The 72089-nt window shown below is 31.9% G+C and overlaps 2 protein-coding genes and 1 long non-coding RNA gene across 6 annotated transcripts; 1 reads left to right on the top strand and 2 right to left on the bottom strand.

Moving 5' to 3' along the window:
- Nucleotides 1-3545: 3545 nt before the first annotated feature.
- On the bottom strand, nt 3546-12505 carry LOC108489352 (cysteine-tryptophan domain-containing zinc finger protein 7-like). Its single transcript, XM_053019983.1, has 12 exons — nt 12268-12505; nt 11868-12151; nt 10895-10967; nt 10680-10807; nt 10187-10555; nt 8772-10108; nt 8139-8533; nt 6167-8043; nt 5908-6065; nt 5640-5800; nt 5025-5179; nt 3546-4277 (listed from the first exon to the last, which is right to left on the bottom strand). Exons 2-12 carry the CDS (start codon nt 11958-11960, stop codon nt 4059-4061), a joined length of 4965 nt encoding a protein of 1654 aa, XP_052875943.1. The 5' UTR covers nt 11961-12151; nt 12268-12505; the 3' UTR covers nt 3546-4058.
- A 15764-nt stretch (nt 12506-28269) lies between these two features.
- LOC108487579 (uncharacterized) lies at nt 28270-48591 on the bottom strand. The gene is made up of 4 exons (XR_001871686.2): nt 48219-48591; nt 47922-48094; nt 29420-29506; nt 28270-28627 (listed from the first exon to the last, which is right to left on the bottom strand). It is a non-coding gene; the product is annotated as an uncharacterized LOC108487579 (long non-coding RNA).
- Nucleotides 48592-53131: 4540 nt separating this feature from the next.
- LOC108489764 (sucrose nonfermenting 4-like protein) lies at nt 53132-59402 on the top strand. 4 transcript variants are annotated; one of them, XM_053020485.1, is made up of 14 exons: nt 53132-53289; nt 53657-53762; nt 53871-53958; nt 54170-54340; nt 54910-55044; nt 55158-55217; nt 55533-55622; nt 55807-55941; nt 56866-57010; nt 57111-57284; nt 57434-57497; nt 57601-57667; nt 58675-58789; nt 58984-59402. In XM_053020485.1, the coding sequence occupies exons 2-14, from the start codon at nt 53689-53691 to the stop codon at nt 59073-59075; spliced, it is 1410 nt and encodes a 469-aa protein (XP_052876445.1). In that variant the 5' UTR covers nt 53132-53289; nt 53657-53688; the 3' UTR covers nt 59076-59402. The 4 variants fall into 4 exon arrangements, with proteins under 4 accessions (XP_052876445.1, XP_017649994.1, XP_017649995.1 ...); XM_017794505.2 differs by having other exon boundaries at nt 53611-53762; XM_017794506.2 differs by having other exon boundaries at nt 53132-53425; nt 53611-53762.
- The last annotated feature ends 12687 nt before the right edge of the window (nt 59403-72089 follow it).

Below are 72089 nucleotides of genomic sequence, written 5' to 3'. Positions count from 1 at the left end.
TAAACTTATACATGACAAGACTTTGAGTAAATGCACCATGGAGTTATTTGTACTAGAAATCGATTTGTATTTTGTTGTCTTCACTCAAAAAATGGACAAATTAGTTTTTATTAAAAATTAACTTTTATAAGTTGTCATGTTATTTTATTAAGACTAGTTTTTAACAAAAAATTGAGAACTTTTTACTAGAAAATATCAATTAATTCTTTAATTTAGCTTAATATAAATTAATTTAATCATTTTTAAATAAAAAATTTAATTTAACTTTTTAATATAGAAGTCTTAGTATTAAGACTTCAAATTTTAAAGTAACTAAATTGAACTCGTATAAGATAAATAAGGTAGTGGAGCCCACAAACTGAGTCTCTTATCCACAAATTCAAGCATTAGAATTGAGAAACTTTGAAAAAGTAGAGAAATCTCTTTTTGAGAAGAGGTGAAAGTGGAGGTAGACTAGGGTTTATCAAAATCTAAAGGTGGATCCTATGCCCATAAGGAGTACTTATGAAAGGTACTAAATTCAGCGCCAATGAACTAAAAAAAAAAGCCTTTTTCCAAACAAGATTTATTGTTCCTCCTTTTTCTTCTTTAGTGCAAATTACTCTCCTTTTTCCCTTTAGTAAAAAAATTAAAATTGCAATTTTAAAATATGATGAACAACTGAATTCAAATTTAAACATGTTAAATATGATGGAGTTTATAAATTAAATTTTTTAAAAATTTTGAAAAAAATGAATAGTGGATTAATAAATCATTTATATTATTTTAATGGGAATTTAGAGCACCAAGGAAGCCCATGATTATATATAGCAAATTAGGGTGGACCAAATCTTTCTATCTTTTCCTTTGTTTTTTTAAATCCTAATGGTTAGTTTGTTTGCTTTCTTTGTTGGACAAAATTATGATGCTTTTCTTTTTCAAAATTTTGCCTTTCCTCACACTTCCGTCATACATGAAAATTTCTATACAAAGCTTATTGTCCACCTCAAAAGACTGACTTGTCAAATCTTTTAGTAATTTTGAAAAAATATTTCAAAACTATTTAATTTTAATAATTTTCCGAAAACATTACAAGATTATAACAAATTCAATAATTTTAATTAGTCAAAATTTCCGAAAACATTACAAGATTATAACAAATTCAATAATTTTAATTAGTCCACACTAGAACTCCTTATCTCATATATATATATATATATATATATCCATTTCACCAACATGTAAAATTTGCAAATTGGTTGTAAGGGTTTAACTTAATTATCTAAAATGTCATATCATTTACATCCAAATAAGTAGTTTATAGTTAGATAAATCTATCGTGCAGTCTCTTATATGTTAGATTAAAGAGTAATTTTTTTTTTTAAATTCATTCATTTCTACTGTTAAAAATTTGCCCTTATACGTCGACACGAGGTATACGTGCCAATTTTTAATAGTGTAAATGAATAAAATTTTTAATAGAATAGACCACTTTGCTCTTTAATATAATGCTAATGATTAATTTCTTCAATTTTGAATAGAAAAACAAATATAAGACTTTCATAATACAAGACTTTCATAATACTTTTTACTTTTATCATCCATATATTTTCATGTTAGTGTTTGATCTTTTAATTCTATATTTGTTTTATTTTTATACTTTTTTCCTAAATATATTATTTGTATATGAATTTTAATATGTTAATAAACTATATTTTTCTATATAGATTTTGATATACTTTTATATTTACATTACTCTTTTATGTTGTGATAATAGAATGTCAATAAGGGCAATATATCACAAAAAAAAATAGAATATCTGATTTTACGTGAAACCCTTTTCGGAAAAAATTATGGGCGAAGAAAATAAAATTTACTATGTCAAATTCAAATGGTTCAAGAAGAGATGTCTATTTATAAGTTTGTAAAACTATATTCTAATTAAAATCAAATAGAAATAATGCAATAAGGTTAAAACACATTATTTTAACCAAGATCAAATAGAGGTAGTATACTTCTATACGGATTTCATTTGTGCAACTTGTACCATAATATTTATTTTAACAAGAATTTAAGTCAATATCTTTAATATATGTCATTATTTATTTATTTTTATTCACGTCAAGTAATCTTTTATAGATAACTAAAGAAAGATGGTTCGTCGTGAGAGACACTTCTCTCTATTAGTAAAAGTGTTCTGAAAAATAAGTAAGTTAATGTTTAAATATTTAAAAGATCAACAAAATAGTCCCTCTATTAAAATTTTCTTCCGGATATGCTTGGTCATAGAATTTTAATATGTTTTTTAAATTAAATGATGCAGAAATTAATGTTGATTAAAATTTAACATATATTTTATACATTTCCCTTACCCATGTATCTTTTCTTTTTTAACATTTCCTCCAAACACAAAGCATCTTTCTTCAAAATCAAAATCCAAGAAAGGAAATCAGTAAAATTTGTTCTTTTCTGGGAAAAAGAAAAGAGTAACTTACATTACTGAATTGTAGTTAAAAGTCCAGCCTTTTGAAAAAGAGAAAGTTAAGTAGATGAAGGAATGCAGAAAAAGAAGCCATTTTCGGCTGAAGGTTGGGAGGTTATACAAAAAGCTGTTTTGCATACAAATAATACACCAATTCTTGTCCTTATGGCGATTGATGCATATTTCAATTCATGAGTAGAGCTTTGTCTTCTCTTTTCCACCTTTTTCACTTCCCTATGATGATACTTGTATATCGTTCATAAATACAGGGGATAAATGGATTTTCTTCGCTACATTTTCATCCAATTTCACACGGTGGGTTTTCTTTAAACTTAATAAATGGGTGTTCTTCTAGGGTGACAAGTTCCTGGTAGAAGTGCCATCATTTTAGAGATTTAGAGAAAATGTTAAAAGACAAAAATGGGTAAATATATTTTGAGAAAATATTTGGTGGTCAAGTAAAATTAGAGTGATAATAAATATATGATAAAAATAAGACAATAATTTTTGAACTTTGTATGTGAAGTTATAAAAAAACATGTTAATATATCAAATATTAATACATAAAATAATTGTTTACCCTAATCAACATTAATTTCCACATTATTTAATTAAAACAATTTAAAATTCCAAGCTAGAACGTAAAGGGCAGAAGTTAATCATTTTTAATGGAGGGAATATTTTGTTCATATTCAAAATGTAGGACTAGTTTTTTCATTTTATTTTTCCGCTAGCATCAAAATTCAAACCCAGATACAATATAAAAACTACCAAGGTACTTTCACCCTCTACTGGAAAATTTCATAAAAGGGTTACATTTCTATTCTGGTCTTAATCCAAGATTAATAACTTACTTTTTAAAAAAGAATAAAAATTTGTGAGGAAATTGATTGAATCTGATTAACAAAGTGGATGGAACATAAAATGCAGCTCACAGTTTTTCAGGCTAGAATGAAGCTAACTAGAGTTTACAAGGAACTTGCCTGCATTCCCAATAAATAAATATAATAATATGGAATTGCATAAAATGAATGAAGAGATTGCTTGTTAAAGTTGTATTGAAAGTAAAATGAAAGTTCCAAAATGAAAAGAATGATCATTTTCCATTCCAAAATTGTGAAGAGAACATCGAGGCATTAATGCATAAAAAGAAAAGTGTCATCAGGCAGTATTCAACCCTCCCCAAAAATGGTTGCCTAAAAATGATTAACAATATCTCTATGTATATTCCTTTTCCTCAGGCCCCAAAATAAAATGGAGCAAAAAAATTAGATACTATATGGAAGTGATATCTTACATAGAACTCCAAATCTCTTTCCCAATAAGGCTAGAATTTCATCCTCTTTTTTTTTTTTTGCCAACCCACAATACCTAAGGTTGAGCCTCCTTAAAAAAATGTCAAGAAGAAGGTGAAAAATAAGAAATATACATTACCAAAATTTGCAGATTAGTCTCACTTTGTACACATGTACAGAGAGGCAACATGCTGTTGGTGACCCGACATCTTTGCGTGTTTCCAATTGCAGGTCTAAGCAAGCATCTTTTTCCCCCTTTCTTCTCCAAACCGAAAAAGACACTGTATATATACACGAGTAACTTAATCTCTAGCACCAACTAAACCGGAACGAGTAATGGCCTCCATAGCCTGCTGAACCAAGCATATAAGTCCCTCCACATCCTGGAAGCTGAAATCAATCACCTTTCTAACAGAAATAATACACTCTGTATTTTGTGTTTCTTCCAGTGATGCAGTTGCAGCTGTAAAAGCATTCTGGGACTTTCTTGAAGCCTCCATAGCAAAGCTTACATCCTGTGTCTGCAAAACAGAAAATATGCACACATTTACCCACTTGAACCACCTTATTTTCTTAACATAGACGTCCAGAGACATGGTATTCTTATCAACTACTGCATGATGTCTAGCATTATTTTCAATAAAGATTCTCCGCAGATGTCAGGTCCTAAATTAATTTTCTCAAAAATTTTCAGTACAGGCAAATCCTCAAGATATCCATCGTAAATCAGAATGAAACATTTACCAAGGAAAACAGATAAGCCTATAAAGTCAACAAGAAGTTCAAACTGCAGATATCATCAACCAATTGAACAGTCAAGAAAAACAAGCTTCTCAATTCCCTCTCTTAACCATCCAAGGACTCTTCAAGCGGTCATAAAGTTTGGTTTCCAACAGCAGCTTGGGAAAGAACCTAGATTACCTTGAACACAAGTCGGATAATGCAAATTGTACTGCAGGGCCAGTGACTAGGTATTTACTCATTAGCCTTTTGGATACTTCAGAGTATCATTTTCATTCCACCAAAATCACATATATCCAAATCCAACTACCTCATAACAACTTTAGGGATGTCTGACCATAATAGTTGGTGTTCATCTACCTAGGAACACTCTTGGAGTAAAGCCTATTTTATAAAAACATATAAAATCACTGCCTGATAAAAACATACGATTTCTGAAGTGAATAATCAGTGATCACTGCCTAATAATAAATAAATATACAAAAGCGAGAGAGGAAAAAAATGGCAGTCAGTCTGAATCAACTTACAAAGTCAAGCAGCCGGACAAAACTTGGGCGGTTTCTAGCAACAATGACATGGGTCCCACCATGTGAAACTAAACCCTTGGCTAATGGAGCCTTTTCCACTGATTGTTGATTATTTAAGTTATCAACATCTGATGCAGAAGATGATGGAGATTCACCTGAAAGAAGCCATCCCAGAAAAAGAAAAACTAAGGTTGCATCTTAACCAAACAAAAAGCATCTGTTACAATAAATATTTTATGCTGGATCCATTAAAGCATGATATGCAACAAGAGTTGGGGCTCCAGCCCATCCAGGAAATATCCAGACGTGGCAGCTTCAATGGAACCTAAACCAGCCACATGCACTGCAGATTGCAATTAAATATATAACCAAAGCCCTGGTGCTCCTCCACCCAGAGAGAGAAAGAGAACCACCTTCATGCTGTAGTTTGATGTCCTTAAGTTATATAATTAGGTAAATTCTCTAATTGAACCAGCCAAGGAACTAGATATGACATTCTCTGGAACATGATCACAGCACTTATTGCATATGATTAGAACTAAAAAAGTAGACATTACCAAATAGAACTGTCTCAAGATACGTGCAATCAATCACAGAAAAACAAACCTGGCTTACCTTGAGGAACCATCTGTAGAGTTGCTTGTAACTCATTCCGGTCTCGACTGCTAGTAGACTGTTTACAGTAAACTATCCTCATGTATGCTACCTCCATGCATTTATAGGCCAAAGCAGCAGCAGCCATTTCTCTACGCCTTTCATATTCGAGGGCACACATCCTGTGAACTTGAGAAGCTCAGCATTGTGCAAGATATTGAAATCTATAAAAAATCTATTGCAGTTCAAGAAACAATAGTTTCCTGAAACTTTGAAAACATTTACATACTCGCAAAGTTTAGTGGCAGTGTTATACACTTGCATTTGGTTCAGGTCGCAATGTCTACCACTCTCGCTATTGCTTGTCTCTAGATGGGCAGCAACGCCAAGATACTTGAGAGCAGCTTTAAAGTAAATCTCATTGCTTTCAAAAGCAAAACCAGAACTCTGAAAGAAGACATTGAAATGGTAGCAATAACAGTTAAAAACATTTTCAAATAACTTCTACAAAGAGGCATATTTATGTCGGAACAAATCTGAAAAGAAACCTTAAGACGATCAGCATAGTTTCTAAGCTTTTCAGCATCATTCAGGGCATCATTTGCCGTCTGATTGGAGGAATTTACTCTCACTGGACTGTGAGCCACACGCAAATCAGGTATATGCTTCCCCAAACTGTGGTTAGATCCATTCTTGGTGCCAGCTTTTCCAGGCAGCTTTATAGCCTTAGACAAATCAACATTGTCAGAACCATTAACTGGAAACCCATCAGAAACAACTCCTTGTTCGGCTTCTGGTGCTGTTAGATGGCCTGCTATTTCTTTCTGACTTTCATTTTCACAATGCATGGATGATTTTGAAATTCCATTTCTTGTCTCTACTTGCCTTGTTTGACCATCACAATCCTGAATCACATTTTTCTGAGGGGCAGTCTTCCCCTTTGTGCTGCATGCAGCAGCAGCAGTTTTTGCATCAACTTCATGCTTTTTATTTGATTGGGCTTCCATTCTATTGTCACTTGACCACTGACCGGAAGGATCCCTCCTTCCAACATTGTTCTTCCCATCCTTGCTAGGTTTTGGCAGATTGAGTTTACAATCAGCAGTTGTTTCTTGAAGACATGCATGACCCTCAGGGTCGACATCTGATTGATACTTCATGTTCTTTCTAGAACACAAATCTTCCTGTCGATCAGCTGGATCATAAACCTTCATTTTATCTGCAGCAGAACTTCTTCCGTTATTCTTTGTCTGTGAAATGTAACCCTTATCAGATTTCTGAGGAAGCACAACCTGGCACTCTTTGTTCACTCTATCCTCACCATGGGGCCATTCTAGAGCATTCAGCCCATTTTCTGAAAAATGAGTATCACCATTGTGCAAATGGCTTTTCCCCAATCTAGAAGAAGGTTTAGTTTTAATGCTGATTTTGCTAATGGAATCTCTATCCTGACAACCCACGGTAGAAATTTTATGTGATTTAGGATTAAAATCACCTGATACTCTCTCTTTCATTTCTGAAACAGACTGAGCAAGCTCAACAGTACCTTCTCTATCCCAAGATCGAGAATTGCCACTTGGGGGAATGCCAGTATTTGCAGCAGCAGCATACCCTGAACCTTCCCCCTTGGTTGATGCAAGCTTTTCCGGATATGAGGTCCTCATGGGAGATGAAGAAACTGACTCAACTGGTGAACCCCTTGCTTCTTCAAAGTTCACTCTTGTTTTATGAGAACCAGAAACCTTAGAAGAGCTAGAGGTTGCTGCCTTCAAATTTTGCCCAGTTTCAGAATCCCTTCTCAATAAATCAAGGCCATCCAACGTTTTCTTAGAAGACTTTTTCTTGTGTTTTCTAAGTTGCTGGTTCCTATCAATGCTCCTGACTTCATTAGCACTACCAATCAAATGATCCATGCTTTTCCTGTACATCATACCATCAACATCATTTCTATGGGGCTGCTCCCCCTCAATCTTTGAAACTCGTGATTTCTTTCCATTCCTAAACCCACTCTCACTACTTTCTTCCTTAATATATAACTCATTCCCATTTTCACTGTCCTCCCGGTCCTCCAATTTTCTTTTCTTCACAAAAGCCTTTTCATCACATTTTTTCATGTCTAGTGACACACCATCTGATGAGACCTGAGTTTGATCCACAAGTTTTCTAACAGAAACTACTGATCTTTCTTTCAAATCATGCTTTAGATCCCCAGAATTAGTGCACTCATTATACTTTTGCATACTTCTTCCATTTGCTTGAGTTGGCAAGCCAGTGCTTGAATTAAGGCCCACCGTTCTGACATCCAAGTTAGCACTCTGATGTTTATCAGTCGTGTATACAATTTCTGTTTTGACTTTCTTTGAACTTCCATTCACATATAGACCAGACTCCCTCTTGTTTTTCATCTTTGCTTGCTTGGTCACTCCTACAATCAAACAATTTCCCAAAACATAAACAAAAAAAGGGTTTCTCAATATAAAAGTTTGACAGATAGTTTAGGCTCCCAAGTGGACTAAATACCTGCAGCTGGATACTTTTCTTTTTGCTGGAAGCTGGATTTCTTTGTGAGATTTGATTCGATAGGGACCTGGGTCACGTTCTTTAAGCTCCTACTTTTCAAAGATTCCTGCCGTTGGTTCTTTTTAGAGTTTGACATCTGACTCAGGCCACTGCTTCCTGCTTTGCACAGTTCCTTCTGGCCATGGTTCTTCTTGCCTTGAATAGATGACACCTGAGAATTGAAACTAGAGTTTTTCTGATCAAGATGCTGTAGATGAGCTGAAGTGATCAATGGCATGGTTCCATTTGCATGATTTTCTGGATTACTTTGATTCTCAGCTACTGGAACCTGGTACAATGCTCTGAGAGCTTTTGTTGTCTCCTCCTCACTGATGTCACACCTGTTCATTCCAGGCCTATACAACAATTTCGACAATAAAAATTAGCAAAAGAAAAATATACAAGCATATGTTCACAGTTCACAACATAGACAATGTACCTATGCATGCACCCATTATTCACCAGGTTTTTCTATTTATTTGCATGTCAAGAAGCATCAGATGCACTAGCAGATAAATGCATATGGCTTGTACTCAAACAAAGGAAAAGCATATGCTACAAAAACATTATTTGACACTCATCTAAGGAACTTACAGCCAATTAAGCATGCTACACAGCCACTTCTCAGGGAGTTGTTCCGGTCTAGTATCAAAAGGCAAAAGTCGCCAATTGTGACAACGATCACACTGAACCCAGTTTTCTTCTATGAATACAGAAGCAGTTGTTGCCAATGCTGTTGTCTGAGAGGCAAGTGTCTGGTCAGAAAGGTGAGGAACCACACCTGGAGCATCCACTCCCAACAGCTGGTTATCAACTGTTCCACCACTAAATATTTCTTTTGACTTGTCCAAATAACCATTGTGCCCCCTCTCAAAATCTGTAGTAGGACCAGCATCTTTTGGTCTATTGTGAAAAGGCCTCATTGATGGATCCATTTTGTCACGTTTTTGTTTGAAATTGGTGTCCAATGCATCTCTATGATTATCTTGGACCTTATTAATATCCTTCTGCAACTTCAACCTATTCATATTACTTTTACCTGAAGAAAAACTCTGACTAGAACTGGTTGTATCTTTAGGTGTTCCGCTCACATCGAGCCTTAAACTATCCTTCATTGAATCAGCAATTTGTCCAGCATTATTGCTACCTTTTGACTTCTTCTTGCCCACAAACAATGTGTTTTCCATCTCAGATGGAATATTTGTTTCTTTCTGTACAGGAAATGTAGCTTCCTGACCAACCTTTGTTTTTGAATCTTCCTTACACTTTAAAGGGGCAGTATTTTGGTAGCATTTACTCCCAACATTATCCCCAAGGTCAACTGAAGCATTCTTACTGGTATCTACTACACTCTGTTCCCAAACCTTTTCAACTGAACTACGCTGTATATCCTTCTTTTTCTTCTTGCCACTAGCTCTACTCCTTCCGGATATTGACTCCAAAGAATCCTTCTTTGATGAGTCAGATGAAAATATTCCACCTCTTGATCCATCCTGATTAGCCTCTGCAGAAAGATCACATACCCTAGGCATGGATTCCACAGAGTCAGCAACATTAACTGAATTAGATAGAGCTGTGTGTTTCAAATCATGGGACAACAACTCCTTCCCTCCTGCAATCTCATTTTGCAACTTATTTTTTATGAGCAACTTCTTATCATTCTCAACATTCATGCGGTTCCCTTGCTTTGACTCCACCACCTTTTTGCTTTTCCCAATTAAAAATTTTGTTTTCTTCTCCCTGAGTTGTTTTCCATTACCCAAAATGGACTCATCTATTAACCCAGAAGAATTTTCTGGACATGCCTTAAGCAAGGGGATAGATTTACTCTCTCTAGAAGGACCTTCCTTCTCCTTTCTTAACAAGCATAGCAGGCTTTCATGAAGAGGAGATATGAGTACACCACCAGGGACATGATAGGAAGTCATAACCTGTATAAAGGCATAAAATATCAACACATCCTTCTTAGTTCATAGGCAGACATTGAAAACAACCAAGAGAACCTCTACCTGAAGAATTTTGGTGGGTGATTCATTTGTGGTTCCTTGCGAGCCAGTTACCGTTCCTCCACTTTCCTCAGGACTGTTTCCCAATGACGAAGATGGAGAATCATCAAGCCCAAGACCACTATAGATTGCAGAGTTCTTTTGAACTTTGTTATCAGATCCCACTTTAATTCGGACCTTTAGGGTCTTCTGGTCAGTAGGAATCTCTGCTCTGTTAAAACTATCATCCTTTAAGGCAGGCTTCTCAGCAACATGATTAAAAGACAAATGTAAGTCATGTTTAGCTGCAATACTGCCACTAGGGCAGGTAGCATTTCCAGGTCTCCCAGATGGGGGTGCATTTGGAGGAGCTTTCAAATTCTGGAATGCACCCTGTATGGTAACAGAATCCACGGCACTCAAGTAAACTAGGATTTCAGAAGCTGTCTAGGCAACAGCTAAGTACATTATCTTCCAAAGAAATGACCAAAATATATAAAGGATATTGTTCATATACCTCCATGGATAAATTGTTTGTAGACCTTGGTGTGCTGGAGTTTCCCTGTGGTGTCTTTGGACATGATAATCTTGTCGGAGACCGTTCATAGGTAGGCAAAAATGAGCCATACCCACCAAATTTTGCCCCTGTTTAAATATTTTAGTCCAGCTCGTCATCTTCAAACATTAAGCTTGCAATAAGATTTGAAGTTCGTAAAAACCATGACCACTTACCCAAGTTTTCTGCAGAAACACCGCCTTCAAAATCTTTCTGAAAATGTCCCAAAATGTTTTTGATCTTTTCATCCTTTAAGAAATGAATTCCCACATTACTAATGGAATTGCACAGAGAATGTTCAAAATGTATGTTAAAGCTGATATATTGACCAGTATTATTATCATCTCGAAGTCCATTCTTTTCAGGAGCTCAATAATAACACGCAAAACTAATTATACCTTAATATTGCAAATATGAAATAGACCAAATAAATTAAGAGAACTGATAAAGTTTATCACATTGTGCATTCAAACCAACACTATCATCAACATAAAAAATTCTAAATGTTGAATAAGTTTCAAAGATCATCCAGGCAAAGAAGCTTCTATCATGCACCAAATTATAGCTGAGAAACAGGACAATATTTAAATACTATCACATTGCATCACCAACTATAAAAGTGAACAAAGACACAAAATGGGGCTTTAATACATACTCTTCTTGTTGTTCTATTATATTCCTAGTGATGAAAACAAACCTACCTAAACTAAGCATTTATCTAAGTATATCAAAATAACAATTTTTTCTACAGAGTTCACTAAGAAGCAAATAACTTCATCCTCGCACATCCAACTTCAACACTTCAGTGAATCGATGATCATACACCACAAACTTAAAGCCTTCTAGGGTTCTAATTCATCTAAGCCACAGCTTGTTCTAGTTAGTAATTAGTTAATTTACACTTTCAGTCTAATAACCCCAAAATTAAACATAATTAGCCACTCCTTGCAACAAAGCTCAATAGAACTGCATTGCCTACAAAGAGGCATAAATGCTTAATCAAACTCAGGATTCAGAATAATTCCTATAATAATAATAAAAAACCCAAATTGCATAAACTAAAGCATATTCCCAAGTTTTAGACATAAAAAGGATGTAAAATCTATAGAATTTTCCTTAAAAAATATATAAAAAAAATTAAACCCTTACAAGGTAGGAGAAAGCGGTATCAGGGTTAATGTCGTCGTCGTCATCTCTGTGATAGCAAGCTTCTCCTTCTTCAGGCTCAGAATTTTCATCCATCTCCAAACCCGCCCTCCAAAAACCCTAATCCTAACCTACCAAAAAACCTTGGCCCCTCACCCCTCCAATTCCCCACCTTCCCGGAAATCCAACATCACCAAAATTTTAAAAATAAAAATAAATCCGATAAAAAATATATTCTAAAAACCACCAAAACCCACAACGAAAATCTCCCAAAACCGACTTGGATCCTACCAAATTAAGGGGGAAAACAAAGTAAATAAACAAGGTTTTTTAATCAATCAATTTGATAAAATTTGTCTATTAATATTTCAATTTTTTTTTCTATTTTTTTTATTAAACTCACTATCAGAGATATTGATGATCAAATGATGGGGGTTGAAATCGATCGACGAGTGCCGCCGACTCCGGATTGACTCGTTCCGTGTCGCGGTGCCGAGTTGGTTTTTTTGGGGTTCCAGAAATTTGTTCACACTTTCCTCTGAAACAAAATTGCAGAAACAAAGAGCTGTTGTGGTTCTTGTGGGTCTTTTTATTTGGGTTTCTTTTATTTATTTATATATATGTATATTTTTTCTATTATGTCCTTTATTTCCTTTTCTTCTATATATATATATTTATATATATATATATATATATATATATATATATTCAGATGATAGTGAATTTATCTAATTCTACAAAAATAAATAAATATTTAGCCCAAACAGAATGTAACAAAGTAAATAAATTATTTCGTTGATGAACTTGTGGGCAAAGATCTTGGTGGATCGGGCCGGATGAAGTACCATCAACTTCCTAAAATGTTTCGTCTCAATTAGACTTTGTTCGGCCTAACTTAAAATCTTCTTTGCATAAAAATATTAAACCCAAAATTAGTTACACCTCTCTAAACACGTGATAAATTTATTTTATATATTATGTAATTTATTGATACGAATATTATAAATACTAGATGTCATTATGGGTTGTCCGAGTCGTAACCATATTTCAGGCCTATCTGATAGGTTCGAGTACAAAAAATGGGTTTAAAATTTTGTTCAAACTCAGCCCGAATAATAAAGCTAAAACCCGAGCTCAACCCGACCCACCCATATTAATTTTTTTATATAAAAATTTAAAAATCTAATACATCAATTACACTAAAAATATTAAAATAAATGTTTCCAAACAAATTTAAAATATATTAAAATATATATTTATACTTAAATAATACTAAAATATATGTAACTTAATAAGCAAATACATCTAAAATATTAGCAAAATAAGAGTTATACAATATCTAAATAATAAAAATAAAAATAGTAATATAATATTAAAATGACAGCAAAACAATGGAAAAACACATCAATTTTTTTTTTGCAAATTCGGGTCGCGTTGGGCTCGGGCAAAAAAAGCTTACTCGAGGCCTGACCCATTTGCTAAACGAGTCTTTTTTTTTGCCCAAGCCCATTTTTCAAGCCCTATATTTTTACCTAAACCGTTCCACTTTTCGAGCGAGCCTTCAGGTTGAGTCAGGTGACCCAACCCATGATTAGTTCTAATATATAGTATAAAATAATGTAAATATTAAAAATATGGGTAAAAGTATCATAGAGGCCCCTATACTAGAATTCAAATTGCATTTTGTCCTTTTTACTAAAAAATAGACAAATTAGTCTATGTATATTATATTAAAAAGAAATTTGGTCTTTTCAATTAAAATTTTTATCTATTTGTACTGATAAAAATTGATATGACTGATGGAATAACTAAACAATAATACGTGGCGTGCTATGATTACCTCATGTTCACTTATAGGGACCAATTATTAATAATAGAAATGGATGAAATTTTTAACAAATGAACAAGTTTGCTCTTTAATCTAATGTACAATGATTAATTTTCGTATTTTTTAAGTAGAGGAGCAAAATGCAATCTAACTCTTAGTATAAAGGTCTTTATGATACTTTTTACCCAAAAATATGTTGAGTTTATTATATTTAAAATTTTAAAAATGAAAAATATATAACGATAATGTAAATTTGCATATATAGTTACTACGTATTAAATAAAAATAATATATTTTTGAAAATTTAATTTAACCAGTGGTGGTACTCATTTATAAATATGAACAAATTTATATAAAATTTGATGTCAATATTTTGAGTCTAGTCAGACTTGAATAAATATGCATGAAATATGACTCGGCCATGGATACTTTTAGTCTGAATCGGATTTGACTCAAATTGTTAACCTATTTTATATATTTAAAATTAAATTATTTTCCATTAATTAGTGAATTCAAATTTGCTCGAGAGTTTAGGTTAGAAATAGTAAAGATGTGTTAAATAGTTATTAATGCAAACCATGATGCATGTCAAGAGTTTTGTTTCAATTTGTGTGGAACACCCAAGTCTACTTTCTATTTCGCTATAAATTTCAATTCCTATCGCTTATCGTTTGAAATATAGTGCATCATCAACAAGAAAAAGGAAAAACTCATATTCCAAATCTATTTAATATAACTCTCACCTGGGTTAATTATTTTTTAATTAAATACTTCAATTTTAAATAACCTTTTCAAAAAAAAGTAATTAAGTTCTACATTGTTTTTGCATTCAATTAGGTACTTAAACTTTTAAAATATATCAAAATACCCTCAAACTTTTTCAAAGAAAGTAATTAAACTCCTGCTTTTATTAAAAATTTAAAATATATAAAATATTAAAATCAATAAAAAGCTATAAATATTATTAATTTTAATAAAATTCAAATATTAAAATTAGAAAATGATATAAAATTTATAAAATTTATAAAATATATAGAAATATAAAAATTATTAAATTTTATAAAGTCATAAGAAAATTATACAAAATGTAAATAAATATAAATTTCAGTAAAAAAATTATAAAAATTTTCGTACCAAAAGAAGCATTTTATACTTTTTCTATAACTTTTATTGATTTTATTTTTTTATTATTTTATGCTACGTTGTGTTGCAACATGTGATAACTTTAATTGAAAAAACTAGAGGTCATTAATTTTTTATGATTTTTATAAAATTTTACAATTTTTATGACTTTTATTAAAAATTCTAATTTTAATAATTTTAAATTTATAAATTTTTATTAAAAGTTAATAATTTTTCTAAATTTTATTATTTTTATCATTTTTTCTAATTTTAATAAGACCATGGGCTTAATTGCTTTTTGAAAAATTTTGATGGTCTTTTTGATGCATTTTGAAAGTTCAAGTGTTCAATTGAGTGCAAAAAAAAAAGGGAGGGGCTTAATTTCTTTTTTTAAAAAAATTTGAGGATTTTTTACACCTTAAGTCAATTTTAAAAGTTATAATATATTTCAAGTTTTTGTACTCTCTGCATATTTTGAATTTAGTCTTCATAGTTTTATCTTTTAAGGACCTGGTCTCTTTATTTTTTAATTTAAAATTAAAGTCTAATTGTTAACATTGTTAAAATTCTTCTATTAAATTTGTTGGTATGGCATTTTAAATTTTAAAAATTACTCATTCGATAATCATGTTACGAAAATGGTATTGTAACAAAAATTTAACGATGTTAACCATTTATTTACGTCACAAATATTTATATTAACTAATGGCATTATAAGTGTTAATGTACGAAATTATGTTAAAAATTAATGTATAAATATAAAAGCTCAAACTTGAGTATAATATATGGATAAAATTAAAATTTAACCATTATTGTTAATAGTACAAAACAAAAAGCAATGATTGGTGTCAAGAAAGGAAGGCATCACTTTATATATAGTAGTATAGATTACTGAATACATTATAAGGTGAAATACTTAATCATACTTAAATTTAGTTTTAAGGTTTAAATAAGTATTTAAAATTTCTTTATTTAATTTATTACTCAAATTTAACTTTATCACACATTTTAGTCCATTTTCGTAGCCTTATTAAAATGAGATGTTATCCTATGAGGTTTTTATACATGACATACAAGCCAGATCATCAATTGAAAGCACTTGCCACATCAACAAACACTTAATATATATATATATATATATATATATAATCTTAAACTAAAAGTACATGTAATCCTTATGACATACCAATTGTATTATATTATTTCACTAAGTTTACTAGGGCACGTTATGTTAAAAAAATTTGGCTAAAAAGTTTGTTGCATAGTAGAGATTTTTTTTTTCTAGCAACCCCAGTCTTTGTGTTATTTATAGTAATAAAACTCACAAAATTTGGTACCTATGTTTTCGGCAAAACGATCTAGTTATTTCCCGACTTTCAACCAACACTATCTTCTCTACTACTCTTGAACCATCGGTTTACTTAAAGAGTGGGCTATAATCGCACAAACCAATCACATAATGGAAAATATTAATTTTCCAATGAAAAAAATTAATTCTCTCTATGGGTTAGAAATCTAATACGAGCTCTCACAAAAAAAATAGAATTTACTTCTAAAATAAATCCCACTATAATTCGATAGAGTAACTGCGCTCAACAAAGTATATTTTAACCTAGCCTATAGCCCCTATTTATAGGGAAAAAACACAAGATTTCTACTTGAACAAGAAGAGATAAAATAATAATATTTTAAATAGATTATGTGGTGGGTGACGACTCTCCCTCTCTTGGACCTTAGGTGTCGCCCATAATATGTTTAGTGCATTTGTTGGGCTCATTTGTGTATTAGGTATAATTATCTGCGTTATTTAGACTTTAAATCGACTCATATAGTTTTATCTAACCCAATAACAAATTTTCTATTCCAAAAATATTATTTATTTACTTATTTAAAATAAATTTAATTAATTTACTTAATTAAATTATTTTCTCAACTCAATTCTAATTTTGTTAAAGTAATGACAACTTTACCATATTAAAATCTATGAGTAAATAAATTTGTCTTGTTCTCAAAACTAAAATGACTAATTAATTTAATTACCACTTGAACTTTAATTATATAATTACAATAAATTAGATAATAATTCCAAGAAATTAATTTAATCTCTAAGTCATCTTTTGTTCTCAACGAGAAAATGCATTTATTGTGAATAGTGATACATGAGATCTATTTCTCTATTCATCATTTTCATTCATTCAATATATCAGTTCAAATGCAATTTGTATAGTGTTATGCTAAGCTAGAAGAAGGATTGATTGAACATATATAATTAAGGCTCAAATAATTTGTAATTAAATTTGAAATGGAGTCAATCCACTAAAAGTATAATGGCTAAACTCTCCATTATTATATCCATTACAAAAGCAACTTATTTTATGCTTGTCCAATGACATTTTGTCATATGCGTGTTACCCTCATACTTTAATCTTTTTATGTTAAATCTGTCTATCTAATATGATCATATTTTATCTCATGGTAACCATTACATTTTTTTTATTTATGAAAAAGTAAATTTCTAACATATAGTAATCAAATCATTCGTCCTAGATAAATGACTTGCGGCCAAATTACTTTTCCATCAACCATGCTATGCCAATGAGAGGATGGATAGCTTTTACCCTTTATTGGGCTATGATGCTATTGTTGTAAATGAAGTTATGCCATACATAAGTTATATACCAACATACCAACTTTAGGCTCTAGTATCAATTAAACATAAACTTTCAATATATAAAAGTATACAAGTTATATATGCATAGGCAATTACATATTCAAGATTGAGGTAAGTCACGCTATCAACATCATTAGTGAATAATTTCGTAAACGGATCTAGGATAAATTCAACTTGGCTTCTGTCTAATTTATTGTCAATCTAGACATTCACATCTATGTCTCTATATTTTGGGAGTCACCCGCTCCGATACCCAATACAACGTATGTCCCGGATTGGACTTGATAGATGACATAATAGTCCATTGATTCGATTGCTCAATTTCTATTCTTCAGACTATGGATCATTTAGAGTACCTAATAATATAAATTATCTTTTTACATCATGACCCAACTACATGATGCAACAAAATATTAGTTAAACGTTAGGTAATCAATAAGCCTATATTTGATTATACATATTTCTTTGCATGCAAAAGCTGTTGGAAAAATCGATTAAGAAAACAGTTTAATAGTTATAGGAGAAGTTTAAAAATTTTTAAAACCAAGCCACTTTTTTATATTCATAGTAATAAACCCTTATCGAAAAATACTTTTGCTTTGTGCTAAACGGATTCAAGTCAATCTTGGGTTTCAACCAAACAACTTTATCTACTATCCTCGTACCTCGAATTGTATCGAGTGTAGGCTCGAGCAACACAAACTAAACATAGAAAAGAAACAATGTAATTACTTTCATAAGGAAAGTAATTTCTCCTAATAAAAATCAGTAAATATTATAATTTCCTAAAAATAGAATTTATTATTAGATAATAAAATTTCATTATTTTCTAGCAGAATAACAGTGTATCAAACTTATGATTAGAAAACACTCTCTTAGTGTAACTGAAAGAGAGGGGGTGACAGACCCTTTTAATTTCCCTTAAGGTTGTTGCCCCTAAGGCAGATTGACATCTCAGGTATTGAGTCAATTATATATACTTCTTGGACATTCGATCAAATACTTTATAATTTAATCCAACGCAATACTTATTTTCTATTTCCCAAAATAAATATTATTTATTCAATTAATTAAATTAACTAAACTAATTTCTCAATTAAATATTTTACTCAATCCAATTCGATTATGTTAAAGCCATGAGAACTTTACACTAAAAATCTATGAGAAAATATATTTTCATTATTCAACGGATTCATAATTAATGAAATAATAATTTAAAAACCTTAAATTAATTCTCAAGTCATTTTTATACTTAGCGAGAAAACATATTCATTTATGAATACGACTCATTTCTCTTACATCATCATTTCCATTAATTTTTGTTCATTTCTATCCATTTGGTTCTACATGTAATTCACTTATCGTTTTAATGAGTTAGAAAAGGGATAGATTGGATATATATAATTAGGTTTTAAATAATTTATAATTAAGTTCCATCTTTTCACCTATTAATTATAAATCTATTAAGTCATGAAATCATTCCACTATAGTATCGTGACAAAGCTCTCCCTAATTATATACCGTTACGAAAACTACTAAATAAGTGTTCATTCAATGACATTTTCATAAATGTGTTACCCTCACAGGATATCCTTAATCTCTTTGGGATAAATTTGTTCTCCTAATATGATCCTATTTTATTTCATGGTAACCATTACATCTTCATTCATGAAAAGTCAATTACTATCAAATAGTAATCAAGTCATTTATCACAAAGATAAATGAATCGTGGTCACATTTACTTTTCATCTATCATGTAATGCCAATGAGAGGATATCATTTACCCTTTAATTGGACTGTGAATTCTATTATTATGGAATAATGCTACATAATGTAGAGGTCATATACCCAACGTACCAACTTTTGGTTCCTGAACTCAGGTTTTTACTTACTTCAAAGTATACAAGTTATACATATATAGTTTATCATCCACTCAGGATTAAGGTATGCCACACTATAAATGTCACAAGTGAATAAATTTTAGTAAATCCATAAATGGATCTAGAATCTATTCTACTTGGGTCATGTCCAGTGTACTCCAGTTAGTCACATCTATGTCTCTATCTTTTGGGAGTCATCCAATCCGGTGCTCAAGACAAAGCATCTCCCCAATTGGACTTGATAGATGACATATTAGAATTTCAAATTGGTTTGCTTATTTTCTGAGTAGACTAATCACATTTTTAGATTATCTACTAATACAAGTTGTCTTCCCATATTATAATCCAACCATGTAATATTGTTTACTATTAGTTAAACATTAGATAATCAGTAAGCCAATATTTTCTTCCACTTTGCTTTATGTGCAAAAATTACTATGGACTATATAAAAGAAATATTAATGCAATCAATGGATATTTTATTAAATCAATTTGTTTGAAAAATACAAGTATGCACAGACAAAAATCTTACACTTAGGGCACTAGATCCAATAAAAACCCTTGAGGACATATACAAAAGATAATAATTTAAATGATGAAATTTTATTAAACTAATCTTATTAAACTTTTATTAAACTTTTAGGTTCTGGAAGGCTCAGGATAATGTTCACATCAAAACATATCAGGTGTGTACTTGGAAACGCAAAAAATGAGGTTTCGACAAAAGCCAAAAACTATTCTGTCGATGCTACACGAGCGTGTGATCGCCCATGTGGTAGGCCATGTGATAACACACAGGTGTTTGATCGACGAGCCAGGCCGTGCGTAACAGACACAGCCCTGTAATGGCCAGGTGGGCCGTGTGTGACACACGGGCTCAACCAATTTGGCCCGTGTGGCCACACGGGCGTGTGGACCCATACGGGTAAATCATACGGGCGTGTGAGATTTTGGGTCAGGCCGTGTGATTTACACGGCCAAGGGCAATTTAGGCCGTGTGGGCCTACACGGGCATACAACATAGGCGTGTGAGCCCAATTCTACTAATTTGTAGCTAAGGTTGCATGGGTCATTTGAGACGACTGTGAACCTTCTGTAGGGTCGGTAAGCTTACCTAAACCCCTAACTGAATGAAATAACTGAATGACTGTAATATCCATATATGATATGTATATATATGTATGACTGTATACTGAGCATGCTGTTAATACTATATTGAATATATGCATGATACCATGATTTGGCATGACATGGTTGTAAGATGTATTGCATGGGGATGGGTTGGTATTGATAGAAGGAAATGTACTCAAAGGCTTCGAGCCTAAATTACTGGAAGCACAGCTGCAAATTACTGTCTAGTGCCGTATTCAGTACTATTTGGAGTGTAGGGATGGTGGGTTGATTATATCCCCACATAGTGTGTAGGGTTGGATGGAGATGGTGTGTAGAGGTTAGTTGGGTAGGATTTTATGACTGCATATCTGATATTGCTACTAATACTATGATGGGCTAAGGCCCTACTATATGACTGATTCTGTACTAAGACGGGCTAAGGCCCCAAACTGGACTAACACCATAATGGAAGAGGGCTTAAGCCCAGACTGTGTTTGTCTATTTATTTGCATGGGGATTACACACTTAGTTTACGTAAACTCACCCTTTTATTTTATCTATATAGGTAATCCCTCGACTTGACGGATTGGGCAGTGGAGGACTCGACGGTGGCCATGCGCATTTTAAACTGTTATAACTACAGCTTTGGTATTTTGATTCTTAATTATTTTCTAGGTTAATTTTTTATGTAACTTGGACTTTTAAACTATTGGATTTTATGTTGGGTTTTAAACTGTTTATGGGTTTTAAACTGCAAAACTCAACGAACAAACGATTTTCTCTAAGAGAAAAAAGGGTTTTTTCATAAAATAGACAGATTTACCTAATTACTTGGTTTTCCATAAATTAAATGATTTCTTAAGCTTCCACAACGAATTGAATTTTAACAACCGATTAAGCAGTAAGCAATTTTGGAATAATAAGAGTAAACTAATAAAAACGATTTTATCGTAACAATGTTGTTCCAACATGCTATCATGTGACATCACTAGATTCGGCCATAACATTTAGGCCTGGTTTGGGGGCGTTACACAATGCCACTTAAAATTTTATTAAAATAGACTCAATCATGGCGTATAATACTATTGGCCATTTGAAAACATATTCTCAAAAGTGCTCATCTGTATGCCTAATATTGCTCTACAATCATTTACTTTGGCGTATTCCTGGCTTGGTCCCCTTTGGAGAACTGGTTCAAACCCAATAACCTGTATTGCAAATATACACCCATAATTTCAATGAAAGTTCATAAGTCTCAACCAATATTACTTTTAATGTTATGTTGAAATCCTTGACTTTCAGATTCTAGACTTCCTTTCAGACCCTGATGAATACATTTCTGATTCCTAGTTGGCGGATAACCATACGCCAATCTCTACACTTAACCATATTTTACACATTTCACCCAATTGGTGAATCACAGACTTCACCCCATATTCCAAATCACATTACACAATTTCTTTATAGATAGTAGTTGAATACACTTATCAGAATGATACCCAATGGGTTCTACTCTTGACGGATTCCTTTATAGGATCTAGCAATTATCAGAACACCATTTATGTCGTATTTTCAAATCATTCCAAATAATTAGACTTGCTTAAAAGAATATAATGTTTTAATTTAAGAAATAGAATCCTAGATGACTTCAATACAGAACTTAAGAAATTTCAAGTTTGCACAGACACTTGCACCACCAATATTCTAAATACACAAAGTTCCCTGACATGGAGGATCATTATGGTTGATCATTAAATGGGTACACTGCTAAGAAATCTTTTAGATAATGACTCGTAGACATGCCCAGGTCTTGCCTCAATGATGGAATATGAACTCTTCGTTTAGGCATTATGGAATTTATAATACAGACCTTCTAGAAAACTTGCTACAAGTATTCTCTATATTACTTCGCCACTAAGGCTTTCTGAATAATACGCCAAGAAGATTTTATAGAGAGTTCACACAAAGGTTTCACAAAGAGTTCGCCACAAAAGTTTTAGAGAAAGTTCGCCATAAAGGCTTCACATAGAGTTTGCCACAGAGGCTTTATAGAGAGTTCACCATAAAGGCTTTACAAAGAGTTCGCCATAAAGGCTGCACAGTGAGTTCGCTACAAAGGCTTCATAGATAGTTTGCCATTAAGGCTTCACAGAATATGCCATGGCAATTGTCTTTTCACAATGATTGCCACATTGGCTTTTTCTCATGTTTACTGTCCCGATATATGTCATCAAAGCACCACCACGGGGTCAGTTACTATTTCACATATTTTTCTGACACTCCGTTCGAACCCCCTAAACACCAACATACACTGTCATGCACCATTAAAATAACTTAATGGATACATCTACGTAGATTTCACTCATAATATTAACAGAATCATACTTCTTAGTATATAACTTCCCATGCATGCTTACCACATATTTTCATATTTATGCAATGCATCATGCATTTTAGAGCATACATGCAAATACTTCACAGAGAACATATAACCATACACACAACAACTTCTCAAAAAGATATGTGCATTGACCATACAAGGAATCATTATAATATAGTGTACAAAATTTGAGTTTAGAGGCTCATCGGAGACTCACCATTACTTTGTCTTAGAGTTTCTGTTTCGATTATCTTTCTCAATCCAGTAGCAACAACATCTTAAAATATCATAAGATTTCCATTAGAATCCCCATTACAGACATTTTACTAACATTTCTGTAACACCTCTTACCTGGCCTGACCGCCAGACCCTAGTAATAAGATGCTACAACAATATCCAATAATCAACAAATATTTTACAAACAAGATCTCAATTATTTATCATTAAATCACGTACAATCAAACATATTAAAAAATTGAATTCTACAAGGACTTAATTGTGAAATTCAGGCATGTAATAGGATTTAATTGTAAAATTTTAAAGTTTAAAAATCAATATTGAAAATTCACAGTTGATATTGATACCGAATTGATACCTTATTGAAAATCGATACCAAAATCCAATTATGTTTTCTTTGCAAAATAAGGGTATCGATATTTATTTTATGGTATCGATATTCTATGAAAAAGTATCGATACTTAAACAGAAATAGATACCATTTATGTATTCTATTTCTTTCAAAACTATTCATTTGGTTAAGTATCCATTCTAGATGTAAAAATATAGATACTTGAGTTCAGAAATGGTGAAAACTAATGCACTCATGCTCAAAACTTGTCTAAACTCAAATAACACACCTAAACATAAATAAAGGCATACAAATCATCATCTAAACATCTTATCCATGTACAACTCAATTCAATATATCAAAATCTAATCCAAATATATATTCTTAAGATCAACCAACATAAATAATTCACCATTAAGTTATTAAGGTACCTTAACTTGAACAACTAAGCATTCAATTTCATTTATAAAGCATACACCAAAGCATTGTCATATATTGAGATCAAACCATATATTAACTATCATTCTCACAACTATGCATTAGCCAAAAACTCATTCAACCTAACAACACCTATACTGTCTAATCATCATGCATATCACCAAATTACTCTAGCAAAACATCTTCAAAATGATTATTCCTATCAACCGCACATATATACATAATACTTGCAAACTCAAATACCATCAAGACACAAAATGAACATTACATATATCTAGAACATCCTAGGTACATGCCAATATCAAAGAACATTTCACCAACAGTTGAGTTCGGAATGGTCGTTAGATGCTAAGTAGACTATCGAACCGATAAGTACCTAACATGTGCACAGAAAGTAAAACTGTATGCTAAGTATAACTCAGTGGTATTTCTATAATCTGAACATATACATAAAATACAATACAATTATATGTTCAAATCATAAAAAATGTTATGCAATATTATCTCAATCATAATTCAATTCATTTCATACTTAATTAAACATCGTTCCTTAAATACATATCCATTCACTACTATAGTTTCCAATTCACATTTCATTCTATATTTCACTCTACTCTATCACATTTGCTATTTATTAACATTTCCATTTTCAAATTATTACCATCTCAAGTCGTTATTGTAACACCTCAGATTTTTGGGGTTAGAAGTTTTGAGGTTTGTAGTGAGGGTCAGCGAGTAGGTCGAACAACTGGGTTCATTTTTGCATTTTAATGTCAAAATGAACCTGCTAGTTCGGTGGTTTGATGTGTGTTAGTTTACCTCTGGGTTTTGGGTTCGAATCTTCATGTGAGTTTGGGGGAGTAATTTATTTTAGATTTTTTTAAATTGCCAAATTATTTATTTATTTTTTAGCTTTGTTTTTGTTTTGAAAATAAAAAATCCCACAAAGTTGCACGTTTTATTTTTCTTCATCCCATGTTTTCTGTTTTTATTCTTCTTCTTCTTTCTTTTTGCATTAAGTTCCGTTTCCATTTCTCTATTTTCGAAATTGAAAATTTACTTCTAAGAATCTGTTCCCTTGACACCAATTTTGTGTTACTCTCATTGTTTGATTTATATTTCTTGGTCAATTTTCGGTTACGCCTTCATTGACAAAAGTATTGAGTAAGTTTGATTTTGGGTTTGTTGTCTTTTTAGAGTTTTAGGTTGATTCCTAGTGGATTCTCTGTATCGATTTGGATTAGTTATAAATTAGCAAGTTGGTTTTCTAGTTTTCAGTTGGTTTTCTAGTTTTCAGTATTGGTGGAATTGAAGCACTTTGGTAGATCGTGGGTGCGTCAAGGAGCGTCCTTCAGGTGTGTTTCTGAACCCTAAGTAATTAGGGATTGCATTGTAGCTGCCAATCACAATTTTCAAGCTGTTTTAGGGTGATTTTGTGACCGCACAGGTGGCCACATGGGTGGTCCACACGGCCGTGTGAATTTGGGAATTAAGGTTTTTGGGCAATTTTTGGTGCCATACGATTTAGTCGATATTCACACGAGCGTGTGTTCTGGACACACGGACGTGTGAGACTTCCACATGGCCGTGTCTGCCCTACACCTTATTTTAGCAATTTCAGACAAAGAGTTACATGGGCTGTTCACACGGCCATGTAACTAGGTCACGCGGTGTGTCCCCTTCACACGGGCATGTGCAACTTGCACATGGGTGTTGTAATAGCCTGTTTTCAGTCAAATTAAAATAGTGGTTTTGAGACCATAAATTCGAGGTCAAAATATTTATTTTATTAATATTTTAATTTCTATAACATGTTAATAATGACGTATAAAATTTCGTTTAAAGATTTAAAAGTTTGCATCCTTAATTCGATTAAAACGACTAAATCGCATAAAGTACAAAATTTGTGTTCTATTAGCTAAAGGTATTAAATAACTATAGAATTTTAATGTAAGGGTCTTTATAAGGTAATTAGACCATTTAAATGGATAGTGGACATCTATGACATAGTTTTATGGAAATTAAAAGATCATCTTCTTCAAATCAATTAGGGAGAACCGGCGACCATTGTTAAACTAAGGAGGTAGTTTTGGCTAAGCAATTTCCTTACATTGTAAGTGATTTTGAGCCTGTTTTTAATGGTTTCTATGTTTTTGGAATCCTTGTAGCTTAATCTAGCTAGCCTAGGGACTAATTTGCAGAATTGTTAAAAGTCTAGGGTTTTACCATAAATGTATGTTACTTATTTTTTATGTTTTATGGATGAAAATGAATGCTTGATGATAGTTGAACAACTTTAATAAAGGAAATTTGATGAATTTTGTCAGTTAGGGATTAAATTAAAAAAATAGAAAAATATTCACGGTTAAATTGTGAAATAAAGGAAATACAGGGCTTGCTAAGGGCATTAGTGAAACTCGGCTAGCATGGGTGTGGATTAAATTGCATGAATTTGCATTATGAGCTAGGAATTAAATTGTAAATGATTCAAAATTTAAGAGGCAAAAGTGTAAATTTGCAAAAATGTCTATTTTGGATTGACTTGAATAGAATGAGATCTAATTGGATTGAATTTGATTATTTAGATCAAGTTAAGCCTCGTACGGATCTAGATCGAGGGAAAGATAAAGTATTAGACTAGTCGATCCTGTTCTGACGTTTTTGTGGTCGAGGGAAGTTTGTATGTCATTAAACATTAATGTAATTGTGTTTTAAATGCTTTATTATTGCATTATTGATAAATACAACTTCACGAAAATATTTGACAAAGATTTGGCGACGTGTGAAATCCAGATTGAACCTTAAGAATAGATAGAATACAAATAACATGTCATTAGGGGTTATTGTGTTTTGGGTGCTGGTCTATACGTTCTACCGGTGGCTGAGTTCTCTAGCATGTGTTGCGGTTACTCATCAACTTGTGTGAGAAGCACCATGTAGCTTTGTTTTGACCGTCAGCTTGTGTGAGCAGACTCAGTGATAGCTCGAGATGAGCATTTACATATGAGATATGAGATTGAGATGGTTTAGACCATGTATTGACACTTAGGGTGCGAGATTCCCTAGTATGCGATATTATTCCAAATGGTTCAACGGGTATATCGATAGTATGAAAGAATAAGTGATTGATACGTATCATAACAGGTATGTATGTGAATCATATAAGCTTTGAGTCTATGAAACTTGTGAATTTCATATTTAACCTTGTGAATGAATATGTGATAGGTTTGTGGATCAATATGAGTTATATTATGATATGTTTGATTACTTAAATTGTGTTCATATGGTTAGTTGAGTTTATTGCTATACGAACTTACTAACCTTAATAACTTACTCTGTTTAATTTTCTGTGTTTTATAGTTATTTTGAAGCTTGTTCAGATTGGGAGTTGTCAGAGATCTCATCACACTTTCCAACCGTTGTTATGGTACTTTTGAACTTGTGTACTTGGTTATATTGCATGTATAAGTGTTGTGGTTAATATGGCCCATATGTTTGTAATGTATATAGCCAATTGATTTAGCTTATAAATGATGTATTGTAACACTTCTTACCCATATCCGACGCCAGGACAGAGTTTGAGGCATTACCGGACTTAAACGTAAACTAACATACAATGCCGAGCCATAAAATTTCATCCAAATTTAAAACTTTTCAATCACATACAAACTGTCCCTTATAAAGGCCTACAAGGCCCAAAATATACGTTGGGAGTGGTTTGGGACGAAGCCGAAAACTTTCGGAACTTCTACAACACTTAGAAAATTCTCATGCTTTGGAGTGTCACGTTCCCATAAGGGTAGGTCGTGTAGTCACACACGCTCGTGTCCTCAGCCCGTGTAACTCTTTGACTATGACGTTATCAACAAAATAAGGTCACACGGCCACGTTACACGCTCATGTGCTTAGGCTGTGTGGCAAATTAAAATCTCGAAATTAAGTACAGACTTCACAAGGCCTGAGCACACGCCAATATCCTGAGGCTGTGTCCTCCACACAGTTGAGACACACAGCCGTGTCTCTACTCGTGTGTTTACTACTGGGCATTCTGTTTGCATTAATTACGGTGCAGGGGACACACGGCCGGATCACATGACCATTGGGCGGACCGTGTGTCATACATGGCCTAGACATATGCCCATGTGTCTAACCGTATGGACAATTTCTAGGCTATTTTCCAAGCCATTTGCCACCCTTAATCACTTACATACTTACACTCACTTCATAACATGCAACATGGCACATTTGATTACTCAAGCATTCGCATTCATGGTTAAATTATGACTTGGTAATGTCTACATATCACCTATTCAAGCTATCATGCTTTCATATGGCATTCCACACCAATTTCATATTTGTTTATCATCTTTACTAACCTATTTTTAAGTTACACTCTTGCATCATCTTTATTGTCATGCACATTAAATCATATTTCATACACCAAACATACATGCCATCCATCACATTCATTAGCCAAAAGCAACCATAACCACATTAAAGCCTAAGCACATTTGCATGCATATACCAATAGTTAGGGTTACAACCTAATAATCAATACGAGCCACCTCTCATGGCCATATACAAAATAGTCGTAATACCTTCATGAGCCAACACATTTGACTAATCAATATGACACATAACAAATAGACCAAGTCCCTATATATGCCATACTCAAAATGTTGAAACAAACTATACCCAAATATCCAATTGATAGTGTGATCGAGCCTACGACGTCCTTCGATCCTTGAGCAAGCTTGGTGATACTATAAGAAAATGGAAAAGAGAGGGGAGTAAACATAAAGCTTAGTAAGTTCACATGCATATAAATAGCAACATAATCGTATATATATAAGACCAATGACATAACATAGTTTACTTATGTGTTATCATAAATTCATAGGCTTAACTTACATAATTTCAATCTTACCCAAAGTTCATCACATACCGAGCTCATTCATATAATTTTTTCGTACATACTTGTACCAAATCGTAACACATTGTCACATTTCCTCATCATTGACTTACTTGTCAAATAACTCATAGGTTTACCCTTTGAACACTTAGAATACTATCGGATACACGGAAGACTTGCATATAGTGCTTCAAACGTAGCCACATGCTACCACATATTACAATCACACATTGCTCGCTCTCGAGCTAATCACAGGCTTGCTCACACAAGCTGACAGTTAGGACGTAACTACTCGGGCTGCTCACACAAGTTGACAAGTACCCGCAACACTTGCTAGGCTACCCAGCCACCGGTAGAACATATAAGACTAGCACCCGAATTCACATAGTCACATATACACATAATATCATGAGCTCATAATCAGATATTTCCTAGTGACATGTCACATTATATCTTAAATTATTTCTAATGTTCAAACGAGATTTTTCTCGATATCACATATTCATCGAACTTGTTCACAAAGTCGTTCTCATTGACCATTATGTCATTCATACACTCATCATAACAATTAAACATAGAAATTCATACAATAATAAAGCATTAAAACTTGATACAACATTACATTATTTACACATGAACTTACCTCCGTACAAAATATGGACAATTAATTCGATTTAGTCCAAAATCTTGTTCTTTCCCCGGTCTAGGTTCGGACTCCGTTTTTCTTGATCTATAATAGAAAATTCAGCTCATTTGATTATCACATTATTCAAATCAGTCCAAAAACTATATTTAAGCAAAATTATAGTTTTACCCATAAACTTTCACATATTTACAAATTAGTCCCTAGGCTCGTAAAATGAAATGTGTTCATTTTCCTTGTTACCCAAGCCTAGCTGAACCTATTCCATGCTCATATCAACTCATATTTTCCTTTATTTTACATTTTACTACTCATTTTTATACCTTTTTACAAACAAGTCATTTCCATGAATTTCTATCAAAATCACTTAGTAAAAGATGTTAAACACACATCAAACTTTCATATTCTTCCATAAAACATCAAAATACAAACATGTCATACATGGTTCAAATTTCATGCATAAACTCTAGCTCAAAATATGGCTAGAAATGGATAGATCATGCTTCAAGGACTTTAAAAATGCAAAGAACATAAAAAAGGGGCTAGGGAACACTTACAATCAAGCTTGAAAAGTTAAAAAACCCTAGTTATGAAGAGTTTGAGAATTTCGGCTATGGCATAGAGAAGATGAGCAAATTTTACTTGATTTTTCCCTTTTTATTATTTTATTAACCAAATGACCAAAATTCCCTTTTTACTAAACTTTCAAATTTTATCCATGCATTCCCATTTTTGTCCATAAAAATAGAAATTGGGAAAATTGATATTTAAGGATCTCTAATTAATAATCCAAAGCTATTTCACACTAAAAGCTTCTAGAAACATGTACTTTTCCACTTATTCAATTTAGTCCCTAAAGTCAAATTGGACACTTTACTTATAAAATTTCTTCATAGAATTTTCACACAAGCATGGATCATATCATAAACCTCATAATAATCATAAAATATTTATTTCTATTTTGAATTTATGGTCTCAAAACTACTGTTCCGACTAGGCCCTAATTCGGGATGTTACATGTATGTTTTGGTTATGTGTATAACCATGTGATTTGGCTTATTTTGGTATACTTGGTTATGTATATATGAGTGAATGGCTTTTAATATTTGGTTTATAATTGCTATGTGAATACCTTGTTGTGAATTGGTATTTTGAGTACAAAATGATTAAATTTGAGAATGTGGTATGCATGTAGATTTAGGCACTAAGTCTAATAGGTGAGTTTGATCATTTAGGTGATTTTTGGATATGAAATTGGTATGAATTTGAATGGCTATTTGGGATGCTTATGAGCATCTTGGTTGTTGGTATGGGTAGTATATGATTTTGGCTTGAAATTGGTTGGTTATAAGTGCCTATTTATGCATTTGGTTGTTTGTGTATTGTTGAACCTAGGTTGACATCATTTTTGGGTGAGAAATGTAGCTTGAAACATAGCCTATTTTTGTCCACACGAGCGTGTTTCTCGATCATGTGTGACACATGACAAGGTGACGCGGTCGTGTGTGTCCTAGTACTTATTTAGAAATTAAGTCAGTAGCTTCACAAGGCTTAGCACACGGGCGTGTGGCTTGGCCGTGTGGCATAAGTCAATATACCTTCCAGTTTTTACATGGCCTGATACACAAGTGTGTAGGCCATTTTCGAAAGGTACACGGGCTAGTCACACGGGCGTGTGGTTGGCTGTGGAACTCAAGTCAGTGATTTACATAGGGTCAGACACGGGTTGGGACACGGCCATATGATCCCATTTGGAATGTCAACACGACCTGTGACACGGGCGTGTTTTTGGTCGTGTGAGACACATAGCTTGGCCACATGAGCGTGTGTCCCCTATACTTTGAAAGTTTTCTATGTTTTTTTTCCAAAATTTCACTAAGTTCTTAGTTTAGTCCCTAACCACTTTTAATGTTTGTTTTAGGCCTCGAGGGCTAGTATTAGGGACAATATGATTGATTGTGAATGACTTTTATTTGGATATGAAAAATGTATGTTTGTTTAAGTATTAAGTTCAGTAATGGTTCGCAACCCTATTCCGGCGATGGATATGGGTTAGGGGTGTTACAGGTGTGTAGACCACCACACAGGCGTGTAGACCTCTACACAGCCTAGGTATTTTCCACACAGCTCGTGTGACCCTATTTCACATATTTTTGTTTTGTGACGTTAATTGACCCGTTCTAATTCTTGTGTCATTTAACATCCGTTGAGGCCTCCATATAAGTGTTTGGGACTCTGTTACTGCTTAGAGTCATGCGATTATTCGTATCTATAGCGTTAATTTTACGGTTTGTTCAAACGTGTTTGTAATGTGATTTATGTTTGTAATGTGATTCATGAATTGAAACTCTATCTAATGATAGAATCTAGTTAATCTGATACTGAGCATGTGTAATTGAGTAAGAGTATTTCTAATTCTACCATCCGTTTCTTTATGTTTATCTACAAATAGTGTGCATTTTGCATTTGCATAAAAATTCTGGGATTTTGGTTGTGAAGAAAAGGGATTCTGTTTGAGCAGTTTAACTACAATATTTCTGTACAGCAGTATGTCCACAAGAAACATATGTCGGCTTAACTGCATATTGTTATCAGAGTGGCTTAGTTCCACCATTTATGGTGTGTAGGGTGGATAGACCTAACATGGTCCTACGTGGTGTGTAGGGTGGATGGGCTTTGATATAGCTCATAAGTGGTGAGCAGGGTGGTTGAAGTGGTGTTCGGATGGTTTGGGTGGGTTTTGTATTCATTACATTTACTGTATCATTGAAATTCGTTTGACAAAAATTTGTTGGAACATCATGCTTATTTTTTATTATGAAAGCCTCAAATTGTTGCGTTATAATAATCTGATATGTTTAGTACTTCGATGTGTATAGAGTAGAGTGTTTGTCTCTGTGAATGACTTATGGAAATGGTTCGTGTGTCTGACTTCCAGTGTAAGATTTTCATACATTGCTCGTGTATTCTTAACTGAAATATAGGTGCTTATGAAATTTCGTCATTTGTCTTTTATTTACGTTTCAAACTCACACTGAGCTCGTGTAGCTCACCCCTTAGTTTTTCCCTTTCAGGTTCTCTCATGTTCTGGAGCTGGACTAGGTGATCGTAGGTTTCAGACGAATAAGATTTAATTTTATAAAATAAAATGTTTCATTCTAGTTTTTTTTTTTAGTTTTCGAATTGTTTTGGACTATACATGTTAATAGGGACTATGATTTAAGTTTTTATTTCTGGATTTTCGTAAATTTTTATTTTGGATTGAATTTTAGAAACTACGGAATTATATTTTCAAACATTTTTAACGTAACTTAACTTTCTATTTTGAATCTTAAATGGTTAAGTGGTTTAGTTCAAATTTAGCAAACCATGTTCGAAACGAGATACTAACAATTCGTTTTTTGTAAAATTGCTTTTAGATCACTTCGATGGTCAATGTAACCTCTGGGATTTGGTCTAAACTTATACGCCGAGTTCTAGGGTGTTACAGTTATCTCTAGTTTACCATTTACTTCCTCTATTAACGTGGCTCGGACTCGGACATGTAGATCCAACCATCTTATTTTCATATCAATCCACATCTCATGAAATTATTTCAGAGGAATAACTCTCCTTATATATACATATATACTTACCAAATAATGCAATGTATAAAAGCAACGTTCTAAAATAGTTTAGATTATAGAAACACAAACCATAACCTCTAATCTATTCATCAACGACTTTGCCTTTTTCCTTATTTTTTGAGGAATTTGAGTTGACAATAGATACGAAAATAATAAACCATACATATCATTAATACACAAATAATTTCACATTTAATTTCTAAATTATACAACTTTTACACTTTATTCAATTTAGCCCCTAAAGCCGGAACTAACTTAACTTCCACATTTAACCCCAAATTTTAATGTAAAATTCACTCTAAGTCAAATTTAATTCCATAATTCTCATTACTACCCCTAAATTTTGAAATTTTCACAATTTGGTCCCTATTGCTCAAAGTCAACAGTTAACTTCACAATTTAGTCATCTTTCATTTCTAACCTAAAAATCTATCAACTAAATCCCTAAAGCTTTAACTACTCAACAATGGTAACATCTAAAAGCTTTAATAGTACTGAAAAATTCAACATGGGTCTGCTAGTTTATGGTATTGGGATTTCAAAAACATAAAAATGACGAGAAAATGGCTAAATTACACTAACCAATTTGAAGTTGAAAATTTTAAGCCATATTGTCATTCTTCCCTTTTCTGTTCTTCTCCTTTTCAATTTTGCATGAAAGAACATATGAAAATGTCTTTCATTTATTCCACTAGTTTATTTTATTAATTAAAATATGTTTAATTTCATTTCATTTATTATTATTTTTATTATTAACACTTATAACACAATTCATCATTTTAAACAGCCACATAGTCATCCATTATTAATCTATTGGTATAATTACCTTTTAAGTCCCCTTTAATAAGTTTTAATTAAAATTCTTTAGTAGATCACACATTATCGCTTACGCGATTTAGTCCTTGTACTTAAATTAAACACTAATTCTACGAAATTACCTAACCGAAACTCAATCCTCTAGTATAACTCCATAAATATTTATAAATATTTACGAGTTCAGTTTACAGAAACAAAGTACTGATACCGCAATTTCCAAAACTATTGACTTTAGAACAAATATACTTGTACCTTGTCTAACTTTCCAAATAATTAAAATTATTAGACCAAACCTCAATATAATATTTAATACCCTCGTAAATATTAATAAATAATATTCACAAACTCTATCATTAAAAAATGACATTCCGAAACCATCATTTTTGACTCCACTAACTTTTAAGTCATTACAATTTCAACTACATGTGACCCACAAGTAGGGTCTTCCTGTAATACCTTTCAATTCTATAATCGTAACGTGCAAAGCTTTAAGACTTATTAGAAGGTTGAATCATATACTCATTAAATGATATCTTAGTTTAATCTTAACGAAGAAGAAAAATAAAATGTTGAGGTTAGAAAGAAGAACCTGAACATTAAGAAGATAGGAAAACCATCCAAAATATCCCATTCCTATAAATATAATCTAGGTCCCCCTAATTTCCCTACCAAATCCAAAAAAGGTTTAACTTACTGTTAACTAGTCATAAGGAGGGTCAAATCAATCCAATTGACTCTTGTTGATAAGTGACCAACCATACTGCTATGATGATTTGTTTAGTTGGCTTGTTTTAGTGTACAGGCAATCTTTCATATATCTTACTATTGTGCTCTTTACTTCGATCTTTGTTTCTATTGTTGTAGAATCCTAACAACTCCCAACTAAACCTAATAAAAGATCCACTATGTTTTGGTAATGTTTCACGTTCGGCACAGTCTTTAAGACAATTAAGTTTCCTAGAACTTCCTCATACACTTGACAAGCTCTTAGTGCTCAAACAAAACTCTAAGGCATACTCTTCTTAAGTGTGTACTTTCTTGGGTGTAATCTTTCTTCACTTGAAAATATCCAAGTCTCATTCCTACAAGCAAAATTTAGGATTAAAGGCAATGTATTCCCATTCTTACCACACATACATTACAAACAAGAGATATCTTATACAATTCAAGCAATCAGAATAATTTAATCACTTGGATTTCTAGATCAATGGGTTGCGAAACCCCAATCAGCATATCAACAACAATCACCTAAGTTTGAGTGTTATTGAACCTAGGTTTTGATACTACCAAATGTAACACCCTATACCCAGCCTGGTCACCGAGCTCGAATACTAGGACGTTACACCACTATCTCCCACTTGTATTTATCACAATCGTCACATTATTACACATGCATCATTTTTTTTTAATATAATAGCATTCACATGAAACGTAAGTCATTCACACTCTAAGGAAGTTGGATCAGGCTAAACATTCATTGAATAATCATAAAATAGGTATTCAACATGCATTAGCACTTAGCAAAATTTCCCAAATATGTTACGTAGGTATCGAAATTGGTAGTGTGGTATCAATAATTCTCTCAAGTGGTATCGTTACCTCTTGGAAAATCAATGCCAAATTAGCTTACTGTTTCTCATCTTAAAAATCCAAATTTCAGAAAATATCAGTACCACTGAAAAAGTATCGATAATTTTACCTCGAGTATCAATACTTGTGGCAAAATATCAATACCAACTAGCGAAACTGATTTCTTGTGTAATATCCCGAATTAGGGCCTAATCGGAATAGTGGTTTTGTGACCATAAATCCGAGATAGAAATAATTATTTTATAATTATTTTGAGGTTTATGATATGATTGCATGATTGTGTGAAAATTTCGTGATGAAATTCTATGCCTAAAGTGCTTAAATTGAAAGTAGGGACTAAATCGAATAAGTTGCAAAACTTGCATTCTAGAAGTTTTTAGTATGAAATTGTTTTGGAATATTAATGAGGAGGTCTTAAATAGCAATATACCTTTTTTTGTGTAAATGATCTTATGGTATGGTGATGGAATGGTTGAGGAAATGCTTGATAATGATAAATTATGAAAATAGTTAGTTTAGATTATATTTGATGTTAAGGAAAATTATTAAGATACTTAGTGCATAAAAACTCATAAAAGGGATAAAATTTGCCATAAATGAATCTGCAGCAACACCGACGCGAGTTTAAAAATTTACTAAAATCATAGAAATTGAACTTGGTGATGGACTACATATCAAATTGAAGCTTATTATGTCTAGTTTCACATGAAACAAATGAAACAGGTAAAGGAATTATATGTTACAATATATTTGAATTTTAGTGAAACAGGGTCATAGCAGTTTCTGAATCCCCTGTTCCAACTTTAGAAATTCACCATAAACTGTAAAGATATAATTAGGTAGTGTATTTTATATTCTCAGAATCCTTATTGAGTCTAATTTCAGGAGAAATAAACCTAATAGTCATATGGATTTTTTACAGAGAGAAATGTGGTTCGTAGTAAACAGAGGTCAGACCAGTCAAGTCCTGAAACAGGGGTAACTTTAACTAATAAACTGTACTAATTGGCCCAACTAAAAATTCTAGAAAAAAATTAGTAGATAGGTATATGAGTCTAGATTTAGGGAAAATTTACGGATCTTGATTTCGAGTTTCGTAACTTGAGATATGATTTTTCTTGTGACTGTGATGCAAGTAGCTTAAAAGTTGTGAATGTAGAAATAAATAATCCAAAGTTCTAAATATGTTAAATTAAGCTTAGTAACACCTCATACTCGACTCCGGCGACGGTCTCGGACGTGGGGGCGTTACATTTAGTGGTATCAGAGCAGGTTTAGTCAGTTCTCGGACTACATGTTGTATGTACAGATTTTGCTATACATGCCATATGCATGAATTGTGATAGTGTGACGACTTCTGACCTTTTTAAATGAATTTTTTTTTATATATAGTAAATGGATCCCGATCCAGCTGTGGCGAGATGAAGTAGAGAGTAATGCGCCACTCGGATGAAAGAGCAAACCGATCGAAAACCCACCCCTCATCTGTTGGTCGGGGAGGAAGAGAAAGGATCGGAAGCCTTTCTCCAAATGATGAGTGCATGGTACACTGAGTTCGTTCGTACGAACCCAAATGTACGACCTCCTCCACCTCCTCCAATTCCTCAACCTGTACCCCCGATGCCTCAAGGTATGGATATGATAAAATTTCACGAACTCCCATTGATGTAATTAAGTAAACAAGGGGTGAAGAATTTAGAGCAAATATTGATGATGATGCGAGAAAGCGAGTTCGCTTGAAAATTCTATCCGGTATTTGATGAATTATCTTGTACACCTGAAGAATGTTTGAAATGTGCTACATATTTGTTGAAAGATTCAGCCTATAATTGGTGGAAGACTTTGATTTCGATGGTACCGAAAGAGAGGGTAACTTGGGAATTCTTTCAAGAAGAGTTTCGGAAGAAATATATTAGTGAAAGGTTTATTGATCAGAAATGTAAAGAGTTTCTTGAGCTGAAGCAAGGTAATATGACAGTCTCAGAATATGAAAGAGAGTTTGTTCGATTGAGTAAGTATGCCAGGGAATATGTTCCTACAGAAGCCAAGATGTGCCGACGATTTGAAGACGGGCTCAACAAAGACATTAAAGTATTTGTCGGGATCCTTGAACTAAAAGAAATGGTAGTACTGGTTGATCGAGCTTGCAAGGCTGAAGAACTACTTAAAGAAAAGAAAAAGGTAGAGGTGAGACTAGAAATTGAAAGAAAAGACCGATGAGTAGTTCATTTTCACAAAGAACCTAGAAAGTCAAGGAATATGAATCCTCGCTCCCAAGCTTCACTAGACAATCATATGGGAATTATAAGAAGCAAAATGTGGGTCCTAAATCTCGAATACTTCATAGCCGAGGTAGGGAACTCGAGATTTGTTAAACCCGAGTGCCGATGTGGTAGAAATCATTTTGGTCTGTAGAGCAAATGAATGTTTTCGATGTGGTTCTCCTGATCATTTTATTAGAGACGCCAGAGAGAGTCGAGAAAGAAAAATTTCGAATGTAAAAGCTAGTGGTGCAAACTCAAGGGAAGGTATCCGAGAAAAGTGGAAGTGAAACAAGCGAGAAGAATGTAGCTGAGGATGCACCGGTTAGACTGAAGGAAGGGCTCCGCTAGAACTTATGCTATTAAAGCGCGTGAAGATGCTTCCTTACGATGTGATTACCGTACATTTTCTCTCTATAATGTTAATGTTATTGTTTTGATTGATCCGGTTCTACTCATTCATATGTGTGCATGAAATTGGTGTCTAGTATGAATATACCGTTGAGAACACGAATTTATGATTAGAGTGTCAAACCGTTAGGCAAATGTGTGATGTTGATAAAGTATGTAAGAAATGTCCTTTAATGATTCGGGATCATTACTTTCCTACCGACTTGATGTTGTTGCCGTTTGATGAGTTTGATGTTATTTTGGGTATGGATTGGTTGACATTGCATGATGCTAAAATAAATTGCAAAGAAAATGTTATAGAATTAAAGTGTGAAAATGGTGAAACTCTGGGGTTGAATCGGATAAATCGAGGCATTGCCTAGTGTGATTTCTTCAATGTCGGCTCAAAGATATCTCAAAAAGGGTTATGAAGCTTATTTGGCATATGTAATTAATACAAAAGAAGTTGAAAAGAAAGTTGAATCGATGTCGGTTGTGTGTGAATTTGCGACGATATTTCGGAAGAATTGCCGGTTTGCCTCCAATCGGGAAGTAGAATTTGGTATTGATTTGATATCGAACACACTCGATTTCGATTGTTCGTATAGAATGGCACCAAGCAGAGTTGAAGGAATTAAAGTCGTAGTTGCAAGAGTTGATGATAAAGGTTTTGTGAGACCAAGTTTTTCACCTTGGGGTGCTCCGTGTTATTTGTGAAAAGAAGAATGGTTCTATGAGGTTGTGTGTTGATTATCGGCAGTTAAACAAGGTGACAATCAAAACAAGTATCCGCTTGCCAAGAATTGATGATTTGTTTGATCACCTAAAAGGAGCGACATGGTTTTCAAAGATTGACTTGAGATCCGGTATTACCAATCTGAGTAAAGGAGTCGGATGTGCCTAAAACCGCTTTTAGAACAAGGTACGGTCATTATAAATTTTTAGTTATGCCATTCGGGTTGACAAATGCTCCTGCTATGTTTATGGATTTAATGAATCACATATTTCGGTCATACTTGGACAGATTTGTTATGGTGTTTATAGATGATATTTTAATTTATTCAAAAGATGAGACAGAGCATGCTGAGCATTTGAAGATAGTTTTGCAAACTTTGAAAGATAAGCAGCTGTATGCTAAGTTTAGTAAAAGTGAATTTTGGCTCCGGGAAGTTGGATTTTTGGGTCATATTGTTTCGTGATGGTATGTTGATCCTAGTAAAATTTCAGCCATTGTTGATTGAAACCACCAAAAACGAATCGAAGTTAGAAGTTTATTGAGGTTAGTGGGTATTATCGGCAGTTTGTAAATGGATTTTCTATAATTATCGCTCCTATGACTAGACTACTCGAAAGGATGTTAAATTTGAATGGACGGAAGAATGTCAATAGAGTTTTGAAGAATTGAAAAAGTTATTAATCAAAGCACCGGTGTTGGTACAACCCGAATTAGGTAAAGAATTTGTGGTGTATAGTGATGCTTCTCTAAATGGTTTGGGGTGTGTACTCATGCAAGAAGGAAAAGTGGTGGCTTATGCTTGAGGCGCTTAAAACCTCATGAGAGGAATTATCCTACTCACGATTTGGAATTGGTGCAGTGGTGTTTGCTTTGAAGATTTGGCGACATTATTTGTATGGTGAAAAGTGCCGAGTATATACCGATCACAAAAGTCTTAAATACTTGATGTCACAAAAGACTTGAATTTGAGACAAAAAAATGGTTGGAGTTATTGAAAGATTATGAGCTTGTTATTGATTATCATCCGGTAAAAGTGAATGTGGTTGCCGATGCTTTAAGTAGAAAGTTGTTGTTTGCTTTGAGAGTTATGAACACTCAGTTCAAAATGTCGATGACTGTTCGATTCTAGCGAGTTAAGACCAAGACCGATGTTTTACAAGAGATTTCAAACTCGTAAAATGATCAAGATTTGCTAGCCAAAAGAAAATAAAGTGAAGTCGACACGGATCGATTTCGAATTGGTTCGATGGGTGCTTAATGTTTAAAGATCGATTTGTGTTTAATAATGAGGAATTGATTCAAAAGATCCTACAGAAGCACATAGTGGTTATTTCTCGATTCATCCGAGTAGTATGAAAATGTATAATGACTTGAAGAAAATGTATTGGTGGAATGGAATGAAAAGAGATATATCGAGTTTGTGTCCAAATGCATAATTTGTCAACGGTGAAAGTCGAACACCAAGTACCTTCGTGATTACTCCACCTATTATGGTTCCCGAATGGAAATGGGATCGGATTACTATGGATTTTGTTTCAGATTGCCATTGACTCGGAAAGAAAGATGCCATCCGGGTAATAGTTGATAGATTAACTAAGTCGGCTCATTTTATCTCGGTACGTACGGATTATTCTCTTAACAAGTTGGCTGAACTATATATTAGAGAAATTGTTAGATTACATGGAATACCATTATCGATTATTTCAGATAGAGATCCAAGGTTTACCTCGCGGTTTTGGCAAAAGTTGCAAGACGCGTTAGGTAATGGGTTAAATTTCAAGATCGCTTTTCATCCACAAACTAATGGACAATCGAAAGAATAATTGATTCTTGAAGATATGCTTAGATGTTGTGTATTGGAATTTCAAGGAAGTTGGGAAAGATACTTACCGTTAGTGGAATTTGCTTACAATAATAGTTATCAGACGAGCTTGAAAATGGCACCTTATGAAGCATTATATGGTCGTAAGTGTCGAACGCCATTGTATTGGACTGAACTCAAGGAAAATCGATTTATGGAGTTGATCTAATAAAAAAATCAAGAAAAGTGAAGATAATTCGAGATTGTTTGAAAGTCGCTTGAGATAGATGTAAATCTTATGCGACCTAAAGCGAAAGGACATTGAATTTCAAGTTGGTGATAAAGTATTTTTAAAGGTGACTCAGTGGAAGAAAGTCCTTAGATTTGGACGGAAGGGCAAATTAAGTCCGCGTTTTGTTGGGCCGTATGAAGTAATTGAAAAGTTGGACCAAGAGCATATCGGCTAGCATTACCACGAAATAGAGAAGATTCATGATGTGTTCCACGTATCTATGTTACGTCGGTATCGTTCGGATCCTTCACATGTAGTTTCACCGACAGAAATTGAACTACAACCAGATATGACCTACGAAGAAGAACCGATTAAGATTTTAGCTCGAAAGGTCAAACAACTAAGGAATAAAAATGTTGCACTTGTGAAGGTGTTGTGGAAAAGGCATGGAGTAGAAGAAGCTACATGGGAATCCGAAGAAACTATGAGAAATCAATACCCACATCTGTTTACCAGTAAGATTTTCAAGGACGAAAATCCTTAAAGGGAGGGAGAGTTGTAATATCTCGAATTAGGGCCTAATCGGAATAGTGGTTTCGTGACCATAAATCCGAGATAGAAATAATTATTTTATAATTATTTTGAGGTTTATGATATGATTGCATGATTGTGTGAAAATTTCGTGATGAAATTCTATGCCTAAAGTGCTTAAATTGAAAGTAGGGACTAAATCGAATAAGTTGCAAAACTTGCATTCTAGAAGTTTTTAGTATGAAATTGTTTTGGAATATTAATGAGGAGGTCTTAAATAGCAATATACCTTTTTTTGTGTAAATGATCTTATGGTATGGTGATGGAATGGTTGAGGAAATGCTTGATAATGATAAATTATGAAAATAGTTAGTTTAGATTATATTTGATGTTAAGGAAAATTATTAAGATACTTAGTGCATAAAAACTCATAAAAGGGATGAAATTTGCCATAAACAGAATACTGCAGCAACACTGACGCGAGTTTAAAAATTTACTAAAAATCATAGAAATTGAACTTGGTGATGGACTACATATCAAATTGAAGCTTATTATGTCTAGTTTCACATGAAACAAATGAAACAGGTAAAGGAATTATATGTTACAATATATTTGAATTTTAGTGAAACAGGGTCATAGCAGTTTCTGAATCCCCTGTTCCAACTTTAGAAATTCACCATAAACTGTAAAGATATAATTAGGTAGTGTATTTTATATTCTCAGAATCCTTATTGAGTCTAGTTTCAGGAGAAATAAACCTCATAGTCATATGGATTTTTTACAGAGAGAAATGTGGTTCGTAGTAAACAGAGGTCAGACCAGTCAAGTCCTAAAATAGGGGTAACTTTAACTAATAAACTGTACTAATTGGCCCAACCAAAAATTCTAGAAAAAAATTAGTAGATAGGTATATGAGTCTAGATTTATGGAAAATTTACGGATCTTGATTTCGAGTTTCGTAACTTGAGATATGATTTTTCTTGTGACTGTGATGCAAGTAGCTTAAAAGCTGTGAATGTAGAAATAAATAATCCAAAGTTCTAAATATGTTAAATTAAGCTTAGTAACACCTCATACTCGACTCCGGTGACAGTCTCGGGCGTGGGGGCGTTACATCTTGCACTTTAAAAATTGCAGAGGTATCGTTTTTAAAACCTGAATATCGATAAATCTATTCCAAACAATGGAAACATAACATATATCATTACATAGATCATTCCAAACTAGATCAAAACATCATGCATCAATCGTCCCATAAAATAAACATCTAAATGTCTCAAATAAAAATCCCAAACATCATATTTAAAGTCCACAAAGTTCCTAAGCACAATAGGTATGAAAACAACCAAAAATCATAGCAAAGCCAACGTAACATCTACTACATTGCCTTTTTATGCCCAAAACAAAAATATTCAAATAACACCTACTAATAGCAACTAAAATTTCTAGCTTGGATCACCCTTTGAGACCACACAGCTCATACCAGCAATGCTTATATTTTATGGTTTAAAATGAGTAGGTGAGTTTAACAAGCTTAGTGAATGCTCAGAACAACCACTATGCAAACAATTCATTATGCATCGACTAAGCAAACATGTCACATATTCATAACATATTTAACTCTAATATCGTTTTTCACTCGTTTAATTATCTTCTATTTATACTATTACACATTTATTACATTAACCACATTATTATTAAAGTATATATCACAACATATATAAATCACATTTAATCACATTCAGTCACATTTTATGATAGTTTTGCTCTTGAGGTTATGAAATATAATGTGGACTCTATCACCACACATTAGATACACGGATCTCTAACACACCAAAATGACTCATAGATTCGATCATGTCCCATAAATGAAGCATATAGCTAACACTCTCCAACACACCAAACACACATATATCGGTGAATAGAGCTTAACTCACATTCACTTATCTCTTTGAAAATTGTTTTTGGGTCTCAATACCCCAAAATCACATCACAAAGGTGAGCACTCACAATCATATGACATACCAACTGTATCCAACGATCTCATAAAATCATAAGGCCAAAATATCCATATTATCATTACGTATTTACTTACAAATTTTTTTCACATATTCATTGTATATTCACATCGTTAGCACATTTTAATCATTATTACATGGTATGAAAGTACACCCATATTTTTATTATCACATGACATGAATAACATACCGACATATTCTCTTTCACAATAGTTATCACAAGCTTATGGCACATGTCATAGCATCTTATATATGTTCATATTTTCACAATTGCACAAGCACACATATATCACATTTAATCATAGGTGTGAGAACACTTACATTTGGAATTTAAAGTAGAAGTTTAGGCTAACCTCTAAATTCCCAATTACACAATGAATCATCTATGAGTAGTGAATCCAAAACACTATCCAAAAATATGCTTTCATCGAAAAACTGAAAGCTCAAGCAAGCTTTTGTTTTCTACACGTTGAAGGACCTATTGACTCCGATACTTCAACAAGACAAACCACACAAATATAAAATTAACAACCAGTCATTGACTCATCTTAAACAATAAAAAACAATAGCCTAAGCTACGTTCTCTTTTAACCGAAACATTCAACATAGAAACTTTAAATTCGAATATCTCGGCCTACACTTAATCTTTTCGTAGAAAATGAATTCCGTTCTCTACATAGTCATCTATTACTAGTTCTCAACCTTTAAACTATACAAAACTACTCAGTTCATGGTATCGACATTTTTTGACAAGTTTTGGCCATTATGATGAAAATTCATTAAAACTTGAGAAATTTTTAACAAAACTTCAAAATAAATTTGAAAGTCTTCTAATCATGTTAAAACAAGTTGAAAAACACTTTGAAACCACATTTTAATCCACAATCTGAAATTTATCATTTACAACCAAACTCTTAGTTTTGACTCTTTTACAATTCAGTCCTATTTTCAAAATTAAAGGTATTTAATACTCATTTTCAGAAATTGACTTAATTTCCTAGTAGTTATTGTCGAAAACATCATCGATTACCAAACTTACAAAATTTTGAACACATATAGGCTAGAATTCCTAAAATACCCTCGAAATTTCTAGACTCATTTTTGGGGTGTTACACGACATCCAAGATAGAACACCACATCGCAACATTAAAAGGTCAAGTTTATCTAAATTCTTTTATTTAGATGTTATATTATTTATTATCAACACTTCTTCATCTTCTTATATTTATTTTTATTTTCTTTACATTATACTTTATAGTTTTTTTTTTCCGTAGAATTCTTATAGATACTTTTACGTCTGCTTGGAGCACACAAATTCTGAGATTATCATAACAATAAGGGTTTGGCCTACTCAAGGAAATTTTCTTGTTTGCACTTTAATTATTTTACATTTAGGGCAATGTATGTTCTAAAGTATGTGGGAAAGAACATAGGATTAGTTTTATGTGTTATCTTTTGTGTCTTTACTTTGTTTTAGTTGATTATTTACAAAAAAAAAAAAGTTTTTGTTTTTGTTGCATGGTGCTTGGATTATATTAATGTTGTGAATAACGATTGAACGTAATAAATCATGTAATGATTTTTGTCAAGAATTTTTTTTTATTGGTATGAGATAATTTGATTATTTTTAAGGGAAAATGATTAGGTTACTTAGTTAAATTGCATAATAAATTAGAAGCACTTAAGTAAAAATGTTTGATGATGCCATGTGAGATATAAATCTTATAGATAGTCGTAGAAAAATGAATGCTTGAATTGATTATTATTTATTTGGTTTAATTCGAAGCATGAATTAAGCTATGTTTGGCGGGATGCTTAGGGACAACTTAAGGCATTATTTGAATAGCCAGTTCTCAAATGACCATACCTTAATGTTATGAACCCCTAGTCTCCTTATGTGAGTCTAATAACTCCTTTTTGATGAACCAACGAAATTGAAACCCAAAAACCAAACAGAAATTGAAAATTTGAACTTTCCCTATCCTTGATCCTTTAATACATTACGAAATAACGACAGGCCATAGATATTGAGGGTTTAGGTAGATACACCATGGTGGTCTCAAAATATTAGAGCAAAAAAAGAAGAAACAATGTGATACAGTAATTATAGGACAAGAAAAAATGTGCAAAAAAAAATCTATAAAAAGTCAAAAGTAAAAATGAGAAGAAAAAGTTTAGAACATAAACAGAAGAATTGTGAGTGAGAAAAGAGTAAAAAGTCATGTGACAAAAAAAAATTCACAAGACTGAGAAAAAAATAAGTCATCAGTGCACCAAAACTCGTTTAGCTTGCCATAGTTGCTAGTATTGTATTGTGCCTTCCTACATGGAGTAATAAGGAAGGTGGGAGAAGAAGATAAAATGTGTGAGCTTGGAAGGGACACTTAGGGGGAAGAGAGGGAACAATTTCATGTGCCTAACTATTTCTAGTGTTTGAACCATGTCTTCCTTTGAACTCATACTGTCCTATGCCTCAGAACATTAGAAGTCTAGAAGACCAATGTGACTTAAATGTTCTTTGTGCATAACTTTCTGGAATTGCTAACAATTATACTTTAATGAACATTTTTATTATTCACGTGATTGTGTCTGCTACATATTTGTTTGATTTATATTAATGGTGATATTGTTACACATTTAGTCATGAAATTATTTCTAAGTTGTTAGCAATGTAAATTTGTAAACTAATTTAATTTTACTTTAAAAAGTTTTCAAGGCATTGAACTATCAAGATTAAGCTGCATGTGCGATAAGAATCATTATACCTTTAATATTTGACAATCATGTTCTTAGTAGTAATAAAATACAATGGGCGTTTTCTTATTACATACTATGTTTAGAATTGGTTTGCTTGAGGACAAGTAAAAAGTTAAGTGTAAGGGACTTTAGGTCTGAGGTTCTTATTTACATCCATCTTTACTAACTTTTATTATTTTTATTTTTTTTTCTTTTTGTATATTTTTATTTGCAACTAATTTTTTTTTCCTTTTTGTCATCATGTTATTTTTCTATTTTGTCTTTTTATTTACTTTTAAGTATATGATTATATTACTTGAGGATAAGCAATGACTTAAATGTGGTAGAGTTTGATTTGTCACAATTCGTTGTAGCAGATTAGGCCCAATTCTATACTTAATGTGCCAGTCTTATAGCAAATTAATATAATTTTTATTATCCCTTTTTAGGACCTAGTGAATAAAAGAAGCATTTTTATGTGTTTTATGACCTTCTAGGCCAATTTGGGCCTAAAGGGATACTAACATGTTGATTAAGTGTGCAACATATCATTCGAGGGCAAAAAGATCATAGACTGCTCCCGATGTTGCAACACGGAGCTGGGATATTGTAACACAATAAGCAAAATACCGAAAGAGCAGTCTACCGAGGATGTAGCGTCACAGGCGAGACAGTGTCACGACACAAGCTTGAAGGTGTCATGACATTGCTACGATGAGGCCAATTTAATAATCAAAGATGTTTTCGTCTACACAACCTAAATTAACATGCTTAGCCGTCCTTACTTGAAATGATGATTCTTAGGTTTTTATTCTTGTTCTTAATTTTTACTTAGTTTACATTATGTTCTTGTAATCTGAAGATCCTATTTCGAAGTGAGACTTTTACGAGCGGATATTGTTCTGGAGTTATGCTTTCATCGGTAAATTCATGAGCATCTCTTTTCTTTATTCTATTCTTTATATTTTTTTCTTTAACATTGTTAAATGAATGTTTGTGTAAAAATTAGAATCAATTTATACTTTATACATATTTCGCATGTTTTAATTGTACTAATCTAATTAATTGATTGACAGGTAGAGTTCAATGTAGATTGGTTAGATATAGTTGAGTGCAATTAAATGCTAGGATTGATGATCCTTAGAAGTCATTTAGGTAGGAATGAACCTGAAATCGATATTCCTACCAAGCATCACTCAGCAGATCAGTAGTTAGGGAAGGAAAAAATTAAACCCTAAACTTACCGACCTTAAGAAGTCATATAGGTGGGAATTAACGCGAAATCGACATTGTCTATCTGTGGAAACCTTACCCTGCCCCAATCTGAACTGTGTCATTGAGAGGTAAGTAGTTCTTTCCGACTAATTAAGTTAGTAGAAGGCTGAAAAACCCTATTTGGTTAATTAGTAACCAACTATTTAGAACCCTACATTAATAATTAAACAGGTAAAACAATTGTATCTAAGCTAAAGGAACTCGCATAGTCGAAACAAAAGATAGGAGAAGTCGATCCATGAACTTAGGAGTAGATTTAGGTTTAGTTCAATTCATTTAGTTTATTATTACTATTATTATCATCTTGGTTCCAGATTAACACTATTAACTTGTGACTCAAGTAGACTAGTAATTATTTTTTATAATTGACTTAATAGCAGTTTTTCCCAAATTACAATCCTTAAGGAACGATCCTCGAAATACTTACTAAATATTTCGTTGTAAACAAACTATATTACAACCTAACATATATTCTGCTTGCGGACATTACCTTAATTCATATATTTAGTGTAGTATTTTCACTTCCGATGTTGGTACGCTGGGGATGCAGTAGTTGTGTTGATAGCAGAGGCCTTGGCGAGCATCCAAGCCCTCAGATTTGCTCAAGAAACAGGCTTCTAGTCTATGGAGGTCGAAGGTGACTCCACGGTGGTGATAAAGAAGCTGAAGGCGACATGCACCGACAGATCAGAGATTAGCAATTTTCTTGGGGATGTGAAACAATTCTCAATAGGGCCCGAAATGATTAAGTTTCAACACATAAAAAGGGGGAAATTGAATAGCTCACCTATTGGCTAGAGAAAGATTCAGTCGAAAACGGGATGCCTGGTGGGTGGAGGAAGCTCCGACCACGATTCAAGAACTGGTGGCACTGGAAAGACAGACCAGGCATCACCCCAACTTAGGTTCACGGGGCAGTAAGAAGCTAGAAGAGGTATGAAATATTCAGATTAAGAGCGGTTCATCGATTTTTTCATCAATCTGAAACGTTTACTGGCATGTTGAGGTTTTTAAGGCTGGGAAGAGGAAGGTCTGATTTATTTATTATTCTACTCTTTTGGTTGCCCGAGAACTATAATTATCTTTGTATCCGACCGGTACTTTTTGCAATATTAATGAAGCATGCCAATTTTGCAGTGTATATCCAAATTCTCACTTTTGATACATTGGCCTTGTTGCAACAATCTTTAATCCACACTCATAGGCAAGCTCGCTTAACTAAAGCAAAGATCTAAAAGAAACTAAAAAAAAGAATAAGTTTTTTAATTAATTTCGTAAAATAACACTATCAATTTAATCTTCAAAGATTTATTTAATTTCTTAAATAGCAAGGTTAAATTAAACATTAAACATTTGTTTAATTTAATTTTTTTATTAAAAATTCAAGTTGATACTAGTTAAAATAATATGGGATCCAAGTAAGAAATAAAGTAAAATAGGATACCAGAATTGCAATTCTTAGTATTTCGCTGTTGGACGGTGATGATGAAGATAAACGGATTTGGCCTCAAAGTACTTTGGGAAAATTTTCTAAGCAACAGGCCATCATCTTTGAATGTGATAAATGTAAAAATATGGAAGATTACATAGAGCATGAATCCACCAAGTAAGAATAAAATCTTTGTTTGGAAATATTGTACAAATGCTATTCCTTCAAGAGTAGGTCTTTAGAAAAGAAGTGTTTGCTTGATCCTATTTGTAATCTGTGCCATAAAGTTAAGGAATCGGTAGAACATATCTTATTTGGCTATGATTGGGTTAGAGGGGTTTGGTTTGAAGCATGCTTTGGAATAAGAATTTTTAGAAAACAAGTTAGAACTGTTGCAGACTGGTTGTTTGAAAAATTTCAAGATATTGGAGAAATGGGCGAAACGGAGACAATTGGCATTTGAGTGATATATACTATGTGGTATATATGGAATATGCGCTATAAAGTTGTCATGAATGGAACTCAGATTGACATTAAAGTTGTTTGCAAGATCAAATCTGCTTCCAAGGAGTTCATTAATAGTAAAGAGGCTTTAGGAGATAAAAACAAAGGTTTTCATTCTTTCCAGCAGAGGTAACTTGGAGCAAACATGAGGAAAATTGGTTTAAAATTATTTGTGATGTAGCTTGGGATCAGAAGGAAAGAATGGTTGGTGTTGGTATTGTCGTGAAGAATGAGCAGGGTTTGTGGGATGGGGAGAAGATTCTATGCTGATTCTCCTTAAATGGCTGAAGGCTGAAGCAATGGCTTTTCTTATGGAAGAAGCTGGATATTGAAAAAAAAGTATCAATAAGGTATCCTGGAAACTGATTCACAAATAGTTGTTAAGGAAGCACTGCAAAAAGACAGAAGGAAAATATGGAAATTGAAGCCTCTTCTTTATAAATTGGATTTGTTCTGAAAGAAATGCCATAGGTTCGAATGCAGGCTGTGAAAAAATTTGCCAATATGGCTGCAGACTGGGTTGCTACTCGGTATAAAAATGGGATGATCAACTTGAATTGGATGAAAGTTTTGCCATCTTTTCTAGTCCACATTTTGGATAAGGATGGACTTCCTACTCCTTGTTGAACTTTGTTCCTAAGTTGTTTAGGAGATGAAGCCTTTTGTTTCAGTGTTCATACTTAGGTTCTTTTATGAGGTTTCTTTGTTCTGATATTTGTAAGTTTTTTTTAATCGAATATATTACCTTTTAATGGAAAAAAAAAATCCAAAATGTACCCCCAAACATAATTGAAGCATCCAATATGACATCACTTCAATTAAAATTATAAATCAAATTGTATGTCAATCAATAGAATACAATTAAATATTCTGTCACTTAATAGAAGTTTACAATGATTTCTTTTTGGCTGCTCATAAAGGCATAAGACAAAAGCTTATTTGTATAAAGGTAAATGTTGTAACCTTAAGTTGTCAACTGCTCAAATATACATGTTTGATTGCAGTGATTGTTACGACATAACTCTGCAAAAATTGAGTAAATAAAATAACAAATTCTTCCTAGTTTAATTTTTTTAGTTTAGTGAGTAATTTCATTATTTTTATACGTAAATAGTAGAAGACTCACCTCCAAATCATTCACTTAAAAATTTAGATGGTAAACACTAAAAGTTTACACTTCCGTTACACTCGCACAATTAATTCCACAATGAACAAATAAAATTCTCTCAATATGTTCTCTTGCATAAACTATACAAGCCTTGAAAATATTTATCAATATGGACTTACTAACATATTAGTGATTGAATACAATTCAATCCTTTAAAATCAACCATTATAAGATAGCAAAAATAAAATAGTAATAGAGTCCAATAAAACCTAATCTAATGGAAATTCAGTATTCAAGGTAAACAACAATTCGATCTCGAATGATTCTCCGTATTACAAAGGTTATAAATTTTTAATCCAATCCAATTTTCACATAGCAATGATTTAATTTTCACTTTTATTTATTCAAAATATCATCAAAGTTAAATAACTCAAAGATTTTGTTTCACAATATTACCAATATGAGAAATTTTACTTTATTTTTGCAGTGATGAATAATAATGGGCACTACCAAGTACCACTCACACTGTATTTTCATCTAACAATAAACAAAAGTAATAGACTTTTAGGAGGGATGATTTATATAACGAGAGCATTTACAATGCTTCGTACCTTCTTTCACTGCATGAACAACCCCTAAAGAAAGAACATGATGTAGAAAAGACAGATACTTGCATTAAAGCAAGCAACAATGGAGATAAAAAGCAATGAGGAATAGTTAAATTATATCCACTTGAATGACATTCCGAAAGGTTCTATAGGTTTACTGGGCATCTAGTAACAAATAGGTAAAGCTTGTTTTGGTAGATTGAACTTTTTCTTTGCGAGATTGATTAAAGACAAAAACAAAAATGTGTAATAATGAAAAGCAATAATGCTTCATTTAAAAAGTTTCATAACTATGGGACTCACAAACATAAAGAGCTCCATAACTATTGGTAGTATCCATAAGAGCACTTGCTTTTGTCTAAGTTAAATGTACCCTTCCCATTAGATTCCTAGACACTCAGGACATATGAGCATGAAGCAGAAGAAGAACCAAACCCGAGTAGAAAGAAGCACAAGTTAAATAAAAATAAAGGATAAAAAAGCTCATAATACATGGAATAGAAAGGAAAAAAGAAGAATAAAAAGTAGAGTGAACCCATAATACCCACATGAAGAGCAATTCTCTATTACTATTTTCAAACAAACATATCAAATAGAAAATAAATCATGAAATCCTAAAAGATGGCAAAAAGACATGTGTCCTCTAAACTAAAGCAAATGAGTTGCATGATAGTCGTGTTTTACCTCTTTTTATTTCTCCTTTTTTCCTACCCATTTCACATTTGTTTCAGAAATATGCGTTTTTCTCAACTCCAAAATATGTCTTTTTGCATTTTACTCTCTCCTCTTAATTTCAAAATTCAACGTCTCTTTTCTTATAAATATTTTTATTTTGTTTTAATATATTAAAACATTATACTATTGAATAGCTTTTAATGAAAAAGAATTAATAAAATTTAAATGGTATTCTTAAAAAATATTAATATATTAATAATAAATATATATTAAAATTTATAAATATTAGTATAAAATATGAAGATTTTAATTATATAAATATGAGTATCTATTTAAATCATGCTTATCTTTATTTGTCTTTTCCAACTCTAATGTGTCACTATCCACACTCATATATGTAATACATGTCATTTTAAATTAAGTTTTAATTAAACATTATTTATTATTAAGTTTATATATGATAACCAAAAGAATGTATATATATGATATTAATTATGATGAAATATTATTTTATTATCAAATAAATTTTAATTATTAAAAGAAATGCTACTATAATATTTTGTAACAAATATATTTATATTAGGCGTAAAAAATATTTTATAAAAAATCATAAATTGAAAACTTTTTCAAAAATCAAGTTAATTTCATTGAATCAAACGCAAACTTAATTTTTCTATTTTTCTTTTAAAGTTTTTCAATACATCAAAAACTCAAAAGAAACACTCATAAAAGAACCGACGATGAAAAGATACCAAACTCAATTAAATAGTAAACAACTCATCAGCTCAAACCATATATTTCTATCCAGGTGTCAATCCCTCATCCATTTAGGGACAGTTTTAATATATAAGTTATAGATTATAAATTAAGTATTATTTATTTTCTTAATATTTTAAAAAATTAAAAATTATATCTGTACTTTTATTTAAATTTTTATAAGATTAATATCACTATTAATCGAATTTAGTCTAATTGTTAAATTAAAAAATTCATAAATACAAATTTGAAAATATTATTTTATCTTTTATATAAAAACTAAAATAATATTAAATTTAAATATGATGATTTTACCATCTCAATTTTATCCTTATAACATTTTTATAAGTATGTTAACGGAGCATCATAAGTGTGTTATATTCTTGTAATAATAATAATAATAATAATAATAATGTACTAAATTTGATTGGTGTTTATGAATAATGGGTCCTACCAAGTAACCGCACGTGGTTAGCAGCCCAAAAACAAACATGAGACATTAACCGAAGCAATTTACAGGTTAGACAGTTGAAAACACCGTTAACTTACCCCCAAACTCCACGGTAAAAAAATGCCCTTCAGCTTCCAAATCTCCTTATTATTTATTTTACCCCGACACAAAGACGATAATTACCGTTCAACGTCCCTTTCAGAGACTTATTTATCTATTTTCTAATTAGGGTTCTCAAAATTAAAAAGAAATTATTAAAAAAGAAAAACAGATTCGATCATATCGGAAAAACCCTACGATCGTTAAACCTATGTTCTATACATTCAAGTAATTTTCTTTTCTTTTTTATTTTCCAATTCCATTTTTAGGGATTCGACATTTAACTGAATTTGTCATACCAAATTCAAAGTTTTTTTTTTTTTTGTCTCCATTGTTTTGGTGACTTGCAAATTCGTTTGTTTTGGTGAGTGTCAAATTCGCTTCTTCTTTTTTTCAAAATACAAAATCTTTTAAAGTTAGGTTTTGCGTGTACTAAAAAGCCAAGGTTTTGATCTTATGATAGTTTTTTTTTTTTAATAAGTTTTTCTGCAGTGATTAAAGGAAAAGAAAAGTTTCAAAAACACTGATTGCTAGGAACTTTTTTTATAGAATTATATATACAGCTGTCAAATGTTTGCTTCGGATATGAATTCAGTCCGGGAGGCCAGCAGAGTAACCACTGCCGGTATGATGCTGTTTCCAATTCAATTTACATGGCCATATGGTGGAAGAAGTGTCTTCATTTCTGGTTCTTTCAATAGGTGAGACCTTTTTTTTTAAAAAAAATGTTATTGTTATTGATATGAAAACTATAATGTTTAGGTTTATGATTAGTATTTAGATTAATGATTAATGGTTTGAAAATTAAGGTGGGCCGAGTTGGTGCCAATGTCTCAGGTTGAAGGTGCCCCCAATGTCTTTCAAGCCGTTTGTGCCGTATCGCATGGTTGCCATGAGGTTAGTTAGTTTGCTCTATAGGAACTGGAAATTCTAAAATTTTTAGAAATATTATATGGGTAATTTCTATTTCGCTTAGTGGTAAGTTTTATCAGTTCAGCATGTCAAGTACTATTGTTGATAAGATTTAGTTTAGGATGGCTTTGTTGTCAAGCTATTATGGAACGTGTCAATCCTAGTATTTTAGGTTTGTGTTGGTTCTCCCTTGCAGTACAAGTTTCTCGTTGATGGTGAATGGCGACATGATGAACGGCAACCTCACAAGAATGGTGAATATGGAATAGTTAATACTTTCGAAGCTTTACCTGTACCTGTAGAGGTTGCTCAGGTGCAACCTCGTTTGGATGTACTGAATAGCATGGAAGTGGATACCGGTCTCACAGTAAGCGCTAGTTATATTCCATAATTGTGTACATGACTTACTGAAAATATTTTTAGTTTTAAGGCCTAGTTTAGGTTTGTGATTGAGTTTAAAAATTGGTATAAAATGAAAACTCATAATACTGGCAAAAGTAGATTGCAAAAGCAGGTAGGAAGTTGCTTTTTGTGATTGCTAACAGCTCATTGCAATTGAGGTTCTTTTTTTACTGAAAATGTGACCTTGTTTGACTTTGACATTGCATTTGCAGACAAATGCAGTTCCAATAGAAATACCAAATGGAGTCTAATGATTTGGACTTTTTTTATATTAGTTTAAGTTGTCACAAATCTAGTTGCCTGTGCAAACTCTGTAGTCTGCATATGATTGGTGCTTGCTGCATTTTTGTTCTTAATGCATGCTCATCATGCAGCTTGTATACTTTTTCATTCACTAATGCCTCTTTATTACCTTGTATATTTTTCATTCACTAATGCCTTTTTATTACCTTGTATATTTTTCATTCACTAATGCGTTTTTATTTCCTTTAACTTTCTTGTGCAAGTGGATTTTGATACCTTTCTGCAATGCAGCATCGAATCTCTGCAGTTACATTGAATCAAGCAATGCCAAGGATTTCAGAAGAGGATGTCCAGGCCTGCCGTCATCGCATCTCTGTATTCTTGGCAGCGCATACTGCTTATGAGCTACTCCCCGAGTCAGGCAAGGTTTGGATGCATTCCTACTGACCCTCCTTCACAATTTACACATTCCCTGCATGTTTGATTCTGATCAGTGCATGTTAATCCACTTTGCTAATTTAGACAGATTTGCCTTACAGGTTGTTGCCTTGGATGTTAATTTGCCTGTAAAGCAAGCATTTCATATTCTGTCTGAGCAGGTATCAGTTATGGGATGTCTGAGGAATGAATATGGTTATTTTCATTTAATGCTTCCTGAATTTTTTTCTGGATGAGATACATGTTCTGCATAGCCTTATACTTAGCCACCATAGAAAAACAAATAAAGAAAGAAAGAAAGAAGCAGAAACCTCTGTAATTTTCTTTTGCTAATGCTTCTTAGAGCCTTTTGCAGCCATAGATGTGGTTACTCTCGATATTGACATCATGTATGTTTTTGGTAACATTCATGCATATTTGCTTGTTGCTTATTAATAGTTTGGATACATAGTATTTCTGAGTCTAGCTGTTATTAGGGTATTGCTTTGGCTCCGCTTTGGGACAATTGCAAGGGGAAGTTTGTTGGAGTTCTGAGTGCTTCGGATTTTATATTGATTCTGAGAGAGGTATGTTTCCAATGCAGAAATAAATGTTTTGGTACTATCAAGTTTTCAAAAATTTAGCAAGAATTTTCCTTTTACTCTAATTCCAAATAACTAGAAAGTTTCAGGATATTAATATTAGATAGTCTGGTAGATGGATCTTCTGTCCTGTATATTTCTCTTAATGCTAAAAATTTTCATTATGCAGCTTGGAAATCATGGATCAAATCTGACAGAGGAAGAGCTTGAAACACACACTATTTCTGCTTGGAAAGAGGGAAAGGCATACATGAACCGGCAAGTTGATGGGCATGGGAGACCAATTCCAAAACATCTCATCTATGTTAGTGTTTAATATGGTGATTTGCCTTGGATGATAAATCACGAAAGATGTTATTTTTATGCTCATGCAGATGCATTTTCTGTTTGTTTGTACAAATGAGCGGAGCTGTTTCTCCATTCATGTTTGTATGTTTATGTTTTAGTATAGACATGCATACATCATCTAGGTGTAGTGTGAGGTATGGATGGTGACCGGCCTAACTAGATATTTATTCTGCTATTATGTTTTCCTGATTCTTGTTTTGGCTCAATTACCAATGCGGTTATACTGCATTTTAAGAATTATATTAAGTGAGAAAACAAGTTTACAGTCATATTCTGGGAATGGAAATTATATAGCTGCAAGAATTCTAGTGACATGGAAAGCACATTTCATTATGAGTTAACAAAGCTGGCCAAAACATAAGTAAAGTGCTCCTTGGAACATTATCTGGCAATCATGTCAAGAAAGAAAATTTCAGCCTGAAGTATATAATGAGACTGTTGAAAGAATTAGGGCAAGGTTGGAGTAATTCCATGCAGCGATGCTCCTCCCGAGGCAACCTTGTTCTATTTAATGATAACAATGAATCAATAACCATTTGAGTAATGATTATTCTATGTAATAATGACAATGGAAAAGAATCAATGATCATGCTCCTCATATGACAACTGTGTGCAAGTAAAATGGTCTTCATTAGGAAAAAGAACACCCTATCATTTCCTTTCTTTTTTTCCCATCTTTGGTTGCCAATGCCTATTTATTGTATGCTATGCTCCCTTTTGGTTGGTGTTTTGAGAAGGCTGCCTCTTTGGGTTCCCTTCTGTTATATGTTCTAATTTCATGGCTTTCTGCTTCATCTCTTGTTTCCCTTGTTCTGTGCCATTTGAGAAAAAGCATATTTTTTAATAGTTGTGTTTACGAGGGCCCTTGTTGATCATACAGGCTGGGTCATGTGATAATTTGAAGGATGTAACTTTGAAAATTTTGCAAAGTGGAGTAGCTATAGTTCCTGTTATCCATTCACCCTCAGAAGACGGTTCATTTCCCCAATTATTACATCTTGCTTCTCTTTCTGGAATACTAAAATGTGAGCCTTTTATTATTTTTCTATTAATAATATATATGTTTTTTTACTTATTTGTTGGGAAGTAAATGATTTTCCTAACCAATGGAATTTGATTTTCTAGGCTTATGCAGGTATTTTAAACATTGTTCTGATTCTTTGCCCGTACTGCAATTACCTATTTATGCAATGCCTCTGGGTACATGGGTTCCAAGAATCGGCGAATCCAGCAGTCGGCCATTTGCAATGCTGAGACCTACTGCTTCTCTTAGTTCAGCATTAAATATGCTAGTTCAAGGTATGAAAGAGAAGATATTTGTGGTTTTGTTTGAAGTTGTGGACAAGGTTAAGCTTAATACCTTGAGATTCAACCTAAAAAGATAAGAGATAATAATGTGCTTATGTTTTATATGTAGTATAATAAGGTTTTTCCCTTTGTCTTCACAGCTCGAGTAAGTTCAATACCTATAGTTGATGACAATGACTCGTTACTGGACATATATAGTCGGAGGTAAGGCGTCATTCTCGATTGATTTTCTTTCTCGCTAGCAGAACTTACTGTGATCTTGGATTGAGGGTGGTAATTGTTCTCAGTTTTGTTGTCTTATTTTCAGTGACATAACGGCTTTGGCAAAAGGCAGAGCTTATACGCATAATCTAAACGAAATGACCGTTTATCAGGTAAGGTTCTGTCTTCTTCCTGGTATCTGTTTTATGCATTTGGCTACCAAAACAAGGTTGGATGTGTCAAGGATGCTTTGAAGCTGATAATCCTTAGAAAGGTAGAAATTTTAAGACTTCTTACCCTAATTTCTATCTGTAGTCTTGGACTAAAATCTTGCAGTGTAATTGCTTATAAAAATGTATTGTTGGGCTGGGCCGAATTCAAGCCTTTGGCTTAGAAATTTTTTTGGAGCTGAGCTGCTGCACAGCCTGACCCATGGACAAGTCTATTTTATGACAATAAATAATGATAATACAATTTCAAGTTACAAATTAAATAATAAAAATATAAAAAAAATTAATAATTTAGGTTGTAAGTATTGCGTTTAATCAATTATTTTTTTAAAAGAATTATACTTAATTTAAGTTTGATCTTTTGGATTACTTGTTTGGGTCATTTTGAGTTTGCTCAGTGTGAGAGAATAGTTAGAGGAAAGAAAATAAAGAAGATGACCATTTTTCTCTCTTTTTCGGAAAACAAATTATTCGAAAGTGGAACATATGAGGAGAGAAAATGGTAGAGTAGTGAGTCAAGTTTTTGCATATCTACAAGATTGTCCATCATGTTTAAAATTGACCTTTTCCGTGCTTAAAATCATACAAGTTTTTGTTTTTTTTCTTTTCAATTTTCAACCTGCCAAGCAATAGATGGAAAGTAAATATTAACTTTTTCATCTTGCACTCCTATGGAAATATGTATATTCTATCTTTTCACTTTTCTCTTCCAACATTTTATCTTTATGTTTTTGGCTAGCCACCCTACCAAGCGAAGGTTAAGATTTTCTCTGATTATATGAATCCATTTCACTTTCTTACAAAAATGAAAAGTAAGAATATTTGTCATTTCTTAAGTAACGTACATTAGATCTACTCAAATTGAGATGATCTTATTTGGTTCAAAACCATTATCTTCTGATTTTGCAGAAAACTTGTTTCCTAACTTTTCTTCTCTATGTACTCATTAGGCATTGCAATTGGGACAAGATTCTAACACTCCTTATGAGATGAGAAGTCAAAGATGTCAAATGTGTTTGCGCACTGATACATTGCTTAAAGTGATGGAACAATTGGCAAACCCTGGTGACTTTCTCTCATTTTTTTATTTATTCTAAACTCCATTTAAAAAAGAAGGATGATGATTTTATGGATGGGTCTTTTTTTAAATGTAGCACTGAAATATATATGGACACGTATTGGCCTTCAAGTCCTATAAATCATGTACTATAATTTTGAATATATATCACTGTATGACATTATAATATTTTCCCCATCAGGTGTTCGACGGCTTGTCATTGTGGAAGCCGGCAGTAACCGTGTAGAAGGCGTCGTGTCGCTTACGGATGTTTTCAGGTTCTTGCTTGGTTAGTTAGAAGTAATTGCAGATAACTTTTATCTAGAAGCAGTTTTTTTGCATTGGACTCCCATTTCTTGTGGGCACCATACCCTGCCCCTAATGTTTCAAAGAGACTGCAATATTTAAAAACCAATGATCATCGAATCTCATTCAACAATTCGATTAGCCTCTTGCTTTGTTGCCTGCTTTTTAGAATTTTAGGCCAAAGAAAGAGGATGTAATTTTCGAAGATTCTGTTTGTTTCTGAAATTGGTTCATCTCCTCCTTGCTCATTTTATTCTCAGTATTAAACCCATTTGTCAATCAATGTAGATGCCATTATCTGCAGGGAGCATGAAACCTATAGTAGTTTATAGTTATCTTCAAAATTATATGTAAAGAGATGGGGAGGTAAAACTCTACACCATGCTTACTTCATTAAGCTACCTTTCTTGTTTTGCCTCAGTTTTTGATTCTTTGAATCTTGGTATGCCTACAAGGATAATGCTCCTGGCTTTTTTTTTTCCTAGGCAATAGCCAAGCCAGCTGCTTGAATTTCTTGACATTAATACTAAAACACGGAGCTTAGCTCATTTGGTTAATACACTTACCTTTAATAGGTGATTGTCAGTTAGTTTGAGATTCGAATCACAACTCCTACAACCTTTCTCCTATACTTGGATTGTCCGGAAAACGAAAAAGAGTAAAGCAGTAATGGTCTAGCCGAAATTTGTATTATCTGACTCTATTCTATATTTGATCTCCAATGCTTGGACTGAAAATGCAGATTGATAAAAAGCAAATAGAGAATTATGGCAACACATGGTATTTGATACCAGTTTTAATGAGTTACGATTGCATGAAATCATTGGATTATGTCTGTATTTAGTTCATAGGCTAATGTTTGTCTATGGTCAATGTTTTATCCTAATAAGTATATACATGTTATATTTCTATATATATATAATATTTATGTCAACTATATAAGTACAAAAATATAGTGCAAATTAGGGTAAAAATCACTAAACCCCCTTAAGGTAAGGTTTCATTAAAAACATTTACCTTTATAGTTTGAGAAATATCCATTTGCCCCTAAGGTTGACGAAACTTAAATCAAATTCTTTTTACGTTTATTTATTAAGGTAGCGTTTGGTATTTTCTCATGTTGATTTTAATGGAATATGATTGTTAGGAATGTGATTGTTGAGACATTTACTTTACAACATTTGGTATACATTGGAAGGTATAGATTAAAATCTAAAGTTACATTATTATATTTGGCTAACTAAATACTTTTCTAAGGGTGTAATGACAATTTACTTAATTTACCCTTATTGAATAAAAGATAATATTTATATATTTAATTTTTATGATAAACTTTATTCTTAAAAGATTTTTGGATTAAATATTTAATAATAAATTTTAATTGATCATTTTCTAAATTATTTTTAATTTATAAATTTAATTGAAAGCAAAATTGTTTCAAATTTATTTTGCATATATTAAAAAATTACTTAGAATCATGTTTTGTTTTAATTAAAGGCTAACTAATAGGAATATATAAAAAAAATAGTTGATTCTAGGTATTAGTGTGAGTAAAGTTACAAATAATTAAATTGTACGTATGTAAAATCATAGGTGGCTTACACAACCTAAATAGAACAATTATACCCATATTTTATATATATATATATATATATATATATAAAAGTATTCATACAAATACAAGTAGTAAATCAATTTTGAAGGTGAGAAGAGTTGGTTGGCCTCTTTTGGATTTTTATTGTTCTTTCTTCATAATTGAAGGTGGTTAAATTTAAAAAAGAATGAAGATGTTTCAAAGAAGTCTCGATTTTACAATGAATTAAACCTATGATCTAATTCTCATAAAAGAATTGTCGTTTTTGTTCGAGTAGATATCAAAAAGTGATTTTTTTTTAAAGAAAAGGTTAAGAGAATATAATCAACTTATAATGTTATAAATAAAATTTATTTATGCTGATTTTTTTAAATTTAATAGACTAATATTCTAAATCAATATAAAATAGGGTTAAATTTGTCTTAATTTTTTTAACTTTTCAATCTATGTGGAAAAGTAAATTTATCACATTTATCATGGGAATCACATTATCATATTTAATGGAAAGTAACTCCCAATAAAAGTTAGATTTCAAGCGAAAGTCAATAAAACTTAACTTATTAACGTTAGAATCACTTTCCAACGAATTGAATTTATAGGAAAGTGACTATTTTCTATCATACTAAACACTACCTAAGGGTATATTTGATAAACTGAAATTTAAGTGTTGAAAAATTAAGTACTGAATTTTATTGCTAAATTTTATAAGTATTGAATTTATATTAAAAATTTGTTTGGTGAATTAGTAAATATAAATTCTGAATATAGTTATGTTGTTTGACTTAAGTAAATATTGATTTCTAAAAGAATATTATTTTTAGTTTTAACCTTATTAATATAATAATTTATATTATTTGGATAATATAATAATTTAAATGTCATTTTTTAAAAAGGTAGTTTATTTTAATTTTAATAAAATAAAATAAAATAAAATAAAATCAATCTAATCTAATATTTTTACATTAAGTGATAAACAGTGACCTATCTATTTATTTCAACACCTTTTATTAAAAATTTTCAATGGTTTATCAAACACACACTAAATAATTTTTTAATAAAAGACATTTATACCTTCGTTTTTTATTAATCATGCAGTTTATATTTATTCTTTTCTTTATTTTAATTAAAAATAATATTTCATCGAAGTATTATAAAGTAAAATTCAATTAAATTGTGTTTTAAGTTAAATTTAAATTTTATTTTATGATATATTAAACTGGAGGTGAATCCTTTAAACTATTTTTATTAAAATAATTATTAGTATGTAGTTTTTTTATTTCTCAAAATATTTATCGGAGCGAGCTCAATAACTAATTTTTATAATCTATAGGTCCATTATGGAAGAAGGTACTGGTCACGAGTTTTAAAACATTACATACCCAAGTTGAAGATTGAACCTCAACCACTGGTTAAGATAGGAGAGATTTTATCTTCTCACTTAATTCATGTAGTTAGTATGTAAAAGAATTTAATGATGATAAATAAAATAAACGAGAAAAATAAAAATGAAATTGCAATTATAACAGATAACATTTTATTGAAAGTAAACTTTAATAATCGAACTAATAATTATTCAAATTTACTTTAATTATAGACATATTATTTAATTATTTTCCTCTTTACATTAAAATTTTAAAGATATTTAACTATTTTATTTTAAATTAAAAATTTAATGAATACTTGAATTAAAATTAAGCTTAAAAATATAAAATGTATTTATATAAAATTGAATAAAAAATAAAGAATAAAGAACACAAAAAATAAAATTAATTATCATTAAAATATATTAAAATAAACTTGTATATATATTAACTTGAAAACACATCATATTTAACCTATGTTTATATTAGAATATAATTTGATCATAATTCAATTTAATAATTTTAAAACTAATTAGATTTTTATTATTTAAAATATAATGTTTTGTAAGTGCTTTTTATTTATTATCAAAACACTTTTTCTTTAAAAATTCAAAAAAAAAAAAAGTAAATTGAATAACAGAAATTATAAATGGTAAATTTTGTCTTTTCATTTAAATATTACCTTTTCAAAGATAATTTTTGGTTAAAATTGCTATAGGTCCCCATACTCTTTACAAATTTAAAATTTAGTCAATTTACTTTTTAAATTTTAAAATTTACATCAAATTGTTAACATTTTAATTTTTTTGTTAAATTTGTTGGTGTGACATTTTAAAATAAAAAAAAGTTTTTAGCAATATAACTAAAAGAATGATATTGTAATGAATTTGAATTTAATAAAATAACTTTAACAGTTGAATCTAGATTTTGAAATCTAAAAGTAGAGCAACTAAATTCTTAAAAATAAAATATAATAATTAAATTCTAAATTTACAAAGAGTACAAGGACTTATAACATATTTTTAGAGACTTTTTAATAATTTAATTATAGGCTTTGATTATATCTATCTTTTAAACATAATATCTAAGACTAGATATAGTCCCTCCTGAACTCATAAATAGGAAGATAATGTGCTTTAACACACTCAAATTCACGTATTTTGCATTAACAATAATACTCATGTTGATCGAACTAACACTCAATCTATTTTTGAGATAACTTTTTAAAATTAATAATCATTGTATTTAACACCCCCAATCCACTCCTCCAACCTTTAAACTATTTTTATTGTTCGGCGGTAAAGATGAAGGCAGGCATTACATGTATTGTTGTTTCCCACATTGATAACAGCTGCTATATATCATCTGTGTCGTGTACTGGCCATTATGATAAATAAAGAGGTGAACTTTTTTATATTAAAATTTTATTAATATACATATTTGTCTAACCATATTTTTAATCTATTTACGCACATTAGAATTCGAAAATTTTGTTCAGTATGATAATCAGGATGTTTACTATTTCAACTGCAATTTGAATTTAAATTACATTAATCGTGTTATTAAAATTTTATTGATATAACATTAAAGAATAGTTATATATATATTTTAAAAATACAATAATTCCAAACCCAACTTTACGTAATAAAAAGCACCTCAAATGCAAACCTATTCCCCAATTTGAGAAAACCCTTGAATTCAAAATTTTCCAAAAAATTAAAATTTATAAAAAAAATTATTGCAGTCACTAAATTATTAACTTATATCGTAATCTTAAAAACAACTAGTTGCACGAGAATCATTGAAAAATCACGGATTGGAATCTTGCCCATGCTATTGCCACCGAAAAACACATCTTGGTTCGAAAAATCGAGCTCCCCTTTATCCATTGCAACTAGAAATCCCTAGAAAATAATATCAAAGGAAAACGCGCTTAATGCATAATTTGGTAAATTAGTTTCATACTTTTTTTAATGTCACACTTGCGTTGTTTTTTATTTTTAATGTTGTATCTGTTTATTGATAAAATTTATATATTTTTAGCATTTAATTTAAGTTTTAGAGTTGATTTGATGAAAGTTTATACTTAACAACTTTAAAATTCGAATAAAATCACATCTATTACATTGTATTTGATAAATTAAAAGCAAAATTAAACAAATTCACAAATAACACTAAATTTATTTTATTAATAAAATCATAAAAAATTAAAATATAATAATATTAGCAATTAAATTTTTAAAAAATCTTAAAATCAAAATTAAACACTAAATAATTAATATTACTACATTTGGATACTAAAATAGGTAACTTTTACCAAATACATATATTAAATTGGAAAAAATAACACAAATATCACATTAAAAATGTCAAACTCATGTAACCAATAATATATTAAAGGAGAAATAAATTTAGGGTTATAAACTGAGCCAAATAATAAATCGCACCTAATTAACGAGTAACAACACCGTGAAAAAAAATAAAAATGTGTATTGTTGATATTAATTTAAAAGATTTTGGATAAATAAGCAAATTAGTTAATATAGTGAAATTTATTTTCATTGATATGGCACTATTTTTATAAATTAAATATAAATTTATCATTATACTTTTAACTTTATATTGAATTTTGTTATTCAACTTTAATTTAAAATAATATGAAGATAAATTTTAATAAAAATAATTTCTATACTTTACTTTAATATTAAACAACAATAATTTAATTTATACATTATTAAAATTAAATAAAAACAATTATTTTATAAAATAAACTTATTCTTATATGATATATGTATTTTTATTTTGAAGTTCATATTTCATTAAATAGAAATTCTAATTTAAATTATTAATTATTTATATTTATAAGTTAAATTATTGTTAACTATTAAAATAAATTATTAGAAAGAAATTTTCTTATTAAATTATGTTTTCAAATCATCAAAATTAATATTGAATGGTGAAATTCAATTGAAACTCAAAGTTGGTGGCAAATTTTAATAAAATTTAAAGCTTAGTAGTAAAATTCAATCACATAAGAATCAAATGCTAAATTTAGTCATATTTTTCATAACATAATAACAAATATAGTATGATGACAAATTTGCACTTTGACCCCTCCTTTTTTTTAAATACAACTTTGAAAAGGATTTTGGTTACCTTAGAATTTTTTTTTATATTTTTATTTAGGTTCAAAGAATTATGTGCTTTAAGCAAGGGATTATACTTTAATTAGTCAACTTTGAATTTATTTTAGGCTTAACATACAAGTTAGTACATGAATTTGGCAATTTTTTTTAATTTGGTACCTATGGTTTTTTAGACCAAGGTGGTACCATAACTACGCAAAAGTTACATATATTAGTCCAATATATTTAGTCTCGATACTATGCCCATGGTTCTGACATCAGATCTTTAGTGTCGATACATCAAAGCATTCCATCACCATGAGGACATGAATTTCAACAATAAAAAACTGAAAGTGAGTTGGTGATGGAGTCGTGACATTGAAGGGTTTGAGTCGCGACATTGAGCTCTATGGTTGTGATATTAGGCTTCTAAGGTCATGACATCGAGGGCAATCACCAAGGTTGAGAAATTTCAGCCATCCAAGGTGTCAGAGTTGCGACACCATGAACTAGAGTCACGACATCAAGGCCATCAAATAGCCTTGGGAGTAAGTTGTTGGGGGTGTTGCGACACCAAAGTCTTGGTGCCACGGCATTGAAGCTTGATGGGACAAATTCTACAAGAGCATTTCTTAGTCAAAACAGGCCAAGCCAACTCTTAAATAAGGGCATTTTTTTCCATCTTAGGTTAAACCTATATAAGTTTTAAAACATTTTTTTTGGAAGAGCTTTATCATTAGGTTAGTTTAGGTTTAGTGGTTGTGGCTTTTATAATCTTTTTCCTTGCAATTTTGTCTTTTCCACTCAAAGGTACAAGGATTGTGTTGTATCTTTGAGTTCTTACATAAAACTTCAATAGATTTTTAATTGGTTTCTTAATCCAATCTTGCAATTGCATGATTGGAGTCATGGATTATTTTTTATGCACAATTTCAGCAAATAAATCAAGAAGTTTATCACAAATTCTGAACATTTCTAAACTCTATCAGTTTGTGTGATTTAATTATTTTAATGAATATAAAAATGATTGGGTGTTGTTTGTTGAGTATGGGCATGAATTAAATTCATATAGTAGTTGATTAATTGAAATGTTAATTAATTAATTTAGAGGTTAGAGACTGAATTGGAATATTTCAGACTAAATTGAATAAACATATAAACTTGGAATTGACAACTCTAGGTGAATAAATAGATAAGTGACAAATAGTTCAGGACCTTAAAGAAATTCGGGTGTGACAAATAGTTTGCATGCTTAGTGATTTGCCATAATTTGATATGGCAAATTAGGCTGTCCCGGTATACTTAAGGAGCTTATTCTCAAGCAAAGTAATGACTTTTTTTTTTGTAGTTTTTCATATTTTTTAGATTTTAAGTTAATAAGTGTAAACTTCTCGTTTTTACTCATATTTTGACCCAAATTGGTTAACAGTGCCATTGGGGGCCCTAACGTGTGGTTGAATGGCGTAGGGACATGTTGGAGGTTGAAACGAGCGAAAATAACACCAAAAGAAAGGGTATTGTGATATATATACCTTGGAATCGCGATAGCTCTAACAAGCTTGAAGATTAGAGACTGCCCTTCAGTGATATCGAGATATCCACTTTTGATATTGTAATATCCATTCTTAAAGAAGACCTCCAAGTTCAAAATTGCTTGGGGTATTGTAATATCCTTTTCTCGGTATTGTGACACCGATATCATGAGGGGGACAAACTTGGACAATAAGTGTAGTCTTTGTCTACTTGATGCACTAATCACATAAGGCCCATGTAAAGGCAATTTTGGCAACAAAATTTCATCAGCATTTAGCCTAGAACATTACTATAAATAATATATTCCTTTTTGGATTTAAACTAAATCAGTATCGAAGCTTTTGTCAATAAAGTTTTCAACTGATCAAAACTCTAATAACACTTAACTGATCAAACAAATTCAACGTGTCCCTATAAAAGCTTCATCATCAGTAGTATAATTATCCAGAAATTCTTAATAATTCATTTGTCGATAAGTGGTTGAAAAACATGATTCATTCGATCCATTAATGTCATTGGAACATTATTCAATCCAAAAGACATATCTATAAACTCTTAGTATCTGTAACAAGTTCTAAACACTATTTTCGATGTATCAATATCTTTAACTTGCAACTGATAATAACCAAATCTGATATCAAACTCCATAAACATTGTAGTATCTTATAGTCGATTGAATAAATCATCAATACGAGGCAACAAATATTTGTTCATTACTATAATTTTATTCAACTATTGATAATCTATGCACAATTTTATCCCCATTTTTCTTTTTCAAAAACAATATAGGTGCACCTCAATGTGATACACTCGATTGGATAAAACCTTTATCAATTAATTCTTGCAATTGAACTTTTAATTCCTTTAAATCTGTTGGAGTCATTCTATACAGAACAATCACAATTGAAGCAGTCCGTGACACAAATTCTATAACAAACTCAAATTCTCACTTTGGTAGTAAACTTGACAATTCCGCAAGAAAACATATGTAAACTCGCAAACTATCAGTAACTGATCATCTTTCATTTCAGCTTCTCCAGAATTCAAGATATAAGTTAAAATATATCATAGTCTTCTCGTATAAATTTTTGTGCGGATATCACTAAAATCATATTCGAAACAATCATACATAACATATTCAATGAAAATTAATTCACCATTCTAGCATTTCAAATTAATCCATTTCTGAAAACAATTCACTATAACATCATGGACAATCAACCAACTCATTCCCAGAATAACGTCAAATTCATAAAATGACAGTAACATCAAATTAATAGAAAAGTCATAACCTTGAATTTTCAATGGACACTATTTTTAAATCAGGTTGTTTATCCAATGATTCAACCTATAAATTTTTTCTGCTACTAACATAGTGCATGTATATACAAATATCTCAGCCCAGAATCAATTAATGCATATACTGTAATATCAAAGATAGAAAAGATACCAGCAATATCATTAGGAGCTGAGGCCTCCTCGTATGTATGGATCGTATAAGTTCTGTCAAGATCTTAAGCTTCAAATCGAACTGCTATGTCTTGGTCTCACTTCTACTGACTCTTGCCATACCACTACTTCCTGGTTGTTTGCCTCTAGAAAAAATAACAAGAAGTTTTTGCATTTTGATCTCTATTTAACTCAGTTTGATTCGTGCAATCTTTTTTAAAATGATAGGGGAATCCACAAGTAGAACAAAATTCATCTTTCAAACTACACACTCCCGAGTGATTTCGGCCACAATGGTTGCATTCAAGTCTATTTACATTTCGAACACTACCGCACTAACTACTAATGCATCGGTGATCTTATACTATTCTGTTAAATTCTATCTTTGATGTAAAACCCTAATGGCATTGAAAATGGCTACTTAATTCTTTCATTTTCTTTGGCGAGAAAGTAGAAAATGTTCTGGATACATTTTGTTTATTGAAGTCTCGAACTTTGTCTCACTCTGTTTTTTATAATAACTATTTTTTTCCATGTTCTGAGCTCGTTCAAATAAAATTATGAACTCCTGAAATTTCATTACACTCCTAAACATTTTAATCTCATTATTTGATCCATTTTTGAAACAAGTACATAATTCCTCTTCAATTGGTACTATCTTAAAAACGTATTTTCTGATCTGAACAAACTCTCACGCATATTTCACAACTGATCTGATTCCCCACTTTAACTGAAGAAATTATTTTTTTCTTCTTGTCTAAATATCATTTGTTAACATAATTCTTTCATAAATCAATTCAGAAGAAATCTCAGTTAATCTATTCTTTCGATACCATAGTAGTTAAAGTCGATTACTAGCAAATAGCCTCTTCTTTTAATAGTGATACAACACACTTTAAAAAATCTTTGAAAAGACATAACATTTCATCTTAAATTCTCTAAGTTTGCTAACCAGTACTCGGCTCTGACTAAATCATCACTAACTTTACCTTTAAGCTTTTCGGCCTCGCATTTTTGAATTTTATCAATAAAAAGATTGTAAACATTCTGTCATATGAAGCTTTGAGGACGAGGGGATGGAGGTCATTGAGCTATGAGATTAACTCTCAAATTCGTGTTAAACATATTGTTCATTATTAAGAAAAATACTATGAACATCTTCTTTGGACTCTTAAATTTCAGCACATAATAAATAGTCACTTGACTGAAGGCTTGAGCATTGCTCTTAGCTTCATTAGAATTAGCTCAGTTGGAAGACATATTTTATCCATGTGAAAAAACAAAATCCACATAATTCAGGAAACATCACACTATCACAAGTTATAAAATGACATGTATTTTTAGACTCCATACATGCTACGTTCAGCCCGAGAACTGACTAAACCGTAGCTTTGATACCACTAAATGTAACATCTCCTAACCTATTTCTATCATCGGATTAGAGTTACAGAGTATTACAGTACAAATAGGAACATCTATCTTACAATAGAAACAATCATGCAATTTAATTAATAACATTCGATAACACAATTTAATTATAGTAAACATACACTCACAGAATTTAAATCGAGTTGACGGGGTCCTAAGAATAGTTTGAAAACATTCTGGGGTCATTTTGAAACAAAATTGAAAATTTTAGAAAAACTTTAAAATAGGAGTCACATGACCGTGTGATATAGACCAAATCGTGTGGACATTCGAAGTCTGGACACACAATCGTGCCCCAGCCTGTGTGTCAGCCTGTGGATGTTCGAAATAGGGGCACATGGTCGTGTTCCGGACCGTGTCGCATATGACTTGAATCACACGATCGTGTGGGATGACCGTGTACGGCACACGATCGTGTGACAGCCCGTGTCCCAAACCGTGTGCAACATAAGTTGCCCCTAAAACAAGTCAAAACAATAACCTTTTCTTGCAGAACAAACCATACCATTTCCAAACATTTCCATGACCAAAACACTTTAAAACATACAAAAAAAAAATACCAAAATCAATAAACTTAGGCACCTAACCAATATACCTTCAAATGACACCACAATTTAATACATCAACTTGACTCAATTCAACATTTCAAGTTCATTCATTAAGCATAAATCATATATACCAAATAACCATTTCAAAGCATACCATTCAACTATACTTTACCTACTTTCATATGAACATACATAAATGTCACATCCATATATTTTCACTTGCATTTACAGTTCATCAACTAAGGACATTAAGACACATATAAGCTTGGCAAAAACTCAAAACAAACCAAGTTATCAAATCAACATTCAAGCCCTATTACATGCCAAAGCACACATATATCATTTAATCTAAATGTTTATCCAGTGTACCCTCATTGGTACCACAAGTTAATATCCAAATCAACTCAAACTCAATGTCATAAATTCATACTTTAAACTTACATCACGCATCTACCATTTAATAATTTCATTCACACTTCAATGAACCAAAAGCCATCTAAATCACAAGGCATTCACAAGTGACCAAAACCTATACTTACATATGTACATTTATAAGCCAACATCAAGGCATATAGGCAAATAAACTTAAACCACATCACATTGGCAAATAGTATAAAATAAACTCCTATTATATGCCATTTATAATCGTTAACCAAAGAAACCAAAATTACCAATATGACGAATGGATAGTGTGATGGTTGTAATGCCCGTAACACATATCCATCATCGAAAAAAGGTTTTGGAGTATTACCAGAACTTTCAGAAACATTTACAGATAAATCATGCAAGTTACTATTCATTTTTTCGAGATCTTTCATAACGTCCTTTAAATGGACCCTCAAAGTCTATTACGAGCATTAGAATCGAGTTGGGACTTAATCAGAACCTCTAAGAATTTTTCATGAAATTTCAAAAATTTTCCAAGGTGCAGGGCTCACATGCCCGTGTGGTCCAAGGGACACGCCTGTGCTGGAGGCCGTGTTCAACCTTGTGTACCTCTCTGACTTGTGCATACGGCCATGCCACACGCCCGTGTGCTAGGCCGTGTGGTTAATTAATTCAATTCAAAATTAGGTGCAGGTTTCACACGGCCAAGACACACACCCGTGTTCTAGGCTGTGTAGCACACACGGCTGAGACACACGCCTGTGTCTCTGCCCATGTGCTCAATTCTGAGCATTCTGTTTCTCAAAATTAAGGTGTAAGGGACAAACGGCCTAACCACATGCCCATGTACTAGGTCGTGTCACATACGGTCTAGACACACGCTGTAACACCCCCTACCCGTATCCGTTATCGGAACAGGGTAGAGGCATTATCGGAGCTTATCGAATCATTATTAATTAGGGGAAAAAGTAAAAGAAAGTAAACATGTAATATTTAATAAATTCGTATAACATGGTAATTAACTTACCGTTTCTCTATATTTAACATAATTATGCAAAGCATAATTATTCGAATTGATCATGAGCCCTAATACCTATTCTTATCACATTGTTAGTCATATAATTTATATAAATATCAAGAAACATGTACGGGCTCAACTTTCATTAAATTTCTCATATGCATATACTTTTACACATCATTTATTCACATAACTTATAACAATCATATCTATGTATTTTAAATACGCTTTCATAACAATTTGTCTTGATTTCAGACTATCTCACATTGGAGCTTTACTTATCAAATCATTTGAAATACTATCTTTATACAAATAGTACACTTGAGTTGCACAATTCTATAATTATGAACGAACACAATTATAAAATATATTCCATATTCATATATCATAGTCTCATGTCTCCATATATCAAATATATAACCATCATTTTCTTGTGTTTCAGATAAATACATATATCCATACATAAGCATGTCATTCATTATTTCTTCCTGTGTATCACAATTTCAAATGACAGATTCATGTGAATGAGCTCAATAATAACCATGAAAATACTTACCAC

The sequence above is a fragment of the Gossypium arboreum genome, chromosome 10, assembly GCF_025698485.1.
Source record: "Gossypium arboreum isolate Shixiya-1 chromosome 10, ASM2569848v2, whole genome shotgun sequence".
Lineage (NCBI taxonomy): Eukaryota > Viridiplantae > Streptophyta > Magnoliopsida > Malvales > Malvaceae > Gossypium > Gossypium arboreum.
This window is presented reverse-complemented; position numbering and strand designations above follow the sequence as displayed.

Coding starts and splice junctions, on each gene's coding strand:
- LOC108489352 (XM_053019983.1), bottom strand. CDS start 11,960: ATGGATGAAAATTCTGAGCCTGAAGAAGGAGAAGCTTGCTATCACAGA. Junction 8,044..8,138: donor AGAAAAGTATCCAGCTGCAG/GTATTTAGTCCA, acceptor GTTTGATTGTAG/GAGTGACCAAGCAAGCAAAG. Junction 5,180..5,639: donor TCTACAGATGGTTCCTCAAG/GTAAGCCAGGTT, acceptor GGCTTCTTTCAG/GTGAATCTCCATCATCTTCT.
- LOC108489764 (XM_017794505.2), top strand. CDS start 53,632: ATGTTTGCTTCGGATATGAATTCAGTCCGGGAGGCCAGCAGAGTAACC. Junction 53,959..54,169: donor TATCGCATGGTTGCCATGAG/GTTAGTTAGTTT, acceptor TCTCCCTTGCAG/TACAAGTTTCTCGTTGATGG. Junction 57,285..57,433: donor ATTAAATATGCTAGTTCAAG/GTATGAAAGAGA, acceptor TTGTCTTCACAG/CTCGAGTAAGTTCAATACCT.